The sequence below is a fragment of the Amphiura filiformis genome, chromosome 4 (genome assembly GCF_039555335.1).
Source record: "Amphiura filiformis chromosome 4, Afil_fr2py, whole genome shotgun sequence".
Lineage (NCBI taxonomy): Eukaryota > Metazoa > Echinodermata > Ophiuroidea > Amphilepidida > Amphiuridae > Amphiura > Amphiura filiformis.
Window position 1 is genome coordinate 47,213,302 of NC_092631.1, and position 70,817 is coordinate 47,284,118.

The 70,817-nt window shown below is 37.0% G+C and overlaps 5 protein-coding genes across 6 annotated transcripts; all 5 read right to left on the reverse strand.

The window, feature by feature from the left end:
* Positions 1–1,773: 1,773 nt before the first annotated feature.
* LOC140150968 (eukaryotic translation initiation factor 3 subunit L-like) lies at positions 1,774–39,777 on the reverse strand. Of its 2 annotated transcripts, XM_072173134.1 has the most exons (20): positions 39,618–39,775; positions 29,529–29,588; positions 25,891–25,936; positions 20,908–21,061; positions 20,580–20,659; positions 19,993–20,054; positions 19,293–19,362; positions 18,458–18,531; positions 17,312–17,392; positions 16,564–16,654; positions 14,584–14,738; positions 12,276–12,446; positions 11,449–11,582; positions 10,324–10,497; positions 8,039–8,096; positions 7,299–7,337; positions 6,091–6,183; positions 5,459–5,539; positions 4,659–4,749; positions 1,774–3,959 (listed from the first exon to the last, which is right to left on the reverse strand). In XM_072173134.1, the coding sequence occupies exons 1-19, from the start codon at positions 39,651–39,653 to the stop codon at positions 4,690–4,692; spliced, it is 1,719 nt and encodes a 572-aa protein (XP_072029235.1). In that variant the 5' UTR covers positions 39,654–39,775; the 3' UTR covers positions 1,774–3,959; positions 4,659–4,689. The 2 variants fall into 2 exon arrangements, with proteins under 2 accessions (XP_072029235.1, XP_072029237.1); XM_072173136.1 differs by lacking the exon at positions 29,529–29,588 and having other exon boundaries at positions 39,618–39,777.
* Positions 39,778–48,416: 8,639 nt separating this feature from the next.
* Positions 48,417–56,409, reverse strand: LOC140150969 (uncharacterized). Its single transcript, XM_072173137.1, has 3 exons — positions 55,680–56,409; positions 52,904–53,120; positions 48,417–52,030 (listed from the first exon to the last, which is right to left on the reverse strand). Exons 1-3 carry the CDS (start codon positions 56,100–56,102, stop codon positions 51,807–51,809), a joined length of 864 nt encoding a protein of 287 aa, XP_072029238.1. The 5' UTR covers positions 56,103–56,409; the 3' UTR covers positions 48,417–51,806.
* Positions 56,410–61,030: 4,621 nt separating this feature from the next.
* LOC140150222 (BTB/POZ domain-containing protein KCTD6-like) lies at positions 61,031–61,750 on the reverse strand. The gene has a single exon (XM_072172228.1). The coding sequence runs from the start codon at positions 61,748–61,750 to the stop codon at positions 61,031–61,033; it is 720 nt and encodes a 239-aa protein (XP_072028329.1).
* Positions 61,751–63,949: 2,199 nt separating this feature from the next.
* LOC140150970 (caveolin-1-like) lies at positions 63,950–65,257 on the reverse strand. The gene is made up of 3 exons (XM_072173138.1): positions 65,167–65,257; positions 64,856–64,948; positions 63,950–64,294 (listed from the first exon to the last, which is right to left on the reverse strand). The coding sequence occupies exons 1-3, from the start codon at positions 65,230–65,232 to the stop codon at positions 63,962–63,964; spliced, it is 492 nt and encodes a 163-aa protein (XP_072029239.1). The 5' UTR covers positions 65,233–65,257; the 3' UTR covers positions 63,950–63,961.
* Positions 65,258–68,095: 2,838 nt separating this feature from the next.
* Positions 68,096–69,017, reverse strand: LOC140150223 (uncharacterized). Its single transcript, XM_072172229.1, has 2 exons — positions 68,743–69,017; positions 68,096–68,705 (listed from the first exon to the last, which is right to left on the reverse strand). Exons 1-2 carry the CDS (start codon positions 69,015–69,017, stop codon positions 68,096–68,098), a joined length of 885 nt encoding a protein of 294 aa, XP_072028330.1.
* Positions 69,018–70,817: the final 1,800 nt, after the last annotated feature.

Genomic DNA, 70,817 nt, shown 5'->3' on the forward strand with positions numbered 1-70,817 from the left:
ACGAATGTTTGATGACGTAAAATCAATAATATATTTCTGCTAGATATTGTATGTAACATATTATCGATTTTTCGTCATCAAACATTCGTTAGAACTTAAACATTACTGGAAATAGAATGGCAATAGATTAAATAACGTATATATTGTACATACAATATTGTACGCATAATACTCTGAGTCTGAAGCGCTTAACTCCACAACTGTTGCCTGTGCTGAAATAAAATTTCCAGTGCAGTAGTTGTAGTCCTTGCCCCTATAATATACATATCTTACTTGTCACCAATGTGCTATAATTTTTGAGAAAAATGCAAAAATAATGCTTTAGTTTTAAGGGATCCAAAATGGCGTTTATTGCGTTTCGACAGTATTTTTTGTGGGACATGAGCACCTCAGACCTATCGATTGCATTCTGAATCTGAAGCATGTCTTTCTGATATCAAATAATTTTCATTTTTTTAAATCACAATATAATACAAATTTTATGACAAATTATAAAAATTTGATATTTTTCAAATTTTTGATATATAACAGTCCTCGAAGTAATTATATAAATCTAATGATATATTCTTAAAGTGTATGTAGCAGGGAGGAAAAGCCGACGGTCAATTGAAAATTTTGACCTTTCATATTGAAGATATGGATTTTTTCCCAAAAGACCTAATTTTTTTGGTGTTTTGGGGAAAAAATCCATATCTTCAATATGAAAGGTCAAAATTTTCAATTGATCGTCGGCTTTTCATCCCACCTACATACACTTTAAGTATAAATCATCAGATTTATAAAGTTTACTTCAAGTACTGTTAAATATCAAAAATATCAATTTTAATGATTTGCCATAAAATGTGTATTAAATTGCGAATTTCAAAAATCAAAATTATTTGATCTCAGAATGACATTCTTCAGATTCAGAATGCAATTCGATATGTCTGATGTGCTCTAATGTCCCAAAATAAATACTGTCCAAACGCTCATACCCCAGCCCTTAACCCTTTCATACCACGTATTAAAACAAAATTATATGAATATGTTACCATTTTACAATACTGCATGGTCTAATATATACAATAACATCATGATAGTCTGTTTAACTGTTTCTAAAAGCTTTCCCAGCCCTTAAGTGTATGGATATTTTTTATGTGCAGTATACATTGTATATATTCCACACACATACATACCCCACCCCCACCCCCCTACTTGCATACATACACCAATCCATACAGCCAGAAAACCGAATACCTTTCAAGCAAGACAAAAAATTGTGTTAATTAGTAGAAGGGGGCTTTAATTACACAGAATACAGTATATGACTGTTTGGCAAGTGTGTCACTATCAAGCTGCCTGTCCAATGAGTTAGTCAGCCAATATAAATTTTATTTCACCGAAAACACAAATAAATGTCAATTTTGGATACATTTTCACGACTGGTGGATTTTGTATGTCAGAGTGGGCCTGTCACGGTCCCTTCGCACTGAACAAGCACCAACTAGAATATGCTAGGTTTCTCTCCACAATCCTGCCAAAACCAGTCTTTATTAGGACCATAACTGCATTTATTCCCTGACCATAATATTGCAACAATTTTTTTTCTTGACCAAGCAGCATTCTGTATAATGATAACTCCTTAGCCATTGCAATTTGATAACCAAAGCAAAAAGTAAACTGCAAGGGGCTTTCAAACAAAGGTCTGCAAGAAAAGTTCATATTAGGCACTACATAGGGATTAGTCTTGGTAAGGTTGAATACTTCAGTTTTCATACAATAACTACAAAACCATTTCACTTTCCTGATACTTGGATAGTTTATTGTTCCTCAAGCTGAAGACATTTTCAGATTACCTTTGACATAACTAATGACAGAAATGAGAGACGGTTTCAAAAACGACACAATGTCATCACATAGTTTGAAACTCCACCCAAATATCAAGTACCCCCCGGGTTTTTTTTGTATAAAGCTACAATATGCAATGATGGAAATCAATTGAATGCATGATTGTTTTGTAATACAGTTTCTCTTTATCTCTTCCACCCCACACCCAATACAATGAGTTCATTTCTCATCAAGACAGCTTCAATATAGGCCTGTTATCAACTGTCGTACTATCGTCGATATGAACCTAAATCCGACATGTCAAAATAAATTGTCCTTTTTCGACACTTTACGACACCTTTCAAAAAGAAAAACAATGAAATTTCCATGCTATTTTATCCGAATAAGCTTGCCGTACGATCATATTTTCATTGGAAAGTCAAAAATTACCTCCCAAAGTTGACCCGAACCCGGAAGTATGTTTACACAGGAAGTCGGCAATCGTAACTCATATCGGTGTGAATTTAAGCTTATCTATCGACTTTTTTCAGCATTTTTAAATCTCATTACGAGTTTCGACACGTGTCGATTGTCGTATTTTTTTCCTGACGAAGTGCAGAATTAGAAATTGTGTGTCGATAACAGGCCTACTTCAGTATAGTTCTTATTTCCCCTTATGAACCTTTGAATACTTAAAATAATATGCAATTGTGGATAAAAAAAAATTTGCCATTTACTGATATTATGCCGTGCATATACCTAACTCATAGTTAGCACCTTCCCGTCATTGATGGGGTAAGCATCAATATCGCATCAATATCACATACTATAAACCAACGAAAGTGAGGTCAAGAAAAGCATGTGATCATTCAGAGATGACTTGCTTGTTGAAAAAAATCAGGAAGTTGCAAAGCGCAGCCACTCATTCATTGGCAAAAAATCCTGAATGTATGTCTAAAAATGGCAAAAATCAGGAAGAGTGGCATCTCTGATCATTTGATTATGAAATAACGAAATAATCACATGATGCCCCTCTCTACCTCGCTTTTGCTGCCTTATAATGTGCTTGATTTTGCTTGATTTTATGACCGACTTATAATATGTGATATCAATGCTCACCACATCAATGGCAGGAAGGTGCCCATTACAGGAATGGTCTACAGGACTGCATGTCTCAAGGTGTCTCCATGTGTTCCCAGGTAACAGTAATATTCTTCCATTTTATAAATATTACCGCTTTATTGTTTAGTTTTTTTGCTGATATCAACAGAGAAATACCGCGATCTACTTGTAAGGTTGAGTGGCAATGACAAACGGACATTCCGAATGAAAAAAATCATGTGAATTAGACATCTTTAGCTTGTTTCGTTGTTGAAAGGGATTCAATCATGTTTCACTGTTGCTCATCACCGATTAACAACTTGTGTCCGGCGCGTCTGCGTGGTTTACTTCGCTCGGGCAGCTAAAGCTGCCATCGCGAAGTAAATCACTCGGACGATGCATCGTTGTTAATCGGTGACGAACAACGGTGAAACATGATTGAATCCCTAAATTTACATACACTTCTTGTGCTAAAAGCTTGTTTGAACTGCCACTGAATGAATTGTACAGTACCATTACATATGCAATTGATATATGCCAATTTATGTCAGGATAAATAAATTAACTTCTCTATAAGGGCTTACCCATATAGAAACACAGGGTCAGAATTTTGTTTCACAGTGCGAGAATCAATCTTGAATCTTGCAGAATAAATTTGCGGGAATCAATTGATTCTCGCAAATCAACATCTGTGTAAACTACAAACTTTTGCGGGAATCAACTTTGATTTACGCAAATCTGTTTACGAGAATCTTTGCGAGAATCGATTATCTGATTCATGCCGAAATTCTGACCCTGGATACAGAGAATCTGCAAAAGGTTGTAACTGATAAGTTGGAACCCTTGGCAAACTGCCCATTATACTTAACAGCTAAACCGGTTGAAATTATGTGAATAATTGAAAGCCTTCTCTTTCATCTCTGGCGACCCAGGTGTACTTACTCCTAGTACTAATACTTTAATTAAATAGCTTTTAAATTACAAATTAGTTATGTTAATCATTATTCCCCTTTGACATTCTGTTGTTGCTGTATCTTCAGATTTTGATTCATCTGTAAACAAAACAGAGAAAATAGAGATTAGTTTCAAATTTCCTACCAACAGTTATTGTAACCATCATACAGAAACCAATTCATATTACAGTAGAAACTTAGTATTTTTAAGTTTATATATTTAAATCCTTAAACTGCTTTTAACTCAACCCTAAGGCCGAATATCAAGAAGGAAAGGAGAGGAAAAAAAGAAGAGAAAATTATTTCCTCTCTGTGCTGTTTTGAACCACCAATCCCTCAGGCATAGAGCAGGTGACCCATGGGTGTTGACCTGGCTGGCCTCTGTGTATATATGTGTGTGCTCTGTTCATTGCACAGTGGCATCACATGGTATGCCTGGGCCTGCAGTCACTTTGTGCTGAGAAAACTTCATTTTCTTTCTGTACCCTTCTGAACCACTTAGGGAGGTTAGGTTTAATCAATCAACCAATGAAAATCATTTATAAATTGCCAGCTTCATGTCAAAAGAACTTTTCAGAGGCGCTGTGATGAATAAAAATACATGAATTATTTACAGAATGCCTTGGATTGTTTTAAAGATGCTCACATTGTATTAATGGATTTCCACTGCATATGAATGGGTGACCCCAAGCTGCATCCAGGCTGGGGATGGGGCAATTGTAATCCTATCATGAAACTTATTTTGTTTAGAATGTTTAAGACTATTTACATTATAATCACATGCAAATCAACACATACCATTCTAAAAACATTTCTTAATCTTCTAAGATTATTCTTCTTCTTTTTCTTTGAAATGTTGTTGTTGCTGTTTCTTCAGATTGCGATTCATCTGCAAACGAGACAGGAGAAAACACTAATTAATTTCAAAATTGATCCCATGATATACGTATGTTTCACAAGGATCGGCAGGAAAAGTCAATTAACAGGTTCATACTTTCCGATCCGATGAGTTGCACTTGCTGTGTACGTTTCAGCAGCACCTGCTGCCTTTTTCATGGTGAGCATAATGCAAAAACTGCAAAATGCAACTCTGGATAGACCACTCCCCTCCAAAAAAAAATTCTCCCACCCTTGTCAATCATTCTATTACCTCCACGGCCCATTATTCAAAATCGCGCACTGTGATTCGTTAAAACGCGTCATGTGAGAGCCCATTATTCTGCAATAATGGGCACAGCATTACGCTTGGTTGCGTGTGCAATATTTCCGCGATACGCGCTGTCACTTACGCATACGCGCTCCACCTTGAAGTAAACAACTTAAAATATTTGTGCCAAAAAATGATATTTTCTCTCTCGCACTATTTTCTGGTAATAGAATAGAAATAAAGGGTGCAGCATTATCCTTTACATAAATAATGTGTCCTCGGCAGTAAAAAGCGTTTAAATATATGGGTTTGGCGCGCCTCACCCATTATTTACGCTTTTACTGCCTCGACACATTATTTGGGTGTAAAGGATAAAGCATTACCCTTTATTTCTTAATTAAAATCCTCTGAACGAGAACCAAAAAATAAATTTGACGCATTTCTAACATACCTCGTCAAATTTATGAATCTGTCTGATGAAGAAATCTCCATAGCGACGGGCTACCTTGGTGTCAGCTATATGAATCATATCCTGTGTTGAACAAAACAAAATATTACACAATACAAAACTTTTAAACAGAAATTTAGATCCAGAATTGTTAATATATAGTAAAATATTGTGTCATTGTTTAGTCACTGGGTTTGTCACTCATCATTTGACAACCAATGCAATGTGTGTCAAGATTACGGTACAACAAAATGACACTTATAACTCTAGTAATTTTGAATAAAATAGTACGATTTCAAGCAAATACTGTCTGAATATAGCCTGTACTACAGGGCATAACAAACAAATCTTTCATTATCACTAATTCTTTTTGTGCCATCAGATTTGGTTTGGTTTTGATCAGGATTAAGATATTTTAATTGTTATTGGGATTAAATTATTCCATTTGATATCCATACACCCCCATGTAATACATGACCTTAATCTTCCACACAGGGAGTGTGAATTTCAAATGGATCCACCAATTCAGATAACCCCATTTGAAATTCACACTCCCTGTATGTATGGATTTCAATTGGAGTAGCCCATTTTTGAAGGATGCTCCTGTGTGTAGATGAGCCCTCCATACAACTGACCTGGTCAATGTAGAAGTCCACTTCTGATGAAGCTGCAAACTGTCCTTCCAGACCACTTGACCCTTTTGTCCATACAAGATTCTTCATTTTATGCTAATGAAACAAAGGAAAGGATGGTTATTTTACAAGTTCAGTCCACCAATACAAACAAGATATTTGTTGCACATACCGTTGAAACTAAAAGGTAGACACCAGTCACACCGAGGTTGCCAGCAATGTCCACTTCTATGAGGCCAAACAAATAAATGGTTTGTCTCAAAGCTCACAAGTGTTTTTTTTTTGTGTTTTTTATTCCCGACTTTTTCATGGTATTTGGAGAAAAAAATCTGATTTTCGCCGAATTTTTCTAGAAAAACTAAAAACAAAATTTTTTTTTTAAAAATAAAAACAAAATCCGCATTTCTTTTTTTCCAAATCTCACGATTTTACAAATGCGCGCGGGAGCTTTGAGACAAACCTTTTTTTTTTTGGCCTGATCTATGTATTAGCAAATTGTTAGCACACTTTTGGTGAATCTCTACCCCTGCCCCCACCCCCTTCAATGTTGGATAAACCATGTTGTCAACATGTCTGTGAGACCCTCCAACATTGATATAAAATTGGGATAGATTGTGCCTATATTTCTTGGTTGAGCTATGAGTTTTAAAACATTGGACGAGACGTAGTCGAGTCCAATATTGTAAAATTTGTAGCGAGACCAATAAATATTCGGCGTAAAGTATTAATATTTTATAATTATTATATTCAGGATCCAATATATTCAATATTCAATGTGAGACAAGACAGATTATATCTCAATTTGAGATTTGCTGACATGTTCCAAGGTTTAATTCAGACCTGCCAACCTACCAAAGTCAGAAAGAGGGACATTGAGACCAAAACCTTATAAATGTACACACACCAGGTACTGACAAATTCAAAGACTTGAGGTGTGCAATACTTTTAGAATTCACAAAACATTTTGTAGGTCTGAATTGAACACAATTATAGACTAAAGAGAATGCTATAGCAAAATTTTAATGTGATATTTGCATAATTTTCTGCTATTCTTACATTTAAATTTGCCGTCACTGGAATTTTCAGAAAACAGGACTGTCCCTCTTTTTCACTTTGGTAAACCCCAAATAGGGACAGTCCCTCAAAATGAGGGACAGTTGGTAGGTCTGTTAATTGTGTACTACTAGATTACAGGAATGGGATCAACTTACCTTAAAGCATAATAATTGGGTCTTGAAATCCTCTTCACTCTGTTACAATAGCAAATATTAAAATATTGACATGTAAATTTTTTTGTGGGATAGGCTTTTACGACGGGAATTCATAACAATTAGTGAGTTTTTAGCGGGTTCGCCGTCGACAGTTCTAAACTTGTCCGACGGCGAACCCGATAAAAACCCACTAAATGTAAATTTTGGTTTAGCTCAATTTACATATGATTTTGAGAAGTGATGGGCAATCTACACTGCTTGTGGTGTGTGACACAAGATTTTCATACTACATCTTCGTATCATTTAGGTACCCTTACAGTTAATAATAGGCATACCAACAAACTACCCTTGTATGTGTGTGTATAGACCACTTGACATCACTGTTTATCAACAAAGGCGAGGGACTCGTCTATCGATATGCTTGAACGAGCCGCTACACTGTTCAATGGCTTTCTTGTACTATATGAAATGTGGCGGTCGATTTAAAATGCACGTGCCCTTAGCAAACTATGATGCGTACGCACACTGCAGGGCAAAGAACAATGGAAATTGACATAATTCGTGCGCATACTGCCGGGCAATGATGTCACATGCCAAGTGGTCTATATATTGATTACACTATGCAGGATTCGGTTAGCACACACAATTCCATACTGCTCCCAGCGAAATAAGCACCAATGTCACTACTGAGGTGAAACAAAGTATAGTGTGGCTTTAGAGACAACCTATATCTGACTTACCATGTCCAGGAAAGCAGCCAACTTGGATATAGGCATGGTGGTGTACAACTTCAAGAAGCTGTTGACAACAATCAATACAGAACCATCAGATTTATATTGACAAAATCTATTATAATTACTGTCCACTATTTAAAAAGTAGCATTCTGCCATATTCAAAACACATCTCAACTCTCATCAACAATGGGCTACTCCAGTTGAAATCCATATAAACTGGCCTCAAAAAGAAACTTATAATTTTTCACAAGGTCATATCTTAAAATCCTCTCCATAAAAATGAACAAAAATTGCACACATGATTACTTCAATACTCTACTCTAAACACCTGTCAGTAACCAAGCAGTTGTCCAACTGACACAACAGCAAAATGCACTGACATGGAACACCTTCCTGGACCAAAAAAAACCATGTGTTTAGAGTAGAGTATTTAAGTAATCCTGTGTGCAATTTTTGTTCATTTTTATGGACAGGATTTTAAGATATGACCTTGTGAAAAATTTTAAGTTTCTTTTTGAGGCCAGTTCCTATATAAATACATCTCAACTCTCATTAACAATGGGCTACTCCAGTTGAAATCCATACACCCCCTATGGAAGACATGACATTAATCTCCCACACAGGGAATGTAGATTTCAAATGGAGTCACCCTTTCAGGAAACCCCATTGGTAATTCACACTCCCTGTGTAGAAGATTAAGGTCATGTGTCTCATAGGAGGTGTATGGTTTTCAAATGCAATAGCACAAAATGCAACAATTTGATTCAAATTGCAAAATTGCACAGCACATGTAGAGTGGTGTGCAAATAAATTAGTCTGTTCCATTTGAAATCCATGCACTCCATATGGAGGACATGACCTACTCACCTTAATCTTCCACAAGAGGAGTGTGAATTTCAAAATGCGGTTACCTGAATGAATGATTCCATTTCAAATTCACACTCCCTGTGTATAAGAATAAGGTCATGTCTTCCATAGGGGGTGTATGGATTTCAACAGGAATAGCCCAATAGTATTAAACCATTTCCAGTATGCTTGTATTGAATATGTATTCTCCACCAAAAAAGCTTACCCATTAGGCAAACTTGTTCTACAAGCCCTACTGATCCAGATTTTGAGTTTTGGGGAATTTTTTTGAATGCATATAAAATCTGGTGCTTTTGGCAAAAGTGGATTGATTTTGAGCAAAGCAAATTAACAAAAATTACAGATATGTGTTCCGTAAACAAGTTCATCAGGATTGTCAGTAGATATCATTTATAAAATTTCATGTAAACAAATCCAATTGATTATTTGGTAAAATGATGTTAAACATACCTAACAATGACGTTTCGTGCTACATCGTAGCACTTTCTCAAATCGACTGACAAATTCTCCAAGTCCTACTCGTCTGCTTCCTGTTGGAGCGTGACGTTGGTGGCGCTGTTTTAGGTGGTTTTAGGAGTTGGTCATAGATGTGCGGCAGGAAGTGATTTCCTTCATCCCGGTTGAGTGTGTTGGATGAAGGAAATCACTTCCTGCTGCACAATCTTTTCTTGCATTTTTAGAATTTGATGATGATAATTAAAAACGAGGAGGACTGGGAGAATTGGTCAGTCGATTTGAGAAAGTGCTACGATGTAGCACGAAACGTCATTGTTAGGTATGTTTAACATCATTTTACCAAATAATCAATTGGATTTGTTTACATGAAATTTTATAAATGATACAGATATGTGTATTTTACAGACTTTGGTGTTTTTTTTAGACAGTTGCAAAAAACAATTTTAATTGCATTAAAATGCCTGACCGACTCCTACTTAAAAGATTCGTCCATCTGCAGAACGGATGGTTTTTTTTCACTGCCTTATTCTCCTAAATTACAATGGCTTCTTAGATGAAGCTAAAAAGATCTAATGCTACACACCTTCCCATGAAGTTATTGGCAACAATGTAAACAATTCCCTGAATGAACCATTGGATGTCTTGTCTATTTGAGGAGAACAATCAGGGATGTAAATGGGCAACATATCCATTTCCTGATAATCCATCTAGTCCTTGGACACTGGACAGGTGTCAGAGGGCTTGTGTGCGGTATTGAACATTTAGGGGGTTTGTCCGGGGAATAGGCTGCAGGGTATCGCCCCCTCCTAAAAAAAATGTTTGTCTCTTTTAATGACAAATTATCATCATCAAATTCTAAAAATGCAAGAAAAGATTTTTACATTTCAGGATTTTTTTTCCGGTAATTTCCAGAAGATTTACATCCCTGAACAATGGAATCAGAAATGAGTACAAATGTAAATCTTACCTTCTAATGGTGGGTATAAGGATCTGCTGTTGTACTTCTTCCTTGAACACATGCACTTGCAATGTGAAAGGTTCCCTGTGTGAATTACTGGCCGGTTGGTCAAAGTTGGGAGGCACCGGAGACAAGAAACGAGGACAGGCAAATGAAAAACAGTCCTCAAATGCTTGCATATCTCTGCACAGAAAAATGTAAACCAAGATAGTGGTTATTTACTCATGAATGGGAAGGAGTTGTCAATATGAGAAATGATCTACAATTTGTTTTAAGAAAATCTCAAATAATCTGTTTGCTTAAGGGCTCAATCACCCACCTTTGCACAGTATTTTTTGTGGGACCTGGAGCACATACGACACACCACATTGCATTCTTAATACGAAGAAAATGTCCTTCTGATATCAAATCATTTTGCACAATGTAATACAAATTTTATGGCAAATTATTAAAAATTGACATATTTGACATTTAACAGTCCTAGAAGTAAACTAGGGAGACTTAATGTCTATGTAGATGGGATGAAAAGCCGACCATCATATGAAAATTTTGAACTTTCATATTGAAGATATACACAAAGTTTCCCAAAAGAACTTAAAAATTTTAAGTTTTTGAGCTGTCACAGCTGACACACTGTCACAGCACAAAAACATACTATATATATACACATATATACATATATGATATAACAGGAAGCAAAGAAGCGAAGAATAATTAAAATGTAAGTAATTGAATATTTTATTACACGAATTTTCGCCACGCAGTCGCTGAATGGTCGCTCCCACTTCGTCAGGTGACAAAAATAGTGTTGTAAAGGCCTACACAGAGAAACATTTAAAACATGATTTAAGCGGCGCAGGTGAATTTTTGTCACCTGACGAACGGGCAGGGGAGGCGACACCAAACACGTGGCGACAAAATATTCAATTACGCACATTTTAATTATTCTTCGCTTTTGCTTCCTTCATCAAATGTCGACGCAGTTAATTTTCTACTCTATATGATATAACACATACATAGACATAGTAAAATTTTAAGTTCCTTTGATTAACAGATGACATCATACACTAACTGATTTCTTTAACACAGACTTTTATTATAAAACTGGCATAGCAATACCCTGCCATGACTTACCCTTTTTGCATCTTGAGCAGTTTATCTCCCATCTTTTCCCTCAACTGCATGTGTACACTCTCATCAATACGCATTGGATGCAGACTCAATGCAATACCCAGCAGTGTAAAGATCTGCTCATTGATCTTCTTGATCTGAAAACACACAAACAAAATAATAATACATCTATGCTCAAACTAGGTTTGTAATCAAAAGTCTGGGGTTCTTCACTACAATACCAACTTCAAATTATGCATCTTAAATGGGAGAGGATGCTGACAGGCATTTCGAAAACAGGTATAATCTCAGGCCAAGTAACAAAAATAACATGTATATCGTCCGGACTTTTTCAAAAATCGGTGAGGGAGGTCCTTATTATTTGTTATTGTGTAATTTTTTTACCATTCATTTCTGTGTAAAATTGCAATTGCAAAGTGTTTGTCAACACATCATCAAATCGGGGAGGCCCCCGGATATTTTTGTTTGAAGAAAGTGTTTGCAATGTGTTTATAAATGATAACCAAGAACTTCTGAACATGTCTTTTCATCACAACAATTTTAGAAATAAAGTAATGGGGCAAATAGGAAAAATAACAAAAATATTTGAAAATCTCCAAAAATTGGTGAGGGCGGGGACGATATACATGTTATTTTTGTTACTTGGCCTAATAACCGTTCTTTTCATTTCTCCTATTTGTGAGGTCCAAGATTTGATTCAGAAAGTGCTTTATAATCATCTAATAACATCCCATAATACTTACCTCACATCTAATAACATCTAACTCATCTAAAAATAGCATCTAAAAACATCCCATAATACTAACCACTCACTACCCCATAATACTTACCACTTCCACCTGATACGAGCCTGGGGGCAGCATACGATTTGTACGTTGAATGTACAACAGGATGTTGGCAAAACTACGGATCGCATCCTGGTAGCGTCTCATCATCAGATACGCAAAGCCGACATAGTAATAGGTCGTCACTTGACATGTGGGTACTCTGGAGTACAAGGTCTGTCAAAGAGATTGTTCAATTCTGTTATGACAACACACATAATCATTCAATTCCTGAAAACCTATTTACAGCATTCAGTTCTTTTAATTTCCTGTATTGCATAACAATTGATACTATCAGTCCTTTTCATTTCTCCTATTTGCGAGGTCCAATATTTCATTCAGAAAGTGGTGTAAAAACCTGTTTTGTGGAGCTGAGATACTTCTACAATCTACATGTAGGACGTTTTTGTTTTCAAATGAATGATGTTAATCTTTCACTTGACGGGCAGATTATACTCCAATGAAAACCAAAGAAATTAGATACGAAAATTTGGACCACTGGCATCTTATGGGAAATTCAGCAAAGGTCAACATCAAATCATAACTAACAGCACAATTGAATTAATGGCAGATTGCAAACAAGCATGAACATACAAATTTACAATTTACAAAAGTTGGCTAAACCATTTGGAGGTATACTATTAGAATAAGATGCATGCTAGACTAATCATAATTATCAGCGTTCAAAATAAGATGAGCCTCCACCAAAAGCCTGTGAAAATCACTACAGGCCCACAGATACGCTACCCTGCGAGGCCTGTGAAATGTTGTCACAAAGTTAACATGACAGACTCAGTCCTAATGCTGACTTCAACATCATACTTGTTTAACCCCATGAGAACTACCTGCCGATTGGCCAAAATGAATATTGTGTCGAATTCTGAACCAATCAAGGAGGGTATTAAGGGCAGAGTAATGGGAGAGAACATGGACCTTTTCGAGCTTCATTATTTCTGAATTGTATGTCCAAAGTATATAAAACTATACATTTTTGGAAAGGAAATGAGTCAAGGAATCCCATGGTGACGTCAGATTTGTTCAAAAATCTCAAGTTTTTGAAAAAATCACAAAAATTCACTTTTTTACCCCCAATTTTTTTGTGACAACTTAGAAAAAAATCCGTTCGGAGTAAAAAAAATTCAGTTAGCTTTTTATGAAGAAGAGACATGAACTTAGGGAAGGTTTTTTTTTTTTTGAAATTCGTCTCTTTTTGAAATATTGAAAAAAAACGTGAAAAAAGCAATTTTGTCACATTATTAAGCTAAAAATTGCACATAATGGTGTATATTTTTGTTTAAAACAAATATTTTGAAAAATGAAAAAACCTTCCCTAGACTTTGATGTACTCTAAAGGATAGTGCAAAAGTTTACCCTTTGCTTGCATATTTTTCGAGTTATCTTGTCACAAAAATCGCATAATATTGTCAAAAGTGAACTCTGAGAAATCGACGTTTTAGTAAAAAAATGTCAAAATTATGCACAAAACGTCCTTAAATTTTAAAACGGTAAGACTTTCAGACTTGTAAAAGCTGTATCTGGTGCATGGTCTAAATATGCATCTTTTTGCACCAATGAATCTATAATCTCTGCTTTCAGTGCGCCAAAATTCAAAATAATTAAAAAATCTAAGTGGCATTTTGACTGCAAATTTTTGTTTTGTTTACACCACATTTGCTGGCGTTAACAACATACCGAATGCGCCTTGACTGCGTTGGACATACGCGCAGAGTTGCGCCAGCGTCACGCTTGACGCGAATCGCTGCAGTAATCACAATATTTTGCATTCGCGCATTTCTGACTCATTATTTCCCGCCAATTTACTAAGCTGTCTTGAGCCATGTGACTTTTTAGAGTTGAAAAGTGTGAAAGAAATCAAGCAAAAAGACGAATAAATATTAGCAAGTTGTATTTTATCAGTTTCAAGTGAAAGAATACATCTTAGTGTTGATAAATATCAAAAATCTCAAATTCGGGTCGTGGGACGAATGTGTCTTCCATTACTCTGGCCTTAATAAGATCATCTGCAAATGCAAGTTTGACCATAAATAGTTTAAAGCCTAGTCATAATTGGCAATTGAAATGAGCATTTCAAGTTATCAACCAATCAGAAATGCTGTTAGATGACCAGTAGTGTCCAGGGGGTTAAATCTTACAAAGTGTCACAAAATGTGGACCAATGTAACATTAAAATTTTAGCATCTGAATTTGGGTCTGAAAACATTTACAATTTGATGAAAATCATAGATTTAAAACCCAGGGGTCGTTAAAGATTTTTGCTTATTTCGAACACCGCCAAATACGTCACATATCTTACCTGTTTGTTGAGTTCAATGTTCTCCAAGACTTTGATAGCTTGGAAGTAATCTCCAAGCAGTGAGTGTAACCTGAGTAGTCCAATCAGGCTGAAATAACCCAACATCTTATATAATGAATGCTCACCAAAGTCTCCTGCAACACTATCTGGGTTACCTGCAAAAAAAAAAAGAAAATTGTTGAGGAAACTACGGAGTGCAAACAGCCCTAACTGTAAACTTCAACCCAATCCTAACAAGTACACAAGACCCCTTGCATGCCAAGCAGTGCATCGCCAATCGGCGTGTTGCAGGCTAAGCCAACAAAACCATGCATTCATACAACTTAGGGTGATTGCGTCATCGCACCACATGGGATGCATGCATGCACAGTGGTTTTGTTTTGTTCTATTTAGCATGGTTGGTGACCTTAATCTCCCACACAGGGAATGGAAATTTCAAATGGAGTCATCCCATTCAGGTAACTCCATCTGAAATTCACACTCCCTGTGTTGAAGATTAAGGTCATGTCTTCCATAGGTGGTGTATGAATGTCAACTGGAATAGCCTGAATGTATAGCAGCCCTCGAATTAACCCACGGCACCGACGGCATATTGCCGTGGGTGCCCACCCCCATTGCCGCAATGCCCTCAAAATATGTCCTTTACCGACGGCAGTCACTTGCCGTGCCCTCTAATGAAGTTGCCATGGGTGCCCTAGCCGGCCAGCCCTGCCCCTTCATTATAAAATCATTAACAAGTACTGGTTAAATCCCCAAAAAATTGTGGAAAATTAAATCGAAAATCTTGAACACGATCGCTATTTTGAGCATCGTAACCCAGCTATCAATCACTGTATACACAATAGTTTGTTGTGAATTAATATTCATTACCCCTACGTAAGCTTACATATTCAGCCAATCACATCGGCTTTTATACATTATCTGGTTGCTAGAAATCTGACATTCTGGCTTCATTTTCTCGATTGGTCAGAGAAATACCTTCAACGTACTATCGACCAATCAGAAACGCTGTTAGTAACTAAGACTCCTCGACCTCGTGTCGTGAACAAAATCTGAGCGCTGGGCAAATCAATTGTTCTCTCGATTAACAAACATTGACTTCCCATTGCAAACCGATGGCGATACCCTTCCGGTCTCGTCTTATCTTGTACATGTGAGCCCATCTCTAGATAAGTTTTGCACGAAATTGTTTTTATCCCGGCAAATTTTATCAATATTATTACCAAAGTTCACAGCTGTTACATCGCTGTTTTGAGTCAGTTTTGCAGCTCAGAACTAGGTCTAGGGATCGCAAACTTTAACTAAATTAAACTGTTGATTTCTGATTGCTTTGTATTGCAGTGTTTTAAGCAATCAGGTTAGTTTTAGTGTAAAGTTGAGAGTCGAATTTTACTTTGGTGTCGAATTCAGCTGACGGTATTAAATGCTTTTGCTTTTGAAAAATTGCCTTGGTGCCCTTCTCAAATTTTCAACAGTTGCCTTGATGCCCTTTTGAAATATTACAAATTGCCGTACTGCCTTGCCTTTTCAGTGAAAATCCACGGCAATTATCAACTTGCCCTAAAAAAGTTGCTGTGCCCCTTCAGATCCTTAATTCGAGGGCTGATGTATAGATGAGTTGACTTCAATGTTTATCAACAAAGGCAAGGGACTGGTATATCCATATGCTTGAGTGAACCCCATGCAACCACTGCACTGTTCAATAGCCTCAATGTGATGTGGCGGGAGTTTTAAAAACACGAGCCCTAAACAAAATATGATGTGCGCGCATACTGCCAGGCAAAAAAACAAAGGAAATTGTGATGATGCGTGCGCATACTGCCAGGCATTGACGTCAGAAGTCAACTCATCTATAGCAATACTATTGTGTAGGATGGGTTACTACATCATCAGAAACACCAAACCAATGGAATCAAACCCTGTATATACCAGTAACATATTAGCACATTACCTCATTACACTTATCCTAACATTTCTTACCTCCTGTAGCATATACTTCCAGTTGTCTATTGATGCTAGACTTCTCAACTAATGAGTGTAATACATTCAACACACTGTGAACATTCCAGATCTACAGGTTCAGAATAAAAAACATACAGGGCAGCTTATTTTTCAGGTATCTACATAAATCAAAAACTGTTTTATTCATCTTTTAATTTATTTAGATATCCATGGAATTCATGACAGATAAAGACCATCAAAATTATAATTAGGCCATCTTAATTAAATCATGTGTCTCAAAGCTGCCGTGAGTGTTAGTAAAATCGTGCACGTAGTCCTCTTTGAAAATCAAGAAATTCATTTTTTTATCTCTTTTTATTTATTTTTTAACAAAAAGGCGAAAATAAAACTCAAAATTCGTATTTGATTTCAAGTTTTCGATATGTTCGCAAACTTTGGGCACGAAAAGAGAAGAATAGTTTGTAGCAGTGACTTTTTTGTCTACTATTCCAACATTTACAACATTGAATATTATTTGCACAAAATGCTTGTCCGAAATCCTGTCCTGACACTTGATTAAACAAAATACAGTAAAAAACACAGCATTCCGCATTAGGTTTTGAATTTCTCACAAGCTTTGAGACACAGGATTTAATTAAGATGGCCTTATATACTTTGCCATGATCTGGAAGCTGAAGATCTTTCATGATCTTTTGAAATACTTTTGATACTTGATCAACACTCTTCAATAGGTTCATGATAAGCAATGCATGTGGATTTGATTTACCTTTGGATTTGCCCTCAGGATGGCCACCTCATCTTCAGACTTGGTTGACAACCGACACCGATACTTGCTGAATTCTTGGAACTATAAAAGGTGAGTGACAAAACAGAGACAATGTTCATAAATGTGAGTGGACACTACGAATGAGCCGTAAACTCGGCAAATTGTATTCCGAGTTACAGTGTAAAATGTGTGTGAAGGTCGTATTCATAGCTATCTCAATATAGTGCAACACGTATCTCATCAAACACTGTTTAAATCAATCAATAATACTATTGCCGAAGAGGATAATAAGCTTCTACCTATTTCTATAGAATAGTTCTTGTCTTTGTTTGCTTTGGCTAAATCCTGTTCAAGTGGTAGATAACAAAGCATTGTATTTTGTCTAGGTATGTATAATCAACAATTAACAATGAGAGGACTTTTGTTGAAGGAACAGAGTTCAACAAAACATAACCCGCTTCTGGATATCGTTTGAAGTCAAATGATATACCATTTTAAAGCTTATGATATATATTTTCTTAACACAAAATAAAACAAAATTGACCGAGGGCCGACTTTACGGCTGATTCTTGGTGTCCAGTCACAAATCACATTCATGGTAGAACTCAAAATTATGTTTATAAAGAAAAAATATATTAAACATCGGGCAGAGAAACCAATTTACTGAAAGCAAAAATACTCTCCTGAAGTTGTGCTCCTACACAACACACTCCCACTCATGTGTAACCATCTTCAAACACTAATAGAAATACATAATTTGAGTTTTCATTGTCTTACCATGGAACAAGCACGTATTAACTTTTATTCACCTTACCCTGGGCCTGGACTGTTACCATTTTTACCGTTTGGATTCATTCTACGCATCCAATTACCCCGACATATTATCCAATCTGTGCTATTTTCAATCAGGTAACACCTGTCCATGAAGTGTAAACGTCCGTGATTCATATGCAGCTACTGTTACACAGTGTGTGTCCTTGATTGGTGGTGTTTATGAACACACACATTTATACAGTAAATACACTTTTTTTTTTTAAATGTGGATGATCCACGATTATACGTGGGTTTTTCGGCGCAGGTGTGATAATACCTTTCCTTTCAATTCCACCACTAATAAGAAGCCCACACACACCCACAGACATTTACCTGATAGATAAACTCATCAATGATATCCCATAACCACTGGTCTGGTAGCTCTAACCTCACTGGACCCTCAGCATCTGCAGTAACAAAAGAAAGATATTAACAACTGCTTTATATCATCTCAGCTATGTGTTGCCACATATACTTTGATCAGCTCGTAATCGACGGGAATTGTTAGGCTTTTACCACTACGCTGATAAGTAGACCAACATTAAGAATGATATAGTTAACCTGAATGCGTATTAAAGAAAATAGGCGAAGTATTATGACTTCAATGAATAACTTGTGATGATTCTGGTGAGATGTCACAAGACAATCCTCAAAATAACATATGTGATGCGATCAAGCAAAATCAGTCGGAACTCGGAAATATTGATTTTGAGATATAGCCAAACAAAGGCAATATTTCCTTTTGTGTCCTATTGTTTTGGAAGCGCTTTAATTGCTCATATCTTTGGAACTGGTTGTTCAATTTCAATAGGGGTTTCTGCAAAATCCAGCTTTGTAAATCCTTTTTACTATCCTATAAGAAACTGAAAATTTATTATTGCAGAGTTCCGACTGATTTTGCTTGATCTCATCACATATATTGATATTAATCCGCGATGTTAGAAGGCCCGCCGATTACGAGCTGATCAAACTATAGTGATCGATCAAGATGATCTAGAGTAGTATATCACAACTTGTGATAACATTAACACACACACACAACACACAACATTTATACATTTCACTGAAATCATTACTTGATGGCTTTTTACAGTTAAATCCTTATAATTTCAAACTTCACTACCCCTTTTTTTCTCAATTACATAAAACTGATTTCAAGAACACTTACTGAGTATAAAGTTGAACAGGTTGCAATAGTTGTAGTAGGACTCAAATCGTTGCTCTTGGGATGGACCAGTCTGAAACAGGAAAAGAAAACATTCTCAATGTTGGTATGAGCTCAACTGGTGATGCACTAGACTCTGGTACTTATGGTACACAACTTGATTTAAATTTCATGATATTGTTCAAACAAATCACTGATTTAAAACCAACTTTTTTAAAAATTTTATTATTAATTATGGACAATTCAAATTTGTTTTGGTTAAATAATCATCTGCATTAGCCTATTTTTGATGTTTTGTATGGTTTGAAATATTATACATGTCCAGGCTTCTATGACTACATGAGACCTCAAATCACAGACCTTGGATGTTTTCTTCCAAAAACTATGTTCAGTTAGATTTTAATGTACATAAAGCCCTTGGCCCTTTGCACTACAATATTTATAGGTTAATAAATGTGTATCACTTGTTGGAAGTGAAATAATATCTTAAGCAATAAATTTCATGATTTTTGCTAATTTTATAACAAAATTGTCACTAAAAATGTTGTAAAATACAAGCAAATACAATGTATGGTGCCAATTTTTGTAATGTTTGGTGTGATTGGTTCATGCTATCTAAGAGTGTATGATATGTATAACAAATGAATACCAAAGAGTATTCTATGTGTAACCACCTGCATATGATTAACCAGGATTAACATACCTGAACTCTGGCATAAATGTGCCTGTAGAACAATTCCTTGTACAAGATCATAAAAACCATATCTGTGAAAAGAAAATAGCAAACCAAACTTTATAAAATTATAACAAACATATATATTCTTAAGTAGTATGTCCTTCGTGAATGGCCCATTGTGCAAAGGACATACAGACATACTATTGGTTTGAACAGATGCATGTGAAACAAAGAACACCAACACAGCACCCAGGAGTCTCGAAACTACCAACTTGCGACTTTAGGCTCATTTCTTGGTAGTAGGTTACATATCTTTACGATATATCCAATATTTGCTTGTAAATGACTAACTTGGAAGCATTCATGCACAAGATAGCTTCCAACTGCATGCAGTGCAGGGGTAAATACTTTGACAGAAAAACATTTTTTTTTACATAGCTTAAATTTCAAGAAATAATCACTTTTTCCATGACTTGACATGTCGTTTTTCAATGGGCAAAAGGGCTTTTTGTTCTTCTAAAACTTCCAAAAGTGCTTATTTTTCCAAACCCAAAAAGTACAGAATTTACAAGTTTATACATTGTATACCACTGTGACCTGTTAACTCTACTTACCATTGCCAACAATTGGCATAATGCTCTCTGCTTCTGGCCATGATGAATTCTTGAAAAATCTCTCTGTTAATTTGTTAAATCTGAAATATAAACAAACATGTCCATAATTGACTTTCTGAAGTTTCTGAATACAAATACTTGCGGGCATCCTCCTCAGCAAATGTACTGTTTGCATAAAGGCTTCCGGTGCATTGCTAGAAAAGCATAAAATCAAAAATGCACTCTTTGTGCATGTGTTTGTCGGCATAACCTTGTTTTGGTAGCAAGATGGCGGATCCATGTAAAGGGTCAATTATATGGTCTACTTGTTTTATCTCTTGTTACTTACGTATTTTCATAGCAGTGGCTGATGTCATAGATGCTATTTTCATTGATGCTTCTTTGAAAGAAGAGCAGGAAACTTTTGATTTCCTCCGGTACAATGTAGGAACTAGGCCCATGGGAATATTGCTGTTCATACGCTAAATCCTGCTTTGGGTCACCTGGTATAAAACAAAACAGTAATTTTTTAATGGTTATGATTGATATATGTGATGCGATCAAGCAAAATCAGTCGGAACTCGGAAATATTGATTTTGAGGTATAGTCAAACAAAGTAAATATTTTCTTTTGTTTCCTTTTGTTTTGGCAACTCTTTAATTGCTCATATCTTTGGAACTGGTTATTCAATTTTAGTAGAGTTTTCTGCAAAATCCCGCTTTGTAAATGTTTTTTACTATCCTATAAGAAACTGAAAATTTAATAGTTCCGAGTTCCGACTGATTTGGCTTGATCGCATCACATATATTGAGCAATATAATATACAATACAAATGTGTTTAATCAAGAAATGGTTGGTGTGATGATTGGAAATAGACAATTTTGAATTATTGCAGATCATGGAATTTTCTTATCACACCTGAAACTTAGACTATCCTCCAAATACAAAATTTCACTGGAATGGGCTTTTTTTCCAGGCATCCCATTATTTCCCTTAAATATTATTTTAATAATGCCACATTGTAGCATTCCAGATGCATTTACTTACAATGAATTCACCTTTTTGGCAAATTCCCAGAATCCTTTGCAACCAATGCAAACATTGTCGCTGTAAGCACTGAACTACACAGTAACCATGTTCGTATCAGCGTGACATACTTCGGGTTAAATTTGCAAAGGCATTCAGGAATTACCAAAAATTCGCTGGCGTAGTGCACATTAGAATATGACCGTGGCTCGGTCAACTGGCTCACGCTTTCTTCATTACGAACCACTGATCGAACTGATCACAACACAAAGCCTATGGATGGCATATCATAATTCAGAATAGGTGTATGAGCCTAGGCTTGACCTATATAAGTTCCCCCCTAATACTTTTTAGAATAAGTCAAAAAGTATTTTATGAAATGTAAAAATGTAAAACGATATGTATAGCCCTATTTGTTTTACACATGTGGACCAATTTATAGCATCACACATCATTGCTTTCAGTCACAGTGGTTAATTGTGTAAGAAAAGAGACTGTTTTAAGTTTTCTTTAACAAACACATGAATAGGCCTGGCCTACTGTATTGTTTGAGAGCTGACTCCTATGGACTCCGATGCAACTTTTAACACTGTTTAAAATTGTCTCTTTTTTTACATAATGAACCATTGTGACTGAATGCAATGATGTGTGACGCTATAATTTGGTCCATATGTGTAAAACAAATCTACCAAAAAAGCGTTGACAACGTAAAGAAATCAGCAAGTTTAAAAAACCCACCTCGGCTCACTTTTTGAAACTTGGTCCCATTTGTAAAAGGTATTGATTTAAACTTCATCATATTTATATAAATTTAAAACATTTCCAGAAGTGTAGTAGGCTTGTAATCTTGTTGGAAACGCTGTATTCTGTTGAAATAAAATAAAAACACTGATTTGCTGTTGGTATTCAAAATGGGACCAAGTTTCAAAAAGTGAGCCGAGGTGGGTTTTTTTTAAACTTGCTGATTTCTTTACGTTGTCAACGTTTTTTTGGTAGATTTCTTTTCTTTTTATGAATGTAACCAAGCAGCTCCAAGCTTGGATAGTCATCAGGTTACAAAGTGCTCCATAAAACGAAAAATAGATGTTTGAAGTTGCTGTTCATGATTTATGACAATAAATAATTAAACAAAACTTTATCAGTCGTTTATTTTTAAAACTTTCTCGTCACGCGTGACTGAGGCGTACACAATGATCAATATATATTTTAATATACTTAAATTATTCAAGGCAACGTAAATATGTACAGAAAATGTAAATATGAACAACACACACCCAATGTTGACAATGCCAGAGAGATACGGAGAGTAAGTCCGATTTACTTCCAAGTTGGAACTGGTAAATGCGCATATATTTAAGCCTATACTACGGAAGCGTCTAAATGCCCGACTGGGCAAGATAATCGTGTTTGAATGTTTGTGGTTCTTTATAGCCCTCATGGTAATCTACTTAGCTATCCAAATTTCGCAGTTTGTGGTTCTTTGTAGCCCTGCGGCCAACCTAGTTGGATATGCCTATTAAGCGGCGGTTATCTGCGATCTTTCGTGGTTTGTGGTTTTAATTTCCCTTATCAAGCACTGCCCTCTATCGGAGCTAATTTATAGTTTAAGCTTGTTGGATATCCATATTTACGTGGTTTGTGGTTCTTCGTAGCCCTGTGGGGCAATCTAGTTGCAAATACAAATTTCGCGGTTTGTGGCTCTTCATTTCGTTTCATTTCGTTTATCGCGGTTTGTGGTCTTAATTTATTGGATATCCATATTTCGCGGTTTGTGGTTCTTTATAATCTATAGGCCTGTGGGCAATCTAGTTGGATATCCAAATTTCGCGGGTTGTGGTTCTTTGTATCTCTGCGGGTCAACCTAGTTGGATATGCCTAGTAGCGGCGGTTATCTGCGATCTTTCGTGGTGTGTGGTTTTAATTTCCCTTATCAAGCCTGCCCTCTATCGGGAGCTAATTTATAGTTTAAGCTTGTTGGATATCCATATTTCGTGGTTTGTGGTTCTTTGTAGCCCTGTGGGGCAATCTAGTTGCATATCCAAATTTAGCGGTTTGTGGCTCTTCATTTCATTTCATTTCATTTTTATCGCGGTTTGTGGTCTTAATTTGTTGGATATCCATATTTCGCGGTTTTTGGTTCTTTGTAGCCCTGCGGGGCAATCTAGTTGGATATCTCTATTAACGGCGGTTGTCGGCGATCTTTCGCGGTTTGTGATTTTAATTTCCTTATCAAGCCCTCTATCGGCAGTTAATTTATAGTTTAAGCTTGTTGGATATCCAAATTTCGCGGTTTGTGGTTCTTTATAGCCCTGCGAAGGCAATCTAGTTGGATATCCAAATTTAACGGCAGTTGTTGGCGATCTTTCGCGGTTTGTGGTCTTAATTTGTTGGATATCCATATTTCGCGGTTTGTGGTTCTTTATAATCGATAAGCCTGCGGGCAATCTTGTTGGATATGCAAATTTTGCGGTTTGTGGTTCTTTGTAGCCCTGCGGGGCAATCTAGTTGGATATCCCTTTTAAGCGGCGGTTGTCAGCGATCTTTCGCGGTTTGTGCTTTTAATTTCCCTTATCAGGCCCTGCCCTCTATCGGGAGCTAATTTATAGTTTAAGCCTGTTGGATATCCATATTTCGTGGTGTGTGATTCTTTGTAGCCCTGCTGGGCTATCTAGTTGGATATCCAAATGTCGCGGTTTGTGGTTCTTTATAGCCCTGCGGTGAAATCTAGTTGGATATCAATATTCAGCGGCAGTTGTTGGCGATCTTTCGCGGTTTGTGATTTTAATTTGTGACAATTTATAATATTTATTGCAAATATAATTTCAGATTGAACTGTGAACAGAGCCAATGATAAATGTGTTTTAAATGACGAAGATGTCATGATAGTCAGGCATGGTGAAAGCATCTGGATGGTGAAAGTAGGCCTAGGCCTAAATGAGAATAAAAATCAAACATGTTTGTTTGATGAAGAAAAAAATAATATCATAATAGCAATGGATGTTCGAGATGGTGTTATTCTTGATTTATGACAATAAATTGGTTAATAAAACATTAAGAAAAAAAAGTGGTGGGAAGTTTCGCCACGGGGACGACCCGATATAACGACGTGTGAAAGTGGAGTATTTATTAATATGAATGTATGCTGTGGTCCGGAAAGAATAAAAGAATTGCGAAAAACTTGATTTTTTGGCGAATGGGATCCAGAATTTGTATGTAGGGTATCCAGGAATATACTAGGGTATATTTGAAAGTGAATCTCAAAAGGTAGTGCGACAGTGACAGCCATGTATGGCTGTAGCAGTGACGAAAGATTGTGGATATCAGTATGATTAGCTATGATTTTCCACTAATTTTGGCTATGAAATACCGCGTGAAATAAAGCAAGAATGTTTATTTATTATCAAACAATCGGATTGACTGTATGATTGGTGTAACTTTTTGAATAATGAGTTATTAAAATATTACACTTTGGATAGTAAATACGATTTAGCATGGTTTTAGATATATTTTGTACCCAGCGAAAAATATCATAGAACAATAGCGTTTTGTTTCGTGTAAATATAGTCCCTTGCGGTGCATCTTCTTATTCTTCTTTATCAGTCGTTTTTTTTTTAATTTGCTGGTCATGCTACCGCGTGACTCTAATACGGCTACCCACACCTTTTTACACGTTTGCATTTTGTCAAATATTTATCGACTTATTTTAAAAAGTATTTAGGGGGAACTTATAAGTTGTGGACCCTATAGTTAAGTTTACTGTCATTGCGTATTTAAAAATTGTTGACGTTTTAATGATCCCCGATTTCCGGTCAATTATTTTAGCTGTGTCACATCACGTGCATGACCAGCCTAGCCTAACTTCAGCAAAAAAACATGAACGCCGATATAGATGTGATGTGGGACTTGCATATGATTACACAGAGATATTTCTTGCCAAAATTTGACCATTTCTAGGCAAGTTAGCCCTACTTTGTCTGTGTTATGTGAAAAAGGACAGTCTTAAGGTTTTTGATGTTTTGGGAGGACTGTGAGGGATCCAAAACAGCGGGTGGCAGAGCCTATTCTTGACTGTGTAACATTCCTTCAACATGTTGCCGTACGGTAATAGTCTTATACGATGGACAGATAGTATCAGTTTGTAGATGAGGACATCGTATAAGTTCCTTGTACTAATGCAATGCCTATTACCTTGTGGGAAGGAATTTAGGTAAAAATCAACACGCGGTAAAGAAACCTTAAAGGGGCGTATTGAATGCAATTACTGTCACAAGTTTAGAAAGTTTGGCTTGATTGAGTCACTACTCACCTGTATGGCTGCCATAATTATCATCTCCGTAGTACCCTTGCTCATACTGTGTGAAAAATACAACAAAGTCAACAATTATTATCTGTTTCAGCTTTGATGTCACCTCTATCATGTTTGACGAGGTATTAGAGTGGTTTGATGAGACACGTGAACTGTTCAATTCTTATCTAATGTGGCCCGTACACATTCAATTTGAACCCTAGATGCAGGATTGGATACAAAATAATATTTCTCTTCAATATTATTGAAGAGATCTAATCTAGTTTGATTTTATTGATGGTTGGACAATAAAATCACTATTGATGTTCGTGTGTACAGTGCACAGTAGCAGATTTTATATCCACTCTTGTATTAGGGTCTTTGATATTGATCGATCATGTATAGGCTGCATTAACAAATCAAGGCTGTATTGATTTTAAATTCATTCAGTCTCTCCATTACTGCATTTGAATTGTGGGGCAGATACATGTGAAACACCTCACACCTGCAAATCTCCTCTGGTAGTGAATGGAATTTGACATCACCCTAGCTGGAACCTACATCATTATATGTGATTTCAAGGGAAATGAGTCGGATGTCGCTAATATTGATTTTGAGATATTAGCAAAGAAAGTGTTAAAATTCTTTTGCTTTATATTGTTTTCAGCGATTGATAAATTGACATAACTTTGTAACGAAAAGTTGTATCAACATGGGGTTTTCAGTTTCTGAAAGCTCTAAATGTCCTCTTGAGAAACATATGTAAAACTCATTTTCGACCAGGGTCGACATGTGACTCATTCCCCTTGATCATGTCACATATTAACTCTTTCAAGTGAATTTCAACTGACTCATATCGACTTAATTTTAATGTCAGGGGCAAGATTATATTATATTGTACAGCTACCGTACCGTAAAACCTTGTCTACAAGCATATACATTGTAGAGTGCCTCAGCTGAAAGCTAAATTGGTGCCATTATGTAGTTTGAGCAAATTAAAGACAGATCCAAGCATATAAAAAAAAAAAAAAGAAGACCAATCTATTGTATTGGCATATTCACACTTGTTTCGTATTAACTTATCTTTCATCAAAAACACTATATATGCTTGTAGACGAGGTTTTACGGTATTTAACCAAATTAGCTCTCCACTCCCGATTATTATATGTTCCCTGCCTTATAAATCTGGATGCTGATAAGACCAGATCCTGAAAATGTGTTTAGCAAAGATTTTACTTACCGGGTACTCTTAAGGGAAGGGATATGAGCGTTTGGACAGTATTTATTGTGGGACATTAGAGCACATCATCAGACATATCAAATTGCATTCTGAATACGAAGAATGTCCTTCTGATATCAAATAATTTTGATTTTTGAAATACACATTTTATGGCAAATCATTAAAAATCGATATTTTTGATATTTAAGGGGGTTCGAAACGATGTTTCTGGAAAACAGAAACTGAATTTAGAACCATTTGAATAGATTGAATAAGTTAAGCTAAATACACTGAGCAAAATAGTTTTTGTTTGAAGGAAATCGGACATACGGTTGTCAAGATATGCATGTTTTTAGTTTCTTTGTATTCTATTGTTTTTGCCAATATATTGATGAAGTTAGTGAGGAAAATTGGCAAAATGTGCTCATGAATATTCATGTTTGCCAATATTATACCAATATCTTATGAATAAACCTTCATACTATTTTTATTGTTTATGATTTTGACATGAAACTTTGCCAATGTGTTTCTATGGCCTAAAACATTACCATGTGATTTTCCCGCCCATCTAATTTGCATAATTAATTAGCATTATACTTAAGGCTAATTAATTATGCAAATATGCAAATTAGATTTCTTGGAAAATCACATGTTAAAGGTTTAGGTCATAGAGACACATTGGCAAAGTTTCAGGTCAAAATTCTTAAAGGTAAAAGTAGCATGAAGGTTTATTCATAAAATATTGGGAAAATATTGGCAAAAATTAATATTAATGAGCACATTTTGCCAATTTTCTTCATATCATTAACTTCATCAATATATTGGCAAAAACAATAGAATACAAAGAATCTTTCAACAACAATATCTCAAAAACCGTTTGTCCGACGGCTCAAATTTAGAATTAAGATTATTTTGCATATCTCTCTGCAACAAGTCTATTTTAATCTCAATCAGAGCAACTTGATTTTGCCTTTCGTACCACCTTAACAGTACTCGAATTAAACTCTATAAATCTGATGATTTATACTTAAAGTGTATGTAGGTGGGAATCAAATCTGTATCTTCAATATGAAAGGTGAAAATTTTCAATTGATCGTCGGCTTTTCCTCCCAGCTACATGCACTTTAAGAATATATCATTAAATTTACAAAATTTACTTCGAGGACTGTTATATATCAAAAATGTGAAAAATATCAACTTTTATATTTTGTCATAAAATTTGTATTATACCGTGAATATCAAAAAATGAAAATTATTTGATATCAGAAAGACATTTTTCGTATTCAGAATGCAATTCGATACGTCTGATATGCTCTCATGTCCCACAAAAATACTGTCGAAACGCTCATTCCAGATCCCTTAAGATGAACTTTTTTTTAATATATAAAATTGGGCAATTTCAAAAAGGGAGGTTGAGTTCTCCATATTAAAATAAAATAAAACCTTTTGATTATCCCATTGTGCTTTGCAGTCAAAGGAAATTCCAAAATGCTAGTATGAAAAGTTGCACTATCATACTGTTGCATTTGTCAAGATTTATTGGCAAGGAGCATAGATTTTGAGAGAAAAAGGTAAGAATTGTTATTTTTGCTACCTACTATCTTCTGTGACACGATAGTAGACAGCAAAAACAACAATCCACACCTTTAATTCTTGTCAGTTGAAATATTATTTGAATCACATTAAAATTACCTAATTACAGAAAAAAAAAGTTAGTAATGTTGAGGACTTTCCTGTTCGTAACCTTCAATAAACAGATCCAACAGTGTGTTGCGCACAAGTATGTGAAAGAACAACGCTTACAGCCAATATATAGCGACATGACATTCAGCAAGTGAGGGCAATGATCGTTGGTTATTCGTAAATTATTTTTCCTGGAAAGTGAATGTAAACAAATAGTGATAGTCTCTATTACTGCGCAGGCATTACTGTGAATAAAGGAGCACACTGCAATATTTGTTCAATTATATGCATCTTGAACATGGATCAGAAATTTGTATATAGGGCTTTTGTGGCCTAACGATAAGTGCATTTGACTCATTATTGCAAGGTTGTGGGTTCAAACCTCAACAGAGCCAATGTGTTGTGTCCTTGGGCAAGATACTTTATTTCGCTTGTTCCAATCCACCCAGGTGTATAACGGGGAGCTGTTTGGGATCTAGTCAAACTGATGCCATTGTTGTTGGCAGCCACATGGTGTGATATCCTAGTGGATTTGAATAAATAGCGGAAAAAACCGCTACATGAATGTTGACATTAAATATCATGCAAGTTTGATAGCATAAGTGAGTAAAGCAGGTTAAAGGTTAGGTCTCTCTGATTGGCACCTGTTTGCTATTCTCAGCCCGCCATCCATGACAGAAGTAACTCAAACAACCATCTTGCAGTCCACACATGGCCCCAGTTAGTGAAACCTATTTTAGAATTTTTTCATTCCTACCTTCACATTATCAGGCTTCCTGGACCGGGTGATCACTTTTGGTGGGCCATCATTGGAAGGCTGATGGAGCAATGAGAAGACTGCATAATATTTTGCTGGCAAAGGTCAGGCAATTAAATTGGGAGGACAAACCTGTGCAATCATAGGATACGGTACCGGTATGTGTTTAGGGTATAAAAGACATAATGTGTTGTAGATCATACATGCATATCATTTAGGGTAGGAAAACCAGCAAAATACATACATTTTAGGGTATGACTTTTACAGGTGAATCCATTCCATACATGTACATGAGAATGATATTCACCCATCTTGATATGCAAATGCTCTTCCCATCTCTAGACACAAGCTCATACCATCAAAAAAAAATTGTTTATTGGAAAAGTAGTCAAAATCAGCTGTCATAGTCAAAGGTTTGAATTTTTTTGAATGGAGTTAAGTCAAGCCTTCAACCACTTCTGAGAGTAAAACATTGTTGCGTCTACACAGACACAAACAGAAAAATTGGTGGCACGTCCAGATTTGTAAAATACGCGTCTGAACGCAATGATGCACAAAAATGGGAACCCTGATGCACTGCTTGAGTGCCGTATGCTGATTAATTAGAAATAATGCCTCTAACAGCTGGCAGGTCTGCAATAAACATCATCAACTGCAGAAGTGACTCACTGCTCTGGTTAGAAAAACATGCATGTCAGAAACAAGTCTCAAGTATTTCTACTTTATAGTATGGGGCCTGAGCACTGAGAAGACCTCAGCACAGGGTCTTAACTAGCCACCCATCTGGCCGTCATTTTAGACGGCCAGTTTGCTCCTGGGACGGGCAAAATTAATGCCTTTGACAGATGCTATATCATAAATTGTATGTTTTGAAAAGCTAATTGCCCTTTTTAGTAGACCCAATTTGTAGAACAAGGCCATATCAGCACATATTTGAACTCTTTGAACCCCCAATGGGCTATAGATGTCTGGTAAATATTTTAAAGGTCAAATTAGGACAGGCAAATTTATTCAAATGACGGGCAACCCTCAATTTCTAGCTAAGACCCTGCCTCAGCATCGCTTGATTTAGATGATTTTGATGCATTGGCCATGTTCAAAGAGTTTTGTCCGACAAGGTTATTTGACATCTTTTCTGATTTTTATTAAATGCATTAAGGCATGTCAGGAGCAAAGTTTTCTAATTTTTTAACCTAACCAATGGAAGTTCAGAAGTAAACACAGCTGATCACGACAGGCGATTGCATCAAAAATGTTGCTAAAATTACACTTCAGCAAAATTTTAAACTGTCCAAAATAGGCAAATCTTGCTCAAAAGATACAGTTGACTTATATCCAAATTTCAACATTAACAGAATAAATAAACTCTGGTGCAAAAAAAATGCACCGTTGTCCAACTGAAAAACCATAGCAAAGCAATCTAATGCGTAACTATCGTGTGCAAATTTGAAGCTAGAGTTCTCGAGTAAATTCATGAGATGCTATTGCTAATTTCTATCTATTATAAATTACTGAAACAGACGAATTGGTGAGGCTAAAAACTTTTACGGTTTACATTATTTCGGAAAACGGACTTTTGTGATGCAAAGAACAAGGTTGTGCACACTTGAATAAAACGTCGAATTTTGTTTTTGTTACGTTAAGGGGTCAAATTAAGTTAACTAGTTGCAAAAGCACTGAAAGGGCCTTTCGGACTAATCACCTCCAATAAGGTTGTTGTATTTGGACTTGCGGGTCAATTTTTTTGTCTGATATCCGGTCACTCATATCATTATACACAGGAGCTAACTGGTAATCAGTATTGTTTATTCCATTTTATGGTTGCCAACATCTTGAACTTATTATAGTGGCTGTTATCTTATCTTATTTACATAATGATGACAATGATCATGTCTTTCATGATGATAGCTGGGTGATTTAATGTGTATTCATAGACCCTATGAGGAGTCTTTTTGTTGTTGTTGTAATGTGTAGTCCTACCAGGGGAGATATTATTTAATGATGCCCTACTGGGAGACATGCGTTAACATAGGGGGCCGGAGGAGTTTTTTCTTTTTTACTGTGTTGTCCTACAAGTATGAGGTTTTTGGTTTACCCCCGGTACACGCATGGAGGCCGCCATCTTGGAAAAAGGGGGTGCTGGCGACCGTCGACTCGAACGCGCCCAGCACCATGACTACGCGTAAGGCTAATGAAAGTCAATTCCGAGTTTATCGTCCCTTTTTTTTCCCAGGTTGGTGAGGTGACTTTTTCATTTTTCATTTTCATTATTTCATCAGATTTCATTATTGACCTAAAGTGCGTGTCGATTTAAAGCCACACTCATACATGTTATTTATAAACATGTTTTTGTATGGGTAGGGACTAGAAAAGTTAGAAAAGAGCCTGGTTTTGGTTCCAAGTTATAAATTTATATGTTTTACAAACAAAAATATATGTTTCCAATTGCTAAAACTGGTGAAAACACTGATACTTTGAAAATAATGAATTATTTTGGCATTTTGAAAATTTGACGTGGGTGATTTTGGTGTCCAAAAAGTGACGCGGGCGGGGGACGATAAACTCGGAATCGACTTTCACTCGCCTAACAGGTGATTTGCTAGTTGTGTTAATTTCTGTTGTGACAAACACACATCTATTCAATTCTCTCTCACTTCAATGGACAATGTAAATAAAAATGGTGGCCATTGTTTTGACTAGCGGGACACCAGCGCTTGCTGAGTCCCCACTAGATGAGTAAACGGGAGCGTTCACTCAAACAGGAGGAATTACTGAACATGTAGACTCATTGAAAAGGTAAATTTCATTTTTTTTATAGACCTGTCCCTTCTTGCATTTCCTTTTTAGCTTCTTGCTTTTCTTTCTTTTCAGTTTCTTCTCCCCCTTTTAATATTTCCTGCTTAGCTTGTAATTTTCCGTTTCCATGTTATTTATTTATTTATTTAACCCCGTTGCCATTATTTATTTAAATCTGCCTTTTCTTACATTTCCCTTGTGATTTTCCGTTTGCATGAAATAGGCCTACTTAATTCTGTTCTTATTTATATTAGCTTCCTTTTTTTCACATTTAATTATTTATTTATTTAATCCATCCAAAGTAAGCTTACCTTTTATTTTAAGTCTTCGTAGGCCTAATCCCGTTGTCCCATCCCGTATCCTAAACCATAACCATGTACGCATAAGTTAGCTATGCGGACCTGTACGCCGTGCGTGCAAGTCAAGTGGCGCGCGTCGTGTACGCCGACGACGCTAACAACGGCGCGGTTTATGCTAGACATGTGGATGTGTTGGTTGGCATAGGCCGTAAACAAACAACCGCTATATAATTGCCCGAAAAACTCACTTTTTTACTGTTTTTGCAGCCAATTTTTGACCGTTTTCAACCAAATTTTCGCATAACCGTCTCGGTATATTCCTCGATCTCCCGTATGAATTTCGTGACATTTGGATCGAAACTGATGGAGCCTTTATACACATACATAGATAGATACATACATAGATGGTCGCATGTCACAAATAGGTCACCCAAAATTGGAGGAGCCGTAACATGAAAATGCTTTCTTCCCACTTCAAGTTTAGTTTATTCTAAAAGTATGATACCTATTTTAGAAAGTTTGGTGTCATTTTGTAGATAATTATGTTCTTTGTCAAATGCAAAAAAACCCAAGTCAATTAGACAACTACTTTGAGAGTTATACTTCAATATGTAAGATGTGTCAATGGAGGAGCTGGGCGGGTGAGCAGGCGGGTGAGCCCCATAGGGTTATACACAAAATTGTGAAAATATGGCAAACTTCAAACCTTTGTATCTTAAAAAGTACAACTAGCATGAACACCAAATTGCACATATATCATCCTGGATTGTTAATCTACCTCATAGTAGATCAACTGTAACAAAAGATGTAACTAATTAATTGCCTAATTAAATACTAATTAAGACAGTTTTCCCTATATGTTACTGTACAAAGTGTGTACGTAATGCTCCGACATTTCTAAATGGCCTATCTCTTGCCCGGGTCACCCTGCTTATTCAAAAGTACACATATTTTTAAGGAAATTTGATGAGGAATTCAATTATGCTATTAGTTTTAGTGCCAGACATGGAGGAAAAAATTTTGATTGATAATGTCATACAAATTGTAAAATTATTTTTTCAATTTTGACCACCCTGTATGTTTAATAAGGGATACCAAACTCTTTCTTCCTAATTTGTTGGAAGGGCCCATGCAATGTCTTTCTGAATCCATATTTATTTTGAGCTACATAGCTTTCAGAAAAAGAAAATATGGGGTTTACCATGACACAAAAGATGCTAATTTTGTTGCTGTTCCACCCTGTATATTTCTTACCCACCCTGTAGTATGATATTATACTTTGTTGATTTGGCATCCTTGTAATATAAGCTTTCCAGAAATGTATACTTTTAATGGTCTAATGTATTCATTAAAAGTTGTGTTGAAGTGAATCAAGATTGGTGATATTTTTATCATAAAACATTATGTTACACAAAAGATGACCACTTCATGACATGCGACCAGATAGATAGATACATAGATAGATAGATACAACATTCCCCTATAGTAAGATTGGATTTGAGGTCGCGTCTAGTCATCTCATGAAAAGATACATCATACATATTGTTTGTATACAAAACGTTCAAACCTGACTCGTAGCCTATTGTTATTATAATGTCATCCTTTCATATTATAATAATAGTCTTCACAAGATAATCCCTGACAAGAGGTGAGCTCTTACAGGAAGTTTTAAAGGACTGCCGACTCTACGATTTACCGTTATATTGATCGTATCGATAGAGAACACAGCAGGCAGTGCAGTCAGCTCTGATGGACGTACATGATCAGTGATGATCAGCTGACTCATCGCATGTGTGGGCCGGGCGTCGAGTCAGGCAGGAGCGAAATTATTTATTTATTTATTCAGATTTATTTATTTATTTATGCATTTATTTATTTATCAGTTAATTTTTTTATTTATTAGGTTAATTTGTTTTTAATTGTAAATTGGGGCTTGTATTGTTTCTTTAATATGATTATTTTTGGTATTCAATATTAGTTTTATTTAATACAATTATTATTTATTATTATCAATAGTTAGGCCTTTTTTAAATACAGGTAGGCTTACTCTACAATCTTTATACTAAGTTGTTTAATTTATTTGCTTATTAATTTTTATTTGTTTATTTATGTAATTTCAATCTAACTGAATCTAAATCTAACTGAATTTTTTTGTTTATTTATTCATTTATAAATGCATTTATAAATTTATTTATAAATATTTATTTACTCCTTGCAGCCTTGTTACTTATGATACTTGTACTTGAAACTTTGCTTATTAATTTTTTATTTGTTTATTTATGTATTTCAATCTAACTGAATCTAAATCTAACTGAATTTATTTATTTATTTATTCATTTATAAATTCATTTATTAATTTATTTATCAATATTTATTTACTCCTTGCAAGAATATGATACTTGTACTTGAAACTTCTACTAGTCTTACAAACATGGGTCTAATAGCGTGTTTCTATTGAGTCCCCTGCATTTTACCGGTAAAACTGTTCGCCGTCAAATAGCGGCGAAAGGCGGATAACGGTAAGTTTCCATTGCACGTTGTTTACCGGTAAACACTCGATGAGCAGCGTCAATTGACACACCTTTAAAGTTTGCCGGCGAAAGGTCGTGCACTGGGGTCAATCCCCGGGTCAATCGCAAAGCATTGTGGATTTTAATATTGTAGTATTTTCTTAATTGTTTGGCTAAAAATGAGGTAGCAAACATGAGAAAAGAAGACTGAAGAATAATGTTTTTTTATTAGCGTTTTCATTCGTTCTCGTACATCAAATTACGCCATTGGGAGCTATTGGGAAATCCCCCTCAGTGATATCGACGTGAGTACTCAGTATTGTTCTTGGCATAAAAAAAAAAATAGGTCTTAGAATTTAATCTTTCACAGTTTAATTTCAGTTAATTCTTTTTAGCGAATAGTAATTTAACATCAACAACATAATATTAAATTCATGAAATCTTTCTAATTTTCTGAAGCACACACCGCCATGGATCCGAGTTGATTTCTATTTTTTTCCGCATGCACAGCTGGATTCATCCGCTGATGTTGTTGTTTGTTTGTTTGTTTACCCAGGTTGGTCCGTGAGGAACACATGCTAATCCATGGAAAACCATGGACCGTTCCAAGCTCATACAAATGCACAAGCCTGGATAGCCAGTGTAGGCTAATATATGCATGCTGGCCTAGATAGCTTTGATAAACAAAGCAAGAAATGGAAGAAAATAGCTAGGAAAAAGAGAAAAGAGAGAAGGCCACTCCCAAACACAATTGTTGTTGTTGTTTTATTTCATGGCTTTTACTAGGATCATAAATCATAACTCATGTTGAATATTTAGCATAATATGTATAATGCAGGGATAATGCATTATGAATATTTACTTTATTTATAGCAAGTGAGTCAAATATTTGTATGTGATTAGGCCTAAGAATTTTTGCGAACGGAATGGTAATCATGGTATAATACATAAACAAGCTAGCTCATTGATGATGCAGAGGTCAATTTCAGCGACTCAACTTCCGTTTTCTTCCCTGTATGCGCCTTCAATCGGAACGGAGCGAGTTTCTATTGACGTCTACCGGTAAGCGTCCCCGCCATTTTCCTTCCTCAAGAAGGAAAGCGTTACCGTAAAAAACTCGCCCTGTTTACCGGTAAATAGCGGGGAAGGTCAGTTTCTATTGAGCAGAAATAATCCCTTTACCGTCTTTTTACCGGTAAACGGTCCCAATAGAAACACGCCTTATGTGTGACAACTGACAATCAGGGTTGCCAAAACTTTTTAGCCCAAGTCGCGGGTATTAGCCGTGAAATGTCGCCCAAATAGCCAAAAAATCGCCCAAAATTTTAACGTCGATTTAGGGGGGTTCTACACCCCCGTTTTATTTTGAAATTTTTGGAAAATGCTGAAATAAATTCTAAAAAACAACAAAAAATGAAAAAAATGAAAAATATAAAAAAAAGCGGAATAAAATTTAAAGTCGATTTGAGGGGGGTTCTATACCCCCCTTTATTTTGGAATTTTTGGGAAAAGCTGAAATAAATTTTTTTAAAGTAACAAAAAATGAAAAAAGTTTTAAAAAAAAGAAGAAGAAAAATTAAAAGACGGCTCAGGGGGGTTCTACACCCCTTTCCGAAATTAATAAAAAAACTAACAAAAACAGATTTTTGTTATAGGCCTAGGCCTACTGTAAGGAAAATTTATTTGTGATTTTTTGTGAAAATATTGAAATAAATTACAAACTAACAAAATTGAAAAAAAAAATCTTTTTAATTTTTGGGAAATGCTGAAACAAATTAAAAATTATATTAAAAAAATGCAAGGAAAACAATCACATTTATTAATAGACATGCCATTCATTGCAATATAGGGGGGGGGACTAAAGGGTAGGCCTACAAAAATTTGCCTTAAGGTTCGTTCATACTACCACCGCATTTGCGATCGTTGTTTTGCGATGCGGTGCATTGTCGCACTGCATCGTACTGCAAGTACTGCATTGCGATATCGCAATAAAGTTAAATACATTTTAACTGGGAAATCGACGAGTTGCGTTGAGTTAATGCAAAAGTAATCGATATATCGGCATCATAAAAGCAACGATCGCAAATGCGGTGGTAGTATGAAATGACCTTTAAGCTGAGTGATAACAACATGTGCATGTAATATTTTTAATTAAATTCAAAACGGCCAGTATTTTTGTTCATCATGCCGTTTCAAATATGTGCGGTAGGTGTTTACACATTTTTATTTCAAAAGAACCGCCAACGGGAAAAAAACTTAATGTTGAAGTGGAAACTTAAACTTGGCACCCCGATGACACTAAGAAGCTACTTAAGTTGTCTTAAACCACTTGTGAGTATTTAGATCGGAATATTCTAAGGATAATCCTCCAGCTCAAGTGGTCTTTAGCAACAACATGTGATGCGATTAACCAGCCCCCTCCCTGTGCGTGCCATTGTCATGGGAAGCACACTGACCACAAAGTGTTTTGTTGCTTATTGAATTAGTTGTTTGGTGCTTTTGTTGAATGACCATTGAAAGAATTGGCAATCATGATCAAAAAATAAGTTTTGAAGTCGGCTTTGTCACAAATCGCCCAACATTTAATACATTTCGCGGGTAAGATTTTCAAAGTAGCCCAAATGTCGCGAAATCGCGGGAGCACTTTCTTTGTCGCGGGACGGAAGTTGAAAATCGCCCAATTGGGCGACCAAATCGCGGGTTTGGCAACCCTGCTGACAATGACCATAAACATTTTGGCAGAGACGATCAATGGGTATTGATTTATGGACAAGTCAATTGGCCACAATCTATTGACACAAGATTGGTGGCAATCATGTCATGGAGGAAAAATAATCCCACTTATAAATTATAATTTAACAATAGGCTAAACAACAGGTTCAGGTTTGAACGTTTTGTGTTTGGTCGCATGTCATAAGTTGGGTATGCTAAAAGGGTGGAGGGATTACACTTTTCTGAAAATTGTGATACAAATTTGATTGGCTTTCCGTAACCCCATATCCTACAGCAGTGGTTGATACCTCATTTTAAGCCTAATTTTATACTCTTTCAGTCTACTGAAGCATATAATTATACATTATTCAGCAAAAAAATCACATCAGTTGAAATGAAAAATGCCAGGGGTGGAGGAGCAGGCGGATGTGGAGCAGGCGGATGCGGGAGTGTGCAATAGGGCCTATATGAAAATTCACATGTCAGCATGTCAAAACTACTGGTTACTTTTTCAAATCTAGGGAGGGTATGATGTTTTGACAGCTGTGAATGTTGAATTTGTACAACTAAAACAATTACTGACTACTTAAGGTGGTACTACACCCCCTGATAAATTTTGTGACTAATTTTGCATTTTTCTCAAAAAGTAACTACACATTGGTAACAAAAGTTATACATGTATGTATATTATATGGGCAAGGAATCCAATTACTTCACTGAAATTTCGGTGATTCAAGACAAGGGGTTCATTATATAAGTTAAGAAATGAGGTACATTCTATCGGTACCTCTTTTCTTATCATAAATAACGTACCGCTTGTCATATGTCACCAAAATTCCAGTGTAGTAACTGGATTCCTTACCCCTATAATATACATAACTTTGTTACCAGTGTGATATTATTTTTGAGAAAAATGCAAAAATAGTCGCAAATTTATTAAGGTGTGAAGTGCCACCTTAACAGGTTATATGTTCCATTTTTTCATTTTTAATGAAATCCTAGTTGAATTTCAGTATTTTTAGCAGTATGCTAATGTGCATTTCTCTTCTTGATAGTCATTTCCTCAATAATAGAATAACTATCTCGCTAATTACTCGTAAAAAGGTCATTGACCTTCACAATGTAATTAACATACGTACAATTATTTTAAATAGTTCATTTGAAGCGTTAATGTATTGAGAACATATCCTCCAAATCTGATGACATTCTTGCATAAAATAAAAATTTTACAGTCATTTTTTGTTTTTGAGGTCCGATTTGAGAAAAACCCATTTGAAAATTGAGATTTACATAGACACCTGTGTATTAATTAATTAGTAATTAAGTATTATCTCACAAATTAAGCAGGTATTAAGGTTAAAAATGGTGTTAATTATTAGAGATTGTCAATATATACAACAAATCAAAAAATACATTTTTTGTCATTTTTGACCATGTAATGGAAATTGTACCCAACTTATGACATGCGACCGTTTGTATTGTTCTCAGGAAAAAACCCAGGTTTTCTACATGGCACTCTAGCTGAAATACAGCAAGATAATGTAAGATAGTAAAATGTAAATCTGTATTTTAGCTAGAGTATCTCGATCTAATCTGAGACTAGTAAAACCTAGTTGCTTACTAGTCTCAGATCTAATTCATTGGGATTGTAATTTGTATGTCATGGCTGCAAAATTCGGCAGAGTAGCTGCATTTTTCGTACGGAATTTATAACATATGTTGGCTTCGCCACCATTTACACTGACTTGGTACGTTATTTATTGGAAACTTACATCCCCATCACCATACTCGGCTACATCTTGATACATCTTGCAACTCCAATGAAGTATGAACGATGTCTTTCTTAAGAAATAGTGAAAAAAACAACGGCGAAAGTGGTCACGTTCCTACACGATGAACTGTAGAATAGACGCTCTAAGCAGTCTCGGTCATTCTCAATTACGCAACGTAACGTTAGCATTCAAAATTTAGAATGCGGTAAAGACCAACCAAAAAAGGTTGCCAGCTTGTTTACACTGCCGGGAAGAAAATCACTTTGAACTACTCGCTAAAATCACATTTAATTTTTTCATTCGTTCATGCACCTGTTTTTGCACCTAGTTGGGATCAATCTATATTAGGGGGATGTCATTTTCTTCGGCAGGGGGGGTCATGAATATGTCGGTGACCGGAGTCAATTTTGTTTACGACCCCCCATTGCGGGCTAAAAGATTTTACGACCCCTCCTATCATGGGTCGAAATTTTTATGATCCCCCCCTTCCGCGTATACAGACTCAAGACAAATTATTCATTGCCGGAAGTAAGGCGCGGAGTGTGTCCAAATCTTGGAGCGGAGTGCGCAAAGCGCCCTAAAAAGTTTGATCAAAAGTGTAAAAAAGGCGCGCCCAATTTTGCATTGTATAACTAAAGATTGTGTGCACATTTTGATTTTTTAAATTTGAAAATTTTTATGACCCCCCCCCTTCCGCGTATACAGACTCAAGACAAATTATTCATTGCCGTAAGTAAGGCCCGAGTGCGTCCAAATCTTGGAGCGGAGTGAGCGAAGCACGCTAAAAATTATTTGATCGAAAGTGTAAAAAAACTACGGGCGCGGCCAATTTTGCATTGTAAAATAATTAAAGATTGTGTGCACATTTTGATTTTTAAGTTAAAGGAGTATTTCGTGATCCTAGCATCCTCTTTTTATGACATTTTTCAGTAGATATCCACGAAAAAGCTTATTTCCAAAATTTCAGTTGATTCCGATTTTGCGTTTGCGAGTTATGCATGATTATGTGTATTACACTGCTCCATAGACAATCAATGTGTTGTAATTTCGTTCTGGTGCACCAGAACGAAATTCAAATTTAACGATATTTTTGCTAAACGAATTAATCTGCAAGAAATATTTGGTACATAAACATTATGTAGCCAGAGGTATCCAGTGGTGTAAAAATCTCAACTTTTTTGGGAAAAGTGGGGGATGAGGCTGTGGATCACGAAATGCCCCGGAAATGCCCCTTTAAAGAATGCGCACGCACTAGCACGCAAAAAATTTGAGTCACTAGCCCTTAATAATTCTATAACCCCGGTATTTTGGTTGTTGAAAAATTATAATCCCCCCGCTATTTTTGGTCTCAAAATTCTATAACCCCCCCCCAGTATATTCACGCCCGGAGAAAATGACAGCCCCCTTAAGGGCTGGGGTATGAACGTTTGGACAGTATTTATTTTGGGACATTAGAGCACATCAGACAGATCGAATTGCATTCTGAATACGAAGAATGGACTTCTGATATCAAATAATTTTGATTTTTTGAAATTCGCAATTTAATACACATTTTATGGCAAATCATTGATATTTTTGATATTTAACAGTACTTGAAGTAAATTTTATAAATCTGATGATTTATACTTAAAGTGTATGTAGGTGGGATGAAAAGCCGACGATCAATTGAAAATTTTGACCTTTCGTATTGAAGATATGGATTTTTTTCCAAAACACCAAAAAAAATTAGGTCTTTTGGGGAAAAAAATCCATATCTTCAATATGAAAGGTCAAAATTTTCAATTGACCGTCGGATTTTCCTCCCTGCTACATACACTTTAAGAATATATCATTAGATTTCTATAATTTACTTCGAGGACTGTTATATATCAAAATTTGAAAAATATCAAATTTTTATAATTTGTCATAAAATTTGTATTATATTGTGATTTTCAAAAATGAAAATTATTTGATATCAGAAAGACATGCTTCGTATTCAGAATGCAATTGATAGGTCTAAGGTGCTCTCATGTCCCACAAAAATACTGTCGAAACGCAATAAACGCTCATTTTAGATCCCTTAATAGTCATTTTCTTCGGAAGGGGAGTCCCAAATTTACAAAAATCAGGTTTTTTACGCTTTTGGTGAAAAAAGCTCCAAATTTTGGGAAGAAAGTCTACTTTCACAATCGCCCCCCCCCCACTTGGAAAAAAAGTCCACTTTTTCAAACTCAGCACCCCCCCCCAAAAAAAAAAAAATCCTGCGTATGGGCCTGTGGTAGACAATTTACTATGAAGACCAGGTAGAACACATATGCATGTGAGCTGTAAAGAAGGAATCTGGACAAAAATTCACCAGATCTAACAGAAAACAAAAAACATGCCGAAATCCCAGGATTTTGGCAGAAATTTGTTGCCCGAAAATCCCGGGATTTCGGCAGGCCAGTTACCATAATATCTAACGTACATTGTTGCTGTAAGCTGCTGTAGGCCTATAGTATTTGAATTTATTAAAGGGTGCATTGGGGCCCGGGTGCAGGTGGGTCTTGCGATTAGAGTGTATCTGTTGGAGTACGTTTAACGGGGCTGTGCAATAATTATGAGCTCCCCCAGGGGGTACAATTTCAAACGGCTAACCAAAATCGCTTACCCCCCCCCTCTCAGCTTGCCAAAATTGCTTGCCCCCCCCCTTTCGGCTCGCCAAAATTTCTTCCCCCCCCATTTTATCCTCCCCCAGGGCTCATAATTAGTGCACAGCCCCTAAGGGTAGTGTTGGGGTTTAAGGATACATGTTGGATTTATATGTTGGGGTGTCAAGGTAGGCCTATAATTATGTTGGGGTTCATCAAATGGAATTTATGTTGGGTTTGGGTTTAAGGGATCTGGAATGAGCGTTTTGAGCGTTTCGAAAGTATTTTTTGTGGGACATGAGAGCACATCAGATATATCGAATTGCATTCTGAATACGGAGAATGTCTTTCTGATATCAAATAATTTTTATTTTTTGAAATTCACGATATAATGCAAATTTTATGACAAATTATTAAAATTTGATATTTTTCACATTTTTGATATATAACAGTCCTCGAAGTAAATTTTAGAAATCTAATGATATATATTCTTAAAGTGTATGTAGCTGGGAGGAAAAGCCGACGATCAATTGAAAATTTTGACCTTTCATATTGAAGATTTTTTCCCAAAAAGACCTCATTTTATTTGGTATTTTGTTGAAAAAAATCCATATCTTCAATACGAAAGGTCAAAATTTTCAATTGATCGTCGGCTTTTCATCCCACCTACATACACTTTAAGTACATATCGTCAGGTTTATAAAGTTTACTTCGAGGACTGTTATATATCAAAAATATCAATTTTTAATCATTTGCCATAAAATGTGTATTACATTGCGAATTTCAAAAAATCAAAATTATTTGATATCAGAAGGACATTCTTCGTATTCAGAATGCAATTCGATATGTCTGACGTGCTCTAATGTCCCACAATAAATACTGTCCAAACGTGCTTAAGAGTATATGTTGGGATTGCAGGGCACAAATTGTGGTTTAAGGTTGGTCTTAACCCAGGAATTGTGGAAACTTCCGGGCCTCATAACTGCTATGAATTGTTAGTCTAATGGCAACGACTTGGTCAATTCATTTGTGAGGCCAAATTTTTGGTCCAAAATTCCAAAAAAAACGGCTTTTGGGCCCACTTCTTTTACGTTAAACGTAACCAAAAAATTCTTGGGCTAAAAATATTTCTTAAATTAATTTTTAAAAACTAGATAAAAATATCTAGGACCCGTTTTTTTTACTTTTTTTTAATTTTGACCAACTTCACCAAATATATTTGAAATTTGGGCGAAAATCTCTCAAAGTGGAAACCTTCTTAGAAATGTTCTGAATCTCAGGATGCTTTCACTTTAGGTCATATGTACAGTGCAGTGCACACCCCACAGTACCGCTTAGGTGTGTATCTGGGGTGAGGGGTCAGCAACCCCCGTCCCACTCTTCAACTTCTCTCGCTACAAGTAAGTTAAAGAAGCCTCAAATGGACGGATCAAAACGGAAACGATGCCTGCCAAACGACTACGCGAAACGGTCAAACGGACCTGACTTTACTAGAAGTGAACATCAGAGGACTACGTTCAAACATCGGTGATGAGCTGTCCAATCTGTGCCATGAACTAAAGCCATCCATTATTGTCATCGTGGAAACCTTCTTAGGGACCGTTCACAAACACTTGTAAGGGGGGCTGATGCAAAAGGGGGGTGCCCTGCAAATTTTGACCCTCCTAAAGGGGAGGGGGCCTGAAAAAATTTTACTGGAAAAATTGAGTTTATATGCTTTTCTAGGGGGTTGACCCATAATTTTCATGTCAAAAATTGAAAAGGGGGGCCCGGAAATTTTCGAGGTCTGTAAAGGGTGGGGGGGCCCGAAAATGTTTCGCGATAAAATTTTTTTCTTACAAGTGTTTGTGAACGGTCCCTTAGATGCTACTGTGAGTGTGAATGGTGGTTCTGACTGCATAACTATACCAGGATACTCCCTCAGCTGTCGTATAGAGACAGACCTACATCCAACAGAGGAGGGATCGCCATCTATTGCCTGGCGGGTATCGCCATATATCATGACAGTGCTCTTGATCCAGAGGACTTGGAGCTGCTGATGTGGTTCTCAGTAACAATGAAGTCACAGACGATACTCTCTGTTGCTGCTGTTTATAGATCACATATAACAGTGATATCGTCAGCTATCTGAACTTCACCACCTTGTCAAAGCTTTCTGAATTCAATGCACAATCAGCAGTTCTTCTTGGCGACTTCAATAATCCACCACGAAGAATGGCTTGGCAGCCGTACAACAGATGCTGCTGGACGTCACACACTTGAGATGTGTAATGCTCTTGGACTTGGTCTAACACAATTGGTCAAAGAACCTACCAGGGAAGACCAGATTATTGACTTGGTCATCACTGATCTTGATGCCACCCGCACAGTACATGCAAGACTAGGTACTTCAAACCACGGTCCAGTTCATTTTAAACTGAACGTGCCGCTGTACAGAGATAAACCCTACAAGCGCAAAGTGTGACAGTTCTGCGACAAGGCTGACTACTGGGGAATGAGAGGTTTTCTCGCATGCAGACTGGTCTCTTGCGCTCCAATCTGATGACCAGAAAAAGCTTACAGCAACATCACCACTATCATACAGTGACATGCTATGGAGATTTTCATGCCAGCAAAGCTCGTTATCAAGAAGACTGGTGATAAGGTATGGTTTGATGACCACTTCAAACAAGCAGCAATCAAGAAGCACCGATTAATCAGGAAGCTAAAAAACAATAATATCAAGGAATACAAGGATAATCGCGCAGAGAAGGTATAGCCAGAACAGTAAGTTGAGGAAAGAACTCTGGGACAGCAGGCAGCAAGAAACGGTGGAACACTGTTAACACCTTAGCTGGTAAGTCCACCAGAGTTGATATATCAGTGCTGATGGATGGCCGTCAAGTCTACACTACATCAAAAGATAATTCTGCCAAACCTTTGCCGCTAAATGTCAGCTTGCCAGCGCAGAAAAATCTGCTCCTGAAGTTCAGCATTCAGCAACGTGCTCAATGGAAAAGATAGCCTTCAAGGTCAAAGATGTTAGGGAGCTTCTCAGGAATCTGCAACCAGATAAAACAACTGGTCCTGATGAAATCCCTGCAAGAGTCCTGAAGGAGTGCAGCCTGCTGTTTGAGCATTGTTTCTCCAAGGGAGTTTCACCAAGCCAATGGAAGACGGCATCTGTCATCCCTATTCACAAGAGAGATTCGAAGTCTAATACATCTATGTACCGCCCCATCTCCCTGTTCTACATCATCAGCAAGGTCACGGAGGCTGTTGCACAGAACCAACGTCAGAAGAACCTCCTTGGAAACCAACTGATTTCAGATAGACAGTTTGGATTTAGGCCACAACACGTAAAGCACAACTGACATCCTCACCATTCTGACTTAAGGGTGGTCCAACGAAGTGCGCCTGATTGCCCTGGGCATCAAAGGAGCATTTGACAAGGTCTGGCACAATGGCCTTTGATCGAAACTCATGGCAAAAGGAGTATCCGGCAAGCTGCTCACCTGGATTAGGAGCTACCCGACAGATCGTTCCGTCAAAGTTGTCTTATCTGGCCAGTCATCAAGTACTATGCTCCGTCAAAGTGGTCCTATCTGGTCAGTCATCATGTATGCTATGCTGTGCTGTGCGGTGCCGTGCCGTGCCGTGCCGTGCCGTGCCGTGCCGTGCTATGTTATGTTTCAACCTTGTTTTGCGAGATTACATTTACAGCTAGAGACAACCCTGAAGCTGTAACTGCTAGCCTAAACAGAGACTTGGAGAAAATGAGGATCTGGGCAGACAGATGGAAGGTGACCTTCGAGCCATCAAAATGTAAGGCAATGACAATATCAAGAAAGAGGAATCAAACCAAGCTAGATCTTCTGTTTGGTACCACCAAACTGGCTGAGAAGAAGGAGCTGGAGATCATGGGAGTCACAGTTGACAACAAGCTGACCTGGACAAAGCACATCTCAGAGCAGAACAGAAGCTGGGCGCTGATGAGGAGAGCTGCAAACAAACTTGATGTGAGAGGCAGAGCAACCGTTTACAAAGCCCAAGTTCACAGTGTGATGGAATACGCCTCACTGTCTTGGATGAGTGCCAGCGCCACCACTCTAGGATTATTAGACTCTGATTCGAAGGGCTTTCCTGTGCGCGAGGAGGAAGCGATTACAAAGCTGAACATCACTCTCCATCAAAGACGTCAAGTCGCTTCAGCAACAGTCCTCTACAAAATGCACACCAGTTTGTGCCCACCAGTTCTGAAGACACTGCTACCAAAGCCCTTTATATGTAGTCTTACCATGCTCTCAGAGTACCAGTTTCTAGAACCATGTCCACTGGCAGGACCTTCATCCACACACGGCAACCACACTGCAGTTCACGTTTGGAATAGCCTACCAGATTTAAGTTACCGTACCCCTTCACTCTTGTTGTTCCTAAGCTACTGTGAACCACTGATTGGCTCATGTGGTTGTCTTTTATAGTGCCTATATATAGGTGCCATAAGTTCTTGACTTGTGTCACTCCTTGGGGCTATTGTTCACACTAGCATTTTATATAAAACACGACGAATGAACCGTAAATTCAGCCCGGTCAATTTTGTTTTATTTCGTGTTTAGAAAATATGTCATAAGCTTTAAAATGGTAAATCATTTGACTTCAAACGATATCCAGAAGCGGGGTTGTGGTTTGTTGAACTTTGCTCCATGACAAAATTGTAAATTAACTTTTTGTCGGTTCTACATATGTCTCTTTTTCCACATTACTGATAATAAATATCAAACAGTCATAATTGGTGGTCATTTCAAATAATCCCCAAGTAAACGAGGTTCAGGAATGTCCTGTCATTGTTAATTGTTGGTTATACATATCTATAGATAAAATACTATAATGATTTGTAACCCATCACTAGAACATGATTTAGCCAAAGTAAACAAAGACCAGGGCTATTAAGAATTCTATAGACATATATATATATATATATATAGAAGCTTATAATACTCTTCAATAATAGGATTATTGATTGGTTTAAAAGGTGTTTGACTAGAGCTGTCAAGATGAGATACATGTCGCACCAACTTGCTTGAGGTACCGATGAATACGACCTTCATGCGCATTTTACACTGTAACTCAGAATACAATTTAAGACATTTATGGCTCATTCATGGTGTACGGTCACATTTGAACGTGCATATAGCGCATTACTAAACAAGTATTCCTGAAAAAATTGGTGTCAGTTCAATTTACAATGTAACTATTATTTTAATGTAATGTTAAAGAGAAGTTTTGCACTGCAGCACTGACAAGAACATTTAGTGGTAGTTCATTTTATCATTAAATAGGCCTAATTATACACTTACATAGGCGTGCGTGTTTTGGCGCAATGTCAGCCTTCTATTCTTCAATTTTTTTCACAGGAGGAAGATGGCGAATTTCATCATTCGATATCAGCAAAGTATCAGGCCCTTGCAACTCCTATACCAGCGCAATACAAAACGATTTTTGTTTAATTAACACTGGACATGCTGGATGTTTTTATAAAAATATTGTATGTGATGAAGAAGGGGGCTGCTGCCACCAGATATAGGCTAAGTAAAACAGCGTATTACTATCAAGACTTATGTCGATATTATCAAGACTTGCAAAACTCGGCGGTAAACCGGGCCATGATTTTAAGCTTATTGTTAATTTTGCACCTTCAAACATACAAACCATCTCAAAAGTTAGGTCTTTATAGTAGGAAACCTTTTTGGGCGAAAGCACCATGTCAACAATGCCTAGAAAAGTTGCTTTTTGCCTTGTAAAAGTACGTAATTTTTCGGCACTTCCTGGTCAGCATGGAAGCATGTGGATTCGGATTTTGTTTTATTTCGTGTTTAGAAAATATATCATAAGCTTTAAAATGAAAAATCGTTTGACTCCAAACGATATCCAGAAGTAAAAAAAAGAGGGTTAAGTGCACAACGTACAAAAAAGTGACTATATCTCATTAACCGATGATCCTACAGATATGCGACCACTGACATTTTTTCCATCATGACCAGAGGAAAAATTTGACATATGGCACGACTCTCTAGGATATTTGGTTTAAAATTTTTAAAAAAAGTGAATATATCTTATTTTAAACCAATGATCCTACAGATATGAGCTGATATGCGACCACTGACTTTTTTGTTCCTTATGACCAAGGGAAAAGTTTGACATATCTCACGACTCTATATAGGAAATGATGTACATCATCATCATCATACATCATCATTTTATTTTCATTCAAATCAACATACAAAATATAAAAGACACAACATTTGAATGAGGAGATGCTCAAAAGGTCCAAAGGCCTGAAGCGAGCACCCCTTACACTGCCTTAAGTTACAACATACAATTACACAAAGTTAACAAATAAAAGAAAAAAGAAAGAGGAGAAGAACATGCAAAGAAAGACTCCAATATAAATATTTATAACATTTCATATAGATATTCCACAGTCCACACAAGAAATTGATAGTTGGAGTGGAGATGGGGGGATGGGTGAGGTCATTAAATAATCACTAAATATTAGATGTAATTTTTTATTAGACTTTTCTTTATTTGTAACTTAAAGTGGTTTACTGATTTTGCCATCTCTATATATTCCATTTCCTAGGACCGGAAGCCCGTGTTGTGAGGGCCACAAACTGCGGCTACGTACAGATACGCGAACGCTGACTTGTTTTGTTCTTTATGACCAGAGGAAAAGTTCGACATCGCACGACTCTTTAGGATATTTGGTTTAAAAGATAGATGGTTATTGCACAAAGTACAGCGAATTGGTTTGTGACCGAATGCAAGACATCAATTCATCTAAATATACAGATTTGGTGTAAAAACAACGGTTATGGAGAAAATCACGAAATAGTTAAATTTGGCCAACTTTTTTTGTACATCAATATACAGGGTTCGAATTGGCACGTGGGCGATTTGGTTTGGGGCTGAATTGACGAATAGTATCGATATCGATATTGATATTTTTACAGAGCACGTGATATTTCGATATGATGATTCGAATTGTCACGTGATCGTCAAACCTGTACTAAAGGTGTCAGTTCTGCAGGAACTGACACAAAAACGCTATGTTGATGATACAAATGAAAAGGAATAATCCGAACTGATGCATGATTGAACCATATTTTGTTCTTTGTTCTCAAAATTACAAAAAATGACTTATGCAATTAGCATAACAGGCTGACGATATTTGGTCGGGGCTCGAACCCATTCAACACTCTCAATACTATTAAACTTGAATGGGTTGCTGCTCAGTGTATCACGGCACTTACATTGTGTTTTGAAGTTTACCCGGCGAAATCGAATCCATACCACAGTCGCCACTACAGAGCGATTAACCATGACAAGTATTAATGTTTGTCCATAAGGCGACAAAAAAAGAAAACCCTGTTCTACGAGCCCGACCGACCCAGATTTTTAACGAATTGGGAAAAAATTTTCCTGTACATATGAATGCCGACCCAAATTTCAGAAATTTCAGGAACATTTTTTTTTTGTATTTCCTCAAATTGCAAATTATTTACAGATTTTGAGCCGACCGACCGACCCTACTTGAAAGGTCCGTCCGCCCGTAGAACAGGGTTTCTTTTTTTCGTCTCATGGATAAACAAGGACTGTCTAATGCCTCCAAGATACCAGTGGGCACCTTTTGTTATTAGTGAAGGAGATACTTATGCTAGCCAATGATGAGTCATTAGACGTGTATACAACTTCACTGAAACAATATAAATTTTAAAAATTATGAGATGCAAAAACCAATTCGTATTTCCACAATTTAATATTCTTCACCATTATTAATTTATAACTGTCTATTATTCCGGCGGTCTTGAAGTTCAGAAGCGGTCATCCGTGAAGTAAGTAAAAAAAAAAGTTTGGTTGTCCATAATCCGCTGTTTAAAAACAGTTTAGAAGTGTGAAGAAATTGTTTTAAAGGAAGGTGACCTGATATATTTGGAAAATAAAATTCTTTAAAACTTACGTATAACATAGCCTAAAATGTCATCCCTTTCAAGCACTCATGCAAAAAGAACATGTAAATATTTTTTTGTAAATGTGACTAATTCCTAATGGAATTACCGACATTTATACAGCGTGATATTGTTAGTCTACAGTGTTTTTGGGGCGCCCGCTACGGCGGGCCCCTTATTTGGCTTGACTTTGCAAAAAGCTTCTAATTTCGGTCTTGCTAGATTTACTTCGCAATTGTTTTGTTTTGATAGACGAGGCTCGTTGCTGTTCAGATGGAAATATAATTATGGGTCTGGGTGACAGATCTAAATGAAAAATATGGGGTCTTTGGGTGACACAGCATGTGCTGGTAATGGGTGCTTTGGGTGACGGCGATGGTGAAAAGGGGGGACTTAACAGCCCTACATGCGTCACCTCCAAAGTGGGAGTGCCCCAGCACATCAATATGTTTATGAGAAAAATATGAGCTTTCATCTGATACCAAAATCAGCATTTTGATGAGGCAAAGTGGTGGATGAGATTGTCAATCAGGTTACCCACCTTTAACAACAAAATTTTCAGGATGACAAACATTTTGAAAGAAAATGAAACGTTTTCATGTTGGTTTTTTGGAATGTCCAAAATTATGGTCGGTATTCTTTTGGGAACAGCCCATATTAGTCCAAGGGACAATTAGTCCGAAAAGTGTTAAAGTTAGGGTATATATGGCATTATGTTAAAGCTTAGGATTAATGTCATGGAAGATTAGGGTTATGGTTATCGCAGTCTTCTCATCTTCTCTGGTCAGGGTTAGCACATGATTAAGGCTATAGTTAGGGCTATGGTCAAGTTAGGATTAGAGTCAAGCGGAATTTAAATTTCATCACTGAGCGACGAGCGATTGATGTTTGAACAATGCAACAAAAATCACTCTCCCTAATTGGCTGAAACCATGCAATCGCTATCGCTCAGCGATGTATAGTATAAATTCAGAGTCAGAGTTATGTTTATGGCTATGGTTTATCATAGGGTTAGGAATAGGGCTTATAGATTGGGTTACCTGGATTAGGGTAAAATTTAGTTAGGATTAGGGTAAGGATTAGGGCTTATAACCAAGTTGTGTTTTTGGACTAATGATCCTTCCAACTATCGACTTGCAACCATTCGTTTGTAGGCTACGGTAAAAACTTTCCAGGGCTGGTTGGAAGACTTGACATTTTAGAACAACCAAAACTTTATTGCCTGATCATGGGGTTTGAATTTGGCGAAAATCAGCTGTTGTTGGAGATCTGTAGTTAGAGTCCATGATTTCTTTAAACGTGTTCTGTCGTTTTTGTTTTAATTTAAAGGCGCGAATAAATGGGTTGGTCGAGAATCCGTTTCTTGATGGGCTGGTCAATGCTGTCACGTGACCGTTCTCGCCTGATCATGGGGTTTGAATTTGGCGAAAATCCGCTGTTGTTGGAGATCTGTAGTTAGAGTCCATGATTTCTTTAAACGTGTTCTGTCGTTTTGTTTTTAATTTAAAGGCGCGAATAAATGGTGTGTCCTTATTGGTCGAGACTCCGTTTCTTGATGGGCTGGTCAATGCTGTCACGTGGCCGTTCTCGCCTGATCATGGGGTTTGAATTTGGCGAAAATCAGCTGTTGTTGGAGATCTGTAGTTAGAGTCCATGATTTCTTTAAACTTGTTCTGTCGTTTTTGTTTTAATTTAAAGGCGCGAATAAATGGTGTGTCCTTATTGGTCGAGAATCCGTTTCTTGATGGGCTGTTCAATGATGTCACGTGACCGTTCTCGCTTGTAACACGCATGTCACTCACTGGCTCTCTTCTCGGTACTGCAAATGAAAATAATAAAAGTACAATCAAAGTTGATTATTTCGTTGCTTTTCAGTAAAAACAGATATTCTATGCACTTGGCGCAAAACAAGATAAAAGTAAAGGTACGTTTGTCCCAGAAAAGGCGGGCCTAAACGAATGTAGGCCCTAGTGATAATTTAAAATTCTATACTTCACATGATCTTGTATTTATCATGAGTACACCTCATGCTGTCACAACGTAACGTAAGTTTACCACTACCGGCGGCTTCTCGTAGAAAAAACTTGTAAGTAATTGAAAATTGCAGGGAAAATTGTACAATGAATGAACTGATTACAGAAAAACACAGCACTAATATTTTAGTATTAGACAAATGTTTTCTTGTTTTGCCAAATGAAAAATAAATCATAATTCTTTGGCAGTAAAAAGTCCACTATTTTCATATTTTGGCAATTTAAGGGAAAATGGGCACGCCACAATAGAAAACTATTCTACGACTTGGCATACGCCTAAGCATTCAAAATCTTGAGAACTGATTAGCTAAGAGTTATCTCATACTTTTAATATTTTCTGTAATTTTTGACAATTAGTTATGAAAAAAAAATTAGAAAATGTGTTTTCCAACCATTAGAATGCATAACCTGAAATCTGATATAGTATATACAAGTCTTTGGGCTTGATTGCCAGAGCATATATGAAAAACACACTAAACCCGCATGTTTTGGCTCTTTTATCCAAAAATTAACCAAATAGTTAATAAATTTGACTTTCTTTGCCAGATAGAACTAACCAAAGCATTGTGATTTAGCTTTGTTTCATTTGGCAAAACATAATAATATTAATAATAATAAAAAAAAATGGTGCTGTTTTTTTCTGGAATAGGAGTACTGACCTGCTGGATCGAATGCTTCATTATCCTGGAATCGAACCGGTGACTCGTTGGTTTTCTTGTCATGTGGTGATGTTGGCCAGGCTTCTTTATTTCTAGGTGAGTTCGTCTTGTCATCACGTGATGAGGAGGTAGATGATCTATTTGCTGCTGATGCAGGAGCTAATTCGACATTCAGAGACTTCGAGTTGGTATGAGTTGTACTGCGTTTGCGTGCCTCCTGTTTAGAAATGAAAACGGTTTCATGATGTAGGCTGTAAAAAATTTCTATTCACGATGATTTCTGTTTTATACATGTATTATATTTTTGCGCCTCATAATTAAAAAAAATTGTTGTTGGTTTTTTTTTACTTCTTCACTTATGATGATTTGTAGTTTTGTTACCATTTTTGTTTCTTTTAATTTATAATTATATTATAGCACATTTTATGTTGAAATTGAATGAAATATCTTGAAATTGGAATGAAACGATTAAAACATTTTCAACCAAAAGAATAATATTTGATTCACAGCTTTTAGTATAATTAAAGCACAATGAACTGAAAAACTTGTTTAGTTAATAACAGTTGTATATACATTGTATAATATTGTTCACCTTTCTGCAGTATGTAAAACACGTGTATACACCAATCCGAGAAGCGTTTACTGTATTTGGCCCTCTATTGACGGCAACACAGATGTACCAGAGCGGGAGATTTAATTCGTAATTCAATACTCATGATTGTGTATTGAATATCACTGTTGTGTACAATTCCCGGGTACAATTCTGTATAGCACACAATAAATAATGGATGGAACCCCCGCACACCGACACCGCCTGGCTAATAATTATTTGGTGCAGAAGGGACACTAAAATGAATACACGGGATCGATACACGTGAATTGCTATGCACGATTTTGATATCAGACGAAAATCTTCTGATACCGGGTTAGAAAATGATGAATATCTCCCGTCATGATTTTTTTCTCAAGAAACCAGATTTGGTCTCATAAACTTGGAAATACGTGTTGAACAGATATGATAGTCGCTAGAATGCGCTTTGAAAATTGGCCGTGCGCTTTGAACTCAAAATTTGACCATTTTATATTGCGTTGGTCCTGTTATGGACTACAGCGTGCAGCGTGTAGTACAGCTGCACTCACTGTAGGCAGTATAAAAGTCGATGACCATTGACCTCAATGGGGTATACAAGCTTAATCACGCACAACCAAGATCGATTACCCGGCTATTGTGAGTAGCCTTAGTTATGTCCCTCGACTAATTATTAGTTTAAAAGAGCTTTAAAGGTTTGAACCAAATGGCTAATCGTGGCTGTGGATGTAACCTACCATGGCGATTCCTGCCATGAAGATATAGGGTCGAAGACACTGTGCCCCGACCTCGGGACACCGCAGTTTTACATCGGGGACACCGCAGTAATGGCGAAGTCGGATAGGTGTATACAATGTAAATGTTAAACAATAACTTCATTGAATAAGTTCATCAGGTTTGTAGAATAAATAAACAAGACATTTTTGAGTGACAAAACCAAGTGAAAATTAACTCACTACAATATTTCGTCCTTCACGTCGGAGGACTTCATCAGGTATGACTGATATGGTCATCTGATCCACTTTCCCGGGAGATGGGTTTCCGGTTAGGCTTAGACTCTTAGTACACCCGAAGGACAAACGCGAGAAAGAAAAAACAGGCAATTGTATCTATGAAATTGGATGCCAAAACTGCGATCAGTCCTATGTCGGTGAAACATCTCGCATGTTTGGAACCAGGATGTCAGAACACAAAGCTGAAGTCAATAAGGCCACTAACAAAAAGTACACTCGATCTGAACGCAAGTTATCAGAAAAAGAACAGACCAAATCAGCAATTTCTGATCATGTTGCCCGGGCCAACCACGTTATCAATTGGGATGATTCAAAGATCCTTGGGCAGGAGCACAACAAGAAGTCTAGAGAAGTTCGAGAAGCCATGGAGATTAGAAGAAGGGGAGCAAGACCTTAAACAGAGAGGAGGGCACATATTTCCTTAGCCACGTATATGATCCGCTTTTGAAGACTGCGAAAGAGTCTAAGCCTAACCGGAAACCCATCTCCCGGGAAAGTGGATCAGATGACCATATCAGTCATACCTGATGAAGTCCTCCGACGTGAAGGACGAAATATTGTAGTGAGTTAATTTTCACTTGGTTTTGTCACTCAAAAATGTCTTGTTTATTAAACAATAACATAGATAAGATAAGCATACATATTGTTTACATGTTTGTAACATGAGCAAATAATCCAGTACCCTACAGATTTAGCTCTATGTTGATTTAAAGATCTATTTAATTACAACACCTTTCAATGTATTTTATTTTCACCGTCGCTTTCTTAAAGGCCCATTCAGTGATTTGCTCATCCGGATTATCGTAAAGATCATCAAAATTCAGATTTTGGTACCTTTGTCATTGTTATAGATGTGTTAACATAGCCTGCGAGTGGTTCAGCCGAAAGCCGTGTATTTAAGACAAAATAAGACATTTTACACGAATCTGTAAGTTAGATACTGAGAGTAGGCTATCTAAATTAGCTACATGTATTTGAATAGGGCTTCAACTTCGTCAGTACTGCTGTTTTCTTCGTTTTTTGCCAAATTTGTCATTTCAAAAATACCAAATGACAATTTGAATGACTTATCCTTTACTTTTATGCAATTTATAAACAATTTTAATTTTTTTTACACTTGCGCTGGGATCACTGAATGGGTCTTTAAATCAAATCCACGCAGCAACATACGTACCTGGTTATAATTTGGTCCCAGTCCTGGAGGAGCTGACATGGACACCCTGGTTCGCATTGATCCCCCGTCACCTTTAATTCTTAAAGGTGGGAAGAATCCTTGTACTCCTCTTACATTTAATCTTTCTGTTGGATGTACAAAGATATCCCCTACATCCACAACTTTAGTCTTAGCAGGCAAACGTGACTGTCCACCTCTTGTTCTTGGGCAAAATTCATTTGTTGCTGAAGATGTTCCTGTTTTAATGGCGCGAACCGAATGCCTAGCAGGTGCTGGTGTGGTCTTATAAAGAAAATGTTCGGGTTTTTCATCTTGACTTAACGCTGGAACAGAGCGATTTAAAGCATTTTGCATGGATTGTCGAGCCACTGCAGGCCTAGGACTAAGTGCCGTTGGTATTGTTACTGATATAGTTTTCTGCATCTTTAAACTGAACTACTGGTAACGTCATCAGATATCATCAATTTAGTCCCTGTGTGATATTCCAATGCTGGATGCAGCAGTTGCAACTCAAACAAAAGTACTCCGATTCATCTTCCTTTTAACTTATCAAAGTTGTCATCTTGAAGCCACAATTTCCTCACAAAATAGTTATTTACTTAATTGTTTTATTCCAATTTATAAACATCACACCCTGGTATAATTGCAGCCATATTGGTTTTAAGTTGTTCAGTTCAGTGACGCATTTTGTGCTACTATGTATATCAATCAAATCAATAACATTTATTGTATCGGGTATTGATAGCGTACCCCGTTGCTGTGGGACACCAATATCTCAATGACTTTCGACCCGCATGATTAGTTCCAAACTTCAATAGTTCAAAGTTGACATTCTGTCGCAGACGATATATTGTCGAAGTGAACATACTTTTTATTTAAAATAGGTTAAATTTGTATTATTTTGTTTTATTCAAGCTCAATTATTTTTGTCAAATTGTCATGCATGTATATATTTGCAGATATTAATATACTGGGGTGCATATAATCAGAGAAGATGTAATCACATATTCTCTGATATAATTTTCAAGTAAGTAAAATTTGACGCAGTCGGCCCAGTATCCCTACAGATGAAAACAGAGTTCCATTTTGGTGAGTTCTGAGATCGTCCCAGTTTGGAGTATAATGACCTTCATTATACGAGACGAAGTGGTATTATTATGATAGTTATATTGACGGTTATTGTGGTTATTATCAATAGCACTACGAGCATTGGCTTAGGAAGATTTTCATCATGGGGGGCTGAAAATTGAAAAAATTTCCCCCTCGGAGTCAGAAAATTTTGCAAAATAGAAAAAAAACACCCATTTTCCTTCTATTTTATCATAATTTTTTAACTTCACCTGGGATTATTGGGGGGGGGGGGCTGAAAGGTATTCCAGCCCCACACCAAAATTATTGAGGGCTGAGCCCCCCCAAGCCCCAGCTGAAGCCCCGGTTCCTAAGCCTAGGCTATGCTATACCATTTGAATCCCTCATGCAACACTTGGCAATATTGTAGATATAGTAAACAACAATTTGCTTGTTGTAAAAAATAATCAAAAATGTTAAAAAAATTAGCTCTTTTTAGATGTTACTTATTATGTTCTGCATATTAAAGGACAATGATAATGTTGCATGCCGCTCAGTATTTTGAATGTAAAAAGGCTTTTGATACCGCGAGTCAATGACAGCCTCCTTGCATAGTTGCAATATGGTACCCGAGGAAGAGCTTTATGGCTTCTGATTTTATATATATAGATCTCAAGTTGCCGTCAGATTCCACGAACGTCATCGGTATTCCTCAGGGTTCTATCTTAGGTCCACTTCTTTTAAGTATAATGTCAATCCTCTTCATGATACGGCTCAAATCCAAGCAGGGACAAATCCAAGCTTAGATTAAAAGTTCTTAATAGATTAAAATTGATTTACTCTGAATTAGATTGCCATTTCTAAGATTGAAATTCAAATCCATAGATTGAATTTTAATCCTAATTTAGATTAAAGGTAAAGGTAAAGGAGACGATCCTGTATAAACAGTGATCGGAGTGCCCATCTCTCTTTCATTGGCGATTGGGCCAGACTCCTCCATGTAATGTTGCTATAGGGGATCGCTACACCTCCTCTACAGCGAGTCTGTTACCTTCCCAGCATTTAACAATGCCGGTACCCATTTAAACACCTGGGTGGAGAGGAGTAATCGAGATAAAGTGCCTTACTCAAGGGCACAACACGATGGCGTCGCCGGGGCTCGAACCCGCAACCTTCCGATTATGAGTCAGCGCCCGTTCCGCTAGGCCACCGTGCTCCCTATAATTTAGATTAGTCTTGAATAGTTAAGTTGGATTAGTGTCTAATTTAATCCAAGACTAATCCATGCTAATATTTAAAAAACAGGTCAATCTTATTAATTTATTTTTAATCTATAAGATTTAAAAAATTGTTATTAGTTCATTTTTAATCTATTCTATATAAGCTTGGATGTGTCCCTCGACGCAATCTAATATAATTTTATTAACTTTTTAATCTTAGGAATTAAGAGAGTACTGCGTAGCTCAAATAATACCAGGTACTTTCAGTAATTTACTGAAGATTAACAATTGGTTTGATCTCAACAAAGTGTGAGCAAAACAAACGTGAAAGAAGACAGCACACTACAGAGTGCACATTCCACGAAGATACCCTCTGCTTGCGGTGGACGATGAAATACAATCAAATAAATAGATATAAATTTAGATATTTTACGTTTTTATCTACACTTTTATTTCTACAATACCCTCACGTTAGCTTGGAAACAGAAAGTTACACATCGTGTAAACACAAGAAGTAGAGTAACATGCATATAGGGGCATTTGTCCTACATTTGTGAACACAAAAATAGTTTACTGTTTACTCATCCCAAAACTAAGAACAATTCAATAGTTATAATGTCGAAAATGACTGTTTGTAATATTCTTGCAATAATTGATTGAGATTTTGAGAGGTAAACATGGTAAAATGATCAGTGTTTACTAGTTCAAAACTGAAAAACACTCAATAGGCCTACCTCACGTTATAATGTGTTTCCAACACCATGCAGTTTCTTGATTAACATTCATGACATACAGACGATACTTGCAGAAAAGCTGTTTTGGGGGCACGGGGGTTAGTAGCGCCCGGGGTAAGAAACAAAATTGGCGCCCCTGCCCCCACCCGAAAATATCTTAGACGCGGGCTAAGGATACATAATGCCCCCCCCCCCCCATGCTTGAAACAATAATTTGCTCGCGGAGCGCGCGAAAGTTTGGACAAATAAGGCCTATACACTAATTAATTTTGGTTAAAAGAAGTTGAATATCGGTCTTAAAATGTTCTTTCAATTGATTTTGTGCTGAAATGCGCGCTGAAATTTTGACTTTCATCGATTGGAGGGGCACAGAATCGATGCTGAATTGGTCAATTTGGCGCACTCCTAAGGGTAGCGCCCGGGGCACATTGCCCCCCTCTGCCCCCGGTAGTTACGCCACTGCGGGGGTACGAGCGCAAAATGAACTTGATTTGGCATTTCCCCCACAGAAGTATAGGAGTTCCACTTTGTATGATTTTTTATTGCACCTCTATATCCTCACACAAGTAAAATCGGACATCACCACATTGGACAATTTTACATCATAGTTTAATGTTTCCAACTCGAATAGATATTCATTTGTAATATACCGTAAAGATTCGCCTAATGGCGCACTTGGATTAGGATAAATTTCATGTGCAAATAGAGAGCTCTCTGCTCTGAAATTCCAACAAGAAATAAAGTTCCGTGCCCTTTGCTTTTGGGAATTTTGAGGGAGGGCACTCTTAGGTTGCGCCTAAAATTCCACTTATGTCAAGTGAGCCCATAGCGCCATTAGGCGAATCTTTACGGTACGTGTGCTCACAAACATGATGTTAGTTTTAATCATTATGACCGTGGAAAACAACATTAATTTGTTCAATTGCACATGTAGGCGTGACAGATATTTTTATTCTGATCAATTAATTTTATCAACATATTTTGTTGGCGAAAACAAGTTTGCGCCATCGAATATTCGACGCCGGAGGCTTTTTGTCGATTTTCGTCAACAAAGATTCGTAAGACAAGATAAAAATGGATTTGAAAAGCTGGAATAACGAACCCTTGTACGTTGCATCCAATATTCAACGTCACAATGGCGTACACTGCAAAAACAGTGTTTAGAAATTAAACGCTTTTCTAAACACAATTTTGCCTTCACGTTGTAAACACGTTTAGAAGCTAAACATCATGTGTCAAATTTCTAAGCATTGGTCAGTGATGGTGTTCAATTTCTAAACATCTGACATCCATATTCTAAACATATTAAACGTTTCTAAATACATTCTTGCCTTCACACTGTTTTTGCAGTGTATGAATCGGCCTGAAGTATATGTAGCGTAGGCTACTATTCGCCGTAGAAGTAGTTATGTAACCGGATTAATTACCATAGCAATGGGTACACACTATCTCCGAATATATCGCCCTGCACTATAAGCAGTTTGCGTTCATGACCTGTATATGCCGGCATGGGATTCGAACCCACGACCTTTCGATGGGAACTGTTGCCCTAATGGATAGAGCGTACAACGAGAGATCGTTCAGATCTTGGGTTCGAATCATGCATGCTGGCACATTCCCTTTGTTTTTTTAAATCAAGTTTGGTTGTGTACTGGTCGGCGTAATTTGTGTTTATTTGTTGTCTTGTTTAATTGTAACACTGTTCTCTCTTTTCGATGACGTCCTAAACGAAAGTGCTTACGTTAGAAGGCATAGGGCCTACCCTTCCCTCCATGTAACGTATAAGTGTGAATATTGAAAATTACAACCTCAAAAGATCAGCTTTGACCATCATTGACCGATATGTTGACTAGTGGTTTTACAAACGTAATCGGCCTTTTTAGCTCTTTTTGAACCCCTCTTCCAGGCCCTCTTCCCAACGAAAGGACTTGCGTTTATAAGGCATCGTAAAACTTTTGCTTTGTTCATCAAAAGAACCCAGTCCAGATCAGAATACGTTGTCTCCTGAATTCAATGATACTGAGAGGTAGTGCCCTGACTTATATCACGGTGTGTTGGCATGGTTAGTCATACGTCTCGGCGGTGCCATGAAAAGGGAAATGAATCAACATTACCATGTCAAAATATTTTGACTTTAACGTGTAGCAAATTAATTCAGGTCGGTTATTCCTTGAAAATATAAACACAAGATCAATTAAGAAAACAATAATTGATGTTGTTCTTGTAGGTTTTCAAAGGTAAGTTTTGAGGCTTCAAATGCATCTGCTCATGATGTGGGCGTTGTCGCAATGGTTTGACTCGAGTACATCTGACAGTACGTCAAAGAATGTCAAGACTTAGTGGTATGAAATACCCATGTTTTTGCTTCATTCAAATGAACTGTGCTTCGAACTCTAACGTCAACAGGCAACAACTCGGACACAGAATCACAAATGTACCTCAGCCTATATCCCAACTTCCATATCTCCTTAAAAATCATTTGTTTGGTCAATTCGGGTTGTGGTTGATATTTAGAAGTCCCATCTCGACAGTTGACGAAACCCATGTGCCAAGGTCGATGTAACTTTTCTCCATTCTCTGACATTTTATGCTCGCCAAGAAAATGAGTTGGTGAATCTGATAGTTTGAGTAACACATCTGGATTTCCAAATATTGTCCAATCAGAATGCACACCGGTGCGTTTTTGTGAGTACATTCGTAACTCGACGTTCAAAGCTCGGTCATTTTTCGGCGCTTCTCGTTCTCGAGTAACAGCTTGAATGAGTTCCGGAATTCCGTAAAAGTCCGCTTCGTCCGCTAGAAGATCAAGCTCCTTAAAATCATCTGGTAGAAATAAATGAGAACTTCTCAAAAAATTCAGTACATATCGAAAAAGTGGGCCGTCTCTATCGATGAAATAATTATTATTTTTATCAAGTGATGAAGGCAGTCTGTTGCTGAACATAGATCCTAAAGCTGAATCTGGATAGCGCGTTAACGTCTCTAGAGTTGTTGTATAAATTCGGCCGCCAACATTTAGGGTGATCACTTCACCGGTACCGTCACTCATTTTTGAAGTTTCCATGCTCCTTATTAACAGCAAATATCACATTTTAATCTCATAGATGTCCAACGTCATTGCCGAGTTGTCCAAAATAGTTGGTTTTACTTTCAACAAGTTGTTATATAATTTATATGAATGCAGTAACTGTTGATACTGTTCGAGCAGTCGTGTGTCTTTTTAATATTATTCCCATGTAGTCGTTTTAGATCATAAGTGTCATTTACAAAGCCGTGAATTTACTTTTAGAGGGCCATTATTTTAAAAGATATCGTTTATATGAATGCTTTTAATCGTTTGTTCATTCTATAATTTTAATTTACAACAAGCCGCCTTTATTATTCCTGTCCTTTTCTATTTTTAATAGCTCCGTGCATCGCTCTTTAATTGTGTGTTCTCTTAATATTATTAATGTTATAGTATCAATTTTCATTTATTTTAGAAGACGCGTAGACGCGAAGGGCCTTCAAAATGTGGGAAAGAACAAAACGCAACGAGTGATGAACTAATTTCAGCAAACAATCCACAATATTTGATCGTCCTGATCCTGTATTTATCATATTAGTGAAATGTCGAGTCAAAGACGCTTAATGCCAAACGGAATTTTGTAATTCGCGTATAATTTTTAGTTTCCGCTTCACGTCAACAGAACCGCCGTAGTAACTCTTGCCAATGTAGGCTCATCATTAAGGGGGTACTACACCCCTGGCCAATTTTGTGCCTATTTTTGCATTTTTCTCAAAAATTATAACGCATTTTTATTGGTGACAAGTAAGATATGTAGGCCTATATTATAGGGGCAAGGACTACAACTACTGCACTGAAACTTCAGCAACTGAAGGCAAGTAGTTATCGATTTATTGATCAAATATTGGTTTTCCCTCATTTTTGACTGTAACGCCACAACTGTTGTCTGTGCTGAAATACAATTTCCAGTGAAGTAGTTGTAGACCTTGCCCCTATAACATACACATCTTACTTGTCACCAATGTGCTATAATTTTTGAGAAAAATGCAAAAATAGGCACACAATTGGCCAGTGGTGTAGTACCCCCTTAAGGGCACGCATGCATGCATCAAGGGTCAATGTCACTTTTTTCCATATTTTCTTTCAATCATGTTAAATTCGTATGTCTACAATTCTTAAATAATGGTTCTTATCATCTTACAAATGGATATTTTGTTGCACAAGCACTAAAGACATTTCAATCTTAATTAATTTGGTATTTGCATGATGGGTCAGTTTAAAAATAAAATATTGAGACTACCAAGTTTGGGACATTTTACCATGTTGACCTTCAAATTTGAAATAGCTATCTGCATAATTGAAAACAAAAATGGCGTATTGACAAGTATTCGGCAATAGTGTCTTGCAAAATAACACAAACCTTAAAAATAGAGACAGCCAGAAGGAATGCAACTCAGACGTGTCTCAAATAGACTTCTGACATTGAATCAGTCTTCAATTTGGAATTGTGGGATAGGCTCTTACTACGGGAGTTCATAACAATTAGTAACTTGTTAACTGGTTCACCGTCGGACAAGTTTGAAACTGTCAAGCTTTTTTACATTAGCAGATAGGCAAGGTCTGCTTGTGTTCTCTGTTGACTTCAGTCTTCAGTGAACGGCTCTTTGCAGAGCCACCACTTATTTATTTATTTCTCAGTTGACAAGGGGTGGTATTCAGTGAACGGCTCTTTTCAGAGCCATCATTATATAGGCAAGGGCGCCTGCATGTCCGTCCTTAGGTACATGTACCTAGGTACATGTACTTTGTCCTAAATACGTCAGAGTTTGTTCCAAAGTTGTCCGACGGCGAACCCGCTTAAAACTTACTAATTCTTAAATTTGGAAATGCCTAAACTGCGTAGAAGCTCGTAGAGACGTGACTTTGTGTCTTGCTGCAGAAATGTCTCAAACGGGCTTTAAAACCAGACATGTCTCAATTAAGTTTTTTTGAAAGACACATGATCCCGTTTCCTATGTTTTCTGTTGTTGAAGGCATGCCTAACTGTATTGACGGACGCAATCATGATGGCGTTGCACGAAGTGCCAAGTCTTTTGAATTTCCCGGGTTTATGAAATACTGTTCTCCTTTTGTCATAACTCTTATTTCGAATATGCTAATTGCAAGACATTTGTGCTATTCCTACTATTATTACAGTGTAGGCATCGCCTTTTCACATCCTGACCCGGACGAAGAAAAAGGAGCTTAAGTAACCTATGATTCAAAAATCATACTTCGCGAATCCGAATGTGAAAGACCACGACGTTTTTTCAACGGAGCATGCAGTAGGTCAAGTCCCGTAACATTGACCTGAAACGATCCTTTGATTCCAGAAAATAAAATGCTACAAGAGCGAAATATAGGGTCGAAAACAGATCGAAACGTACTGCCAAATGCCGTAGTGAGAATGCGGGAAAACATAAAGACTAACTTGAGTGCTGGCTGGGCAATCCACGTTACCACGAAGCTACCGAGACCAAAGAAGATGCCCCATATGATGCACACAATGGTACCAAAGATGGAGCCAAATAAAGTGTAAATTCCTCGCTGTTTGAAAATCAAAAGTTTTAAAGATTATCGTAATACGAAATGCATATAAAATTAATGAAATATTATTAAAACGGATATAAACAAGAAAGAAGGCCTAGTACATAATTGAAAAAGGCAAAGGCAGAAAGAAAAACGAGGACGAAGCTTTAAAAGAAACGGAAGAACAAGATACGCAGGGGAAGAAAAAGAAGAACCAATTTAGGAAGAAGAGGAGAAAACGAAGTTATAACATATAGGGAAGAAGAAATAAACAGTACTATACTAAACGGAAGAAAGGAAAAGAAGCGACGAATAGGGAGATGAGGAGGAAGAGGAAGAATTAACCCCATGAGAACTACCTGCCGATTGGTCAAAAAAAGGTTTACATTATCAATTGCACCAATCAGCAACATTGTTATAGAATAATTTAACCACGCAAAAAATTGGGGTGAATTGTTTGCAAAGCTCCGTTCTGATTGGTGATTAAAATGAAGATATCATGTAATTGACCAATTAGAGGCAATGTAGTGCTCAGGGGGTTATTAAAGTAGCAGCAAAGGTCTCAGGTCTTGATCTTACTTCTGTCCATGTGAACAGCGTCCTGTGAAGATTGTAAACTGTCTCTGGAATCTCTGAACCAAGAGGTTCACGAAATACTTCGGTGAAAGTTATCTGAAAAATACAAAACGTCTTGTAGTGTTCACATTTCAGTATGCATTAGAATGATGCTGCAATTACTGGAACAGCATTTCCAAGAGTCAACTTTAATGGCGACTAATAACTACACCCAGTTTTGTTTTCTTGTTGTCAAATGTTTTGTTCACCTGCAGGTAGGGCAAAAAGATGTTTAATGAGACTATATTACTTTTGTTTTTAACTATTTGAAATACCTCGACTGGTGTAGTAAGCTTGAAGACACCGTCGGATTTTGGCAATGATGTAGTCACATCGGCCATCAGTGCCTGCTTCTTTGACGCTGACTCACTGATATCAGGACTGAATTTGACAGCACTCCGAGACAGACTTGGACCACTTCCACGACCACCTCCTTTGCTTCCATCTCTTTCCTGCATCAAAATGGTCTTATCTGGTTCTGGTGGGTCGACTACAGTATGATAGCTCGGGGCTGAATAGCCTGGTGATGGGTAGGGATTGGAAAATGATTGAGCTTGCTGGAGTTTCTCATCGCGTGAAATTCCGCTTGCCATAGTTTGCCAACGCGATGTTAGAAGAATAGATCTGGAAAGATCAGAACTGTAATTAATATCAATGTATGGTCATCGTGGTGCGGTGCATTGTCGTCGTCGTCCTCCTCTATCATTATCGTTGATAGCCTGTTGATCCTCATCATCTGATCAATGATCATCATCAACATCATCCAACCTCATCAACATCATCACTGCGTTGATCATCATCATGACAATTCGAATTTCGTTATGTAACCAGGTTCTGGAAAATCTACATTACAAATTTTTGTGCTATTATAGAGATAATTGGCTTGACGAAAACGACATGGTCGTAGATCTGTTCCACTTTTGTTAAACGTAGCTAGGCCTTCAGTTTGCAACTATAAATTATCGCAACGAAAATGGCTTACTCTAATGTAGATTTTCCACTTCCAGCTTACTCTTTTATCATGAAAATTATGTCAATGGCGACGAATACGAAGATGACTGATAAGTGATGATAAATGGTGATGATGCCGACGACGATGATGATAATACAGATGATGATGCCATGACAATATAATGATGATATTATTTCTAATATATTGTAAAACGTGTTAAATTAACATCACAAAATTGTATACTCACATAAACTGATCACACCATTGGCAATAATAGGACAAGCCACCGTAGTAAGGATATGGTGACGATTTGATTTGCTTTTAAAACCAACGTGTGCTGAGACATTACTTTTTGGTGGGTGATGGATGAATTACAAACATCTTGTATAGTTACACAGGAAATTAAGACGTAATTGTCAGGTAAGTTTTGATTAAGTGCCTAATTACTTTATAGCACTCCACTCGCAGTTTCGGATTAATTAATAAGACAACATTAACAAGACAAAATGCAACTGCAAGGCAGAATAAGCAAAGAACGAATGATTGAATAAAATAAAATAATAAAAGAATGAGCTCAAATTACATCGAATGAATGATTAAATGAATGAATGTGTGAGTGAGTGAGTGTATGAATGAATGATGAATAATGACTCAGATAAATGTGTGTGAGAGAGTGAGTGAATAAATACATACATTACTAAGTGAATGAATGGAATGAAAGGCACGCCCAAAGAGCTTAGATAGGAAGGAGAAGCAATATATTACGTAACACATTGTTCCTTTGATGTCGTTTTGATTTGCCGACATCTGGCTATTCATAAAAGTGGCACCATTGTTTCGAACAAAGGAGTTTTACCAGTAAATTGATAAATGACCTGACAGCAAACACTTTTCCTGGCAGGTGACTGTCAATAAGTGATGAATAGAAAGTTATGTGTAAGCGCACCACTTGAGAAAGTGGTACCATTGTTCGCACACAGCCCAAGGATGTGCCGACTTGTCACAAACCTTGTCCGAAATTGAAACTCCTAATGTATGAAAAAAAAACCCACCTAATAATACATACATACATGTTTATAAAGCGCCTTTAAAATTTATCAAAGCGCTGAAAAAGGAGAGAAAGGGTGGAAAAAAGAAACACAGAAGGAACAAGAAAGAACTGAAGAAGCTAACTGAAAAGTTTCTTTCTGAAAACTGGATTTGATGAAGACTCCATAATGGCTTTAGGGAGTTTATTCCATTCCCTAAATAATAAATAATAATAAAGTCGCCTAATTGCACAGCTGTAGGTGTCGATCGTACAACTTCATGAATATTGATTGGCAACATTTTCCAAAATGTCAGCGCTCTAATCAGACCCATAGAACAATAAACCCTGCAGTGCGTTGGGCACGCCAATCATAACGGAATAGGGCCCTATCATTAAAATGCAAAACTGAATAGAAATCTTGAAGGAGAGTGGGATGGCAGGAACCATATTTGACCAGTTTCAGCTATTTACTAAAAATTGAAGTGTACTTTGTACTATTAATTTACATTGATCTTATTTATAGGAAGTGAGTCAAGAACGTCAACAATTCCACTAGTACATTTCCTGCGGATCTTGAGCTAAGGCCAATAATATATCGAAACAAAAGACGTATGAGAAAATCATGCACATAGGGTGGAAATGACACAACTAATATGGAGTCAGATAAGAATCCACATCATTCCTCTTGTGTATCAGCTTAATTTGTCTCAATATTAGAGTGCAACTTGACACCGCTATGTCATGCTTTTTGAACGAGATGTGACTCTATTCTGTAGGATTCCGGGGGGTAGTTCATTGGTAGATCACCAGCGCGGTCATCTTCGGAGTCTAATTTCACCTTTCTTAAGATGAGCACTCCTGGTGTAGTTCTCTCTTGGAAGATGACAAAATTGGAAAAATCACCTTGTTGCAGTCTAACTAACAAACGAACAAAATCAGCTTGTTACACTAGCAAGTGCCACACCGGGGTGATGTAAGGCAGCAGGCAGGGCCAGTGTATAGCTATGTCAAGTGTCGTTGAGGAATAGTCGTTGGTAAAACATCAACATTGTCACCATCGAAGCCCATTTTCATAGTATAGTGTGCACTGGGGTCTCTGGACTTAGGACCAGACTTTGGCGGGTTAACCTGTTTATGAGCTCAACCTTCCCCATTCCCCAGTGCATATCGATGGTGTTAGTGTAAACTCTATCTGTCGGAATGCCTTTGTATTTCTGCATAGCTAGATGATGTAGCTGGCTCTCAGAGCTGATTTGGAGGCAGTGTCTAGGACTGGTTTTCTTTTCCCCTTTGGGACTCCTAAGGCAGCTAAACACTTGGTTAGTGATGTGTTATAGAAGCCTCTACTTCCCACTTCTACTGGGAAGTAAAACACAGTATATCCTCTGTTTTCACATTCGGCTATTAGGTCTTCGTATTTACACTTCATGTTTTCCTGGCGTACGCATTGGCTAGGTTCTCCTCCGATGGTACTGTCAATTATGATGATTACATGTTTGGTGATGGCTGAATAGATCGTAAAATCAGGCCGCTTGGCAATTCCTGCTATTTCTTGAGGGAACACTATTGGCTTGTGCTCTTCATCCATCAGGAAGGTCCAGTCTCTAGCCTTCTTCGGGATGTTTTTTACTTCTATCTTTGGAGTGCGTAGGGGTGGGTTCCTGAATGTTGTGCCATCGGCTGTACGAAAAGCAGTGGTAGGGATGAAGTCTGGAATATACTCCGTTGTTTTGCTGTTGTTAGCCTCATCAATATATGGTGCCAGGCCTGATTCTATTGTTCTTAGTGTTTGGTCATGGCGCCAGTTGTACCTTCCATTCTCAAGGGAGTATCTGCAACAATTCAGGATGTGGAGCAGAGTCCAGTTACGGTAGTTGCAGAGTTGGCACAGTCCAAGATTGCCCCCCCAGTTTCAGATTAGCAGGTGAAGGAAGTTGGTCATGGATGGCATTGATATGGAAAGACAGTAGCTCTGGTGTCCAGACATATACGAGCTTCTTCCATGAGGTGTCAGTCTGCACGGCGGAGTCCCATTTTAACAATTGTTCTTGTTTAGCACATCCGTAGAGGTAGACCAGCATATCTTCTTCATTCACTTCTTTCACCAGATTAGTGAGGCATTTTCTGTGCTGTTTCTGGCTCATGTCCTCAATAAGCTTTTGGGTTTTCTTGAATTTCTAGAAACCCAGTCTTGCCCGGTCAGTTTGACCTCGGCTCATCTCATTTAAGATGAGGTGGCGCTCTCTCTTTTTTCGAGCTCTTTAACTCCATTCTACCTCTTCTTGGTTTTCTTATTTTCCAAACAATCTCTATATAGTGTTTAGATCTTTCCATCTCTGGAGTATTTGTTCAGATGGTATTTGATGCATTTGACAGCGGTGGTGAGCATGGGCTGGTTGTGAATATAGGTGATCATCTGTCCGTCTGTTTGTAGCTGAAGATTGTAAGCTACGTATTGGGTCTTGTGACCATTCAACTTCTGTTCTGCGTTTGGAATTACTTTCTTCATCGCATGAGATCTGCATTTGGATGGTTTGGCCTTCATAGTTCTTGTCCAGTTGAGAAGTTGTTGACATTTGTTAATAAGTTGCTGGCAACTTTCTGGGCTTCTTGCTACAAAGGTCAGATCATCTGCATATGTCTTGTCTGACGATGTAAGGTCTGAGCTACTCATGCGGTAGCCAAGATGGCTGGATTGGTAGAGAAGATGCAGACACAGATTGAAGACTACTAGGAATAAGATGCAATATTTAATCCAGTCTGTGGTCCAATCTTCAGTTTTCACTCTGATGAAAAGCTCATCGTAATAATTGAAAATGATCTTTTTAATGTGTTCTGGTACATGATACCATTCCAAGTCTGTATAAGATTGTGTAGTACAGTGCCATATGCATTTGCAAATCTAGCCCTACAATATTGGAGTCTCAGTGGAGTGCAGTCTATATTATTTTAAGTTATGATTTGTTTATTTTATGTTAAGGCAAACAGGGATATGATAGAAAAAAAAGGGTAAGCATTTTGAAGTGTCACTTTGAAATAAATATTATTATACTAATATATATAACGGTTATATAGTTATGATCCAGGAGCATTATTGTAGGTCAATATCTCATGGATGCATCTCATTTTGGCCTAGTTTGTCTTATTAATAGGCATGTCCACTAAAAATTGAAGTACTTTTAAATTGATTCAGACCTAACTTATTGGATGGGAATTGATGAAAGAAACATTTTGGCGTTTAAATAATCTTAATCGGACGTTTCATTCCAGAGATATGGCCTTTCGAGTGTCACGGTTTTATATAGGGCTGCTAGAACATGTTAAAAAGTGTAAAAAAAAAAAGGAATACTAACAGAAAGTGTAACTTTAAGGTACTTTTTCTTAATGTATTTATTAACTATCTTATCTGGAACATTATATTTGCTTATAACAACATGAAAATAAGATCATCCTGAAAATTTAATCGATTTTGTTGACATACAACAAAAAATATAAGACCTCAAAACCCATGGTTTGTTTGGTGAAACCTCAAGCATGATCATAGATGGCCGCCATGGAAAATATCTCCATAGAGGAGATGAACAATAAGTGCATTATTTCAAATGAAAAGCGGTAGTCTTAAACATTGTTCAATCTTTTAAGGTCAGCACATTTTATCTTCAAAAATTATTATATTTCATCATGGCATAAGTTTGGTAACACTAATCACTACCAATTTTGAGAAATTTGCTCCAACTCAAAGGTTATCTTTACTACATTGAGCATACACTGTGTGTGCATGGAAGCCATGATGGTCCCCGGTTTTTATACTCCCTATGAAATGGACATGGTAGTGAGAAGTGCACGGGGAAGTGCATGATTTGAGATGGGCCGCGGTAGGCTTAAACATTCTTAAATTTCTTAACATCCTACACATTTTGTCTTCATAAATAGTTAAATTTTAT

Excerpts from the sequence above, each read along its gene's own strand:
- LOC140150969 (XM_072173137.1), bottom strand. The coding sequence starts at position 56,102 with ATGCAGAAAACTATATCAGTAACAATACCAACGGCACTTAGTCCTAGG. Across the intron at positions 53,121-55,679 it reads TGGGACCAAATTATAACCAG|GAGGCACGCAAACGCAGTAC; the intron begins GTACGTATGTTG and ends ATTTCTAAACAG. Across the intron at positions 52,031-52,903 it reads TGAAGCATTCGATCCAGCAG|TACCGAGAAGAGAGCCAGTG; the intron begins GTCAGTACTCCT and ends TTTCATTTGCAG.
- LOC140150970 (XM_072173138.1), bottom strand. The coding sequence starts at position 65,232 with ATGGCCGATGTGACTACATCATTGCCAAAATCCGACGGTGTCTTCAAG. Across the intron at positions 64,949-65,166 it reads AGCTTACTACACCAGTCGAG|ATAACTTTCACCGAAGTATT; the intron begins GTATTTCAAATA and ends TGTATTTTTCAG. Across the intron at positions 64,295-64,855 it reads CGCTGTTCACATGGACAGAA|CGAGGAATTTACACTTTATT; the intron begins GTAAGATCAAGA and ends ATTTTCAAACAG.
- LOC140150222 (XM_072172228.1), bottom strand. The coding sequence starts at position 61,750 with ATGAGTGACGGTACCGGTGAAGTGATCACCCTAAATGTTGGCGGCCGA.
- LOC140150968 (XM_072173134.1), bottom strand. The coding sequence starts at position 39,653 with ATGTATCAAGATGTAGCCGAGTATGGTGATGGGGAT. Across the intron at positions 19,363-19,992 it reads ACATTTATGCCAGAGTTCAG|ACTGGTCCATCCCAAGAGCA; the intron begins GTATGTTAATCC and ends TTCCTGTTTCAG. Across the intron at positions 12,447-14,583 it reads ACATTGAACTCAACAAACAG|ACCTTGTACTCCAGAGTACC; the intron begins GTAAGATATGTG and ends TCTCTTTGACAG.
- LOC140150223 (XM_072172229.1), bottom strand. The coding sequence starts at position 69,017 with ATGAGCCAGAAACAGCACAGAAAATGCCTCACTAATCTGGTGAAAGAA. Across the intron at positions 68,706-68,742 it reads GTGCCAACTCTGCAACTACC|ATACTCCCTTGAGAATGGAA; the intron begins GTAACTGGACTC and ends GAATTGTTGCAG.